At 41.5% G+C, this 72,089-nt stretch overlaps 1 protein-coding gene across 1 annotated transcript; it reads right to left on the bottom strand.

Annotated features, from left to right (window-relative positions):
- Positions 1–22,663: 22,663 nt before the first annotated feature.
- Positions 22,664–56,218, bottom strand: NPC1L1 (NPC1 like intracellular cholesterol transporter 1). The gene is made up of 20 exons (XM_075276145.1): positions 56,155–56,218; positions 53,626–54,960; positions 50,294–50,508; positions 49,811–49,911; positions 49,007–49,179; positions 48,518–48,646; positions 48,079–48,261; positions 47,237–47,351; positions 47,020–47,147; positions 46,778–46,915; positions 46,362–46,451; positions 45,435–45,625; positions 44,415–44,533; positions 43,446–43,572; positions 31,850–31,905; positions 31,604–31,754; positions 30,018–30,249; positions 28,931–29,044; positions 28,325–28,487; positions 22,664–23,200 (listed from the first exon to the last, which is right to left on the bottom strand). Exons 1-20 carry the CDS (start codon positions 56,206–56,208, stop codon positions 22,980–22,982), a joined length of 4,035 nt encoding a protein of 1,344 aa, XP_075132246.1. The 5' UTR covers positions 56,209–56,218; the 3' UTR covers positions 22,664–22,979.
- Between the last annotated feature and the right edge of the window lie 15,871 nt (positions 56,219–72,089).

Genomic DNA, 72,089 nt, shown 5'->3' with positions numbered 1-72,089 from the left:
TCAGCTCCTCGCTTCCCCGCTGCCGCCGGTCTCGCTGACACATATGCGGCTGAAGCGAGGAGCTGACACAGGTCAGCTCCTCGCTTCGCCGATGCCGCCGGTCTCGCTGACACATATGCGGCTGAAGCCCTCGTGTCAGTGAGACCGGCGGCAGCGGTGAAGCGAGGAGCTGACCTGTGTCAGCTCCTCGCTTCAGCCGCATATGTGTCAGCGAGAGAGGCACACAGAGAGCAGCGAGGGAGCGGAGGAGAAGGTAAGTGTAATGTGGAGGTGGAACGTGAAACTGGGGGCAGATGAAGGAGAGGACGGCATGACACTGGGGGCAGAGATGGAGAGGACGGCATGACACTGGGGGCAGAGATGGAGAGGACGGCATGACACTGGGGGCAGATGAAGGAGGGACGGCATGACACTGGGGACAGAGATGGAGAGGACGACATGACACTGGGGGCAGAGATGGAGAGGACGGCATGACACTGGGGGCAGAGATGGAGAGGACGGCATGACACTGGGGGCAGAGATGGAGAGGACGGCATGACACTGGGGGCAGAGATGGAGAGGACGGCATGACACTGGGGGCAGAGATGGAGAGGACGGCATGACACTGGGGGCAGAGATGGAGAGGACGGCATGACACTGGGGGCAGAGATGGAGAGGACGGCATGACACTGGGGACATGAATCTGGGGGCAGATAAAGGGTGTATATGAAACTGGGGGAGAGATAGAGGGGGGGGCATATAATTTACGGGTGACTGTAGGAGGTTTATACTGTGTGCGGGCACATGAAAAATTAATGAGTGGGCGGAGTCAACACAAAAGTGGGCGGGGCTAAATTTTCCACGCCGCACATTTTGTCCCTCTTTCAGTTCTTCAAAAGTTGGGAGGTATGCACCTGTGTGCACATCACATGGCCATGGACTGATTTCTTTATCCACTGGCAGTAAGCAGAATGACTGAGCAAGTAGAGATCTAGAAAACTGTGAGGAATTGATACAGAAAGTTAGAGATGAGCGAGTACTATTTGAAACTATTCGCACGCACCCATAGGAATGAATGGAAGCAGCCATTACGCCGACCGGCCGCTTAACCCCCTGCATGCTGGCTGCGTCCATTCATTCCTAAGGGTGCGTGCTATTTGAAACTGGAGTTTCGAATAGTACTCGCTCATCTCTGCAGAAAGTATATTGGAAAATTGTAAAACTTTTCATTGTACAAACAATAACATTTATTTGCTAAAAGTGGACAACCCTTTTAACCCCTTCCTGACATCTGGCATAATTGTATGATGAATGTCAGGTATTTAAAGAGGACCTTTCATCAGATTGGGCACATGCAGTTCTATATACTGCTGGAAAGCTGACAGTGCACTGAATTCAGCGCACTGTCGGCTTTTCCGATCATGCCCAGTGTAAAGCGCTATTGGTCCCGGTACCGTAGGGACCGAAGGGCGTTTCTGACACTTAGCCAGGGACGCCCTTCTGCCCAGCCCAGGTCCTCTTTAAATATGGTGGCCGCTCAGGAGCCATAGCCGTCTGGTGCTACTGCTCCGATCAGCAATAGAAGAGCCAATATCTTGCAAAGCACAGAATTGCAATCAGTGATCAGACCCCCTGGGGTTCAATACCCCTAACGAGTTTAATAAATGCAAATACATATATATACACACACACACACACACACATATATATATATATATATATACTGTATATACAGTATATATAGTGTAAGAGAGTTCAAATCGCCCCCCTTTCCCTTGACCACATATAAAAATACTTAAATACTGTGGAACACACAAAAGTATATAAATTTGGTATTCCCAGAATCGTACCAAAACATAGAATACAGGTGACAGGTGATTTTGGCTGCAGAGTGAACGCCATAAAAACAAAGCCCGTAAGAATGTCGCACAAATGCACTTTTTCCTCCAATTCCAACCAATTCAGATTTTTTTCCGGCTTCCCAGTATATTGTACTGAATAATAAATGGATCCATTATGAAGAACAATTTGTCCAATAAACATTAAACCCTCATATGGCTCTGAGAGCGAAAAGATAAAAAAAGTTATGGGGTTTGGGAGGTGGGGAGTCAAAAACAAAAATTGAAAAATATCACTGGTGGGAAGGGGTTAAGCAGCCTATTCAGGTGCACGATATAGCGATGGAATATCCTCCAGTGCCGCAGTGAAGCCACAGATGAGCTCAGAAGAAATGATGTAGAAAGCCACAAACTGGTTCAGCCCACTTTCCTAACAGCGACTTCACAGATTGTGACCCAGAATAGCTGATGAGTAACCCAAATGACTTCCAGCTCCCACTAATTGTATGCAGCCGGTGAACACCCCATAGGCTCTGTGTGCACAGGATATCCTGCTGGCTCATACCCTTGAACATATGGTTCATCCCCAGCTGAGGCAAAATGGTGCAGGCCTGAGGACAGTGTGACATCACACGACTTGTATGACATCACCAGATTTTACCGGTATCATCAAGATTGCAAAGGACCCTTGTGTAAACCATACATTGCGTAAAAAACTATCAATCCTTTCCAATAAGGGACGTCTATAAATGCAGATGTCTATTTATTCAGATGTAGCAGAGCTGTATTTGTCATTTAACTCTTACTACCCTGGGATGTGTAAAGGTAATGCGTAACGTAGTCAGTTTATTTGCAGTCCCATGTAAATGTACTGTAACAATGACTGGTGTCAAGATGACGCTTTCAGCTCTGCTACATCGTCTCTGTATATGTAAATAGGTTACTCCCTTGGGGAGTAACAAGATGGGTTTATGGGTGTTACCGTCACTGCCTGAGGGTGTGTGGGAGATCCCAGGGGAGGGAAACCTTATAAAGGGAGGATGAGCGAAACAAAGTGACACAGAAAGAAACTTTACACAGAGCATTTAGCTGAGAGGTCAGAGCCAGGGGCCAAACAGGGGCACTCTGCCCAAATCAGACTAACAGGCAAGAATGCCCCAGGGACGACGGGCAGACTGAAAGGGGCTTCTGCCATGTCTGGGGGTCACAGGTGGAGCTATCCCTCAGGATTCCAGGTGAGGAGATTTGGGGGAGGGTGGGGAGAAACCTAGAGCCCCCATCCCCCTCTATTCTCCCACAGTCCAGACTGATCCATCAGCTGCTGACTGAGCATCCCATAGTGCAGACTCAGCTGAGCAGGGCGAGATCATCTGCAGGCGCTTACAAATTGTGGGTTAAAGGTCTATGCGACATTGGGGCATGGTTAATATGTGGCAGCTTGTTTTCATGTAGACCTTGAGGAAGTTTAGGAATATTCAGCGCAGATGAGTAATACATTGCCCCTTGTCCTAATATGTAACAGAAGAACGTAACATACAATGGTGTGGGGAAAAAATGCCCTGTGATATATACTGACATATACTTTGTTTCAACTTCTTGCTGACAGTCAGTGCTGACACCTTGGGTTTTATTCAAACATCAGTCATGTTGTGTGTGGTTTTTTTTTAATGTAGATTGTGATCCCCTTATAGGGATCACAATATACATTTTTTTTTTCCCCTATTAGTATGTCTTTGTAGAATGGGAAGAAATCCACACAAACATGGGGAAAACATACAAACTCCATGCAGATGTTGTTCCTGGCGGGATTCGAACTCAAGGCTACAGCGCTGCAAGGTTGTAGTGCTAACCACTGAGCCACCGTGTTGCCCCCACACATTGGGACCCTGTTTATAGCACCTATTACATGTATAGAAGTTGCGCTGCACGTGCCACCAATCCAATAGCAGCTTCCGACACCCAAAGACTATTCGACCCCCAACACATCACATAATGAGGACCTATCCTGTGGACAGGTCATTAATATGAAATTTTGATTTTGGCCCGGAAAACCCCTTTAAGAGGTTCCGGACTCCTAATAATTCTGGCACATCTTGGGAGGTTTTATGTGCCAGTATTAACAACTATGCCAACTAGGGGCATAGATTTGAGCTATGACCCTGGGGTAAGCATTGTAAATCTGACATCATTGCTTCACCCACTGACTCGAAACGGGACAAAGTGTCAAATCTTTTGCAAAAATCAAGGCTCTGCGCCAAAGATATGCCAATTATTTGGCGTACTTGCTTTAGTAAATTTTCCCTCAATGTGTTTGTGAGCCATGATATTTCTTATATAAAAAGCTAAAAGACACTACCCTATATGATATGGCGGATCACAAAGTGACGCTTACGGGTATAGTTAAAACCGCATTGAAACTGCAACAATACAAAATGCATGCACCCCAAGTCTGAATTCAGACTGACACTTAACGTGCCCACGTCACATAGAAAATGACAGAGAGATTTGCCCATTCTTCCGAGTCTCCAGTAGGTCTCCTGGAGTTCAGGAGTCTCCAGGATGTTCTGCAGAGTTAACAAGTTTAAGTTACAGGGGTTGTCCATGTTTATTGATGACCTATATTAATAGGAGATCAGTGGTGGCCTGCACCCGGGACCCCTGTAATTACATCACATGGCCACTATAAAAACAAATGGCGCGTGATATGAAACGGTCATGGCACATGCATGAATACCATGGTCCCTTCAAACAGCTGATCAATGGGGATCTTGGCCGTTGGATCTCCTCTAATCTTATTGGTGGTTTAGAAAGGAACAACCAACAGCACCTTGGGATCCTTGGACAACCAGACAGTGAACCTGACCTGGCCTGATGCACAAACACTGCGCTCCCCAAAACGTAGTCAAACTTGGAACTTTATGGGTACCAAAAAACATGACACTGATAAAGGTGTTTTGGAGTCAACACTTTATTGGTGTCTTATCCCTGAGGATGGGTAATCAATAAGATTCAACTGCGCAACCCCTTTAAGGTGACCACACACATTAGACTAGTCAGCATTGCTTTGAATGACTCCAGCCAAATATCTCCTCTCTATTAGATGGTCAGCCAACATCCAGTACATGTTGGGGGATGGAAGGGTTCTCTACAAAGGGTTCTTTGTTTTCTAGCATGAGTATGTATGAGCAGGTCGGGATCAATAGCTGTAGGTCAAAGGCGTATATAGCCAGCCAATCTATCCTATGCCCCAGGCCCCTTTACTTGTCCCCCGTGTTTCTGCTGGCCTTAAGTGATACTTGTGTCCGACTAACAGAATCTGTTTTACAGGTTTTTCAGTTTTTCAGACCTCTTATACTATATCGATGCCTCTGGTGTATACAGATGTTCAGTCAACTGGTAAAAAAATTTCACATGGTTATAGTCTATATGGGCGATGGTTAAGAGTCAGATGTCTGCTGGCAAAGCAGCATGATAATAATCCATGCTTCCATGTTGTAGGTTGAAGTCCTTCATTTTGATGGTGTATATGGATCTCAGAATTCTGCATTTCCAGTAAAAATTGGGACTTTTTTTTAACACCAAAGTGATACATTGTTTTATGACAATGGAGGAGCCCTTCCATTCTTCCACCAAGCGATACTCCAATATTTATCTTGGCTGCAGTCAGGCTGAATTCACAATAGGGGGAAAAGACTTGGGATCATTGGGGGTATCAACAATGAGGTATTTTACCTCTGTCCTATGGCTAGAAGATAATATTTCTCTTGGTATGACCCCTTTAAGGGTATCGATCCTATTAATATTTAGCTGCACCTTGTTCCTGTCTGGGAGATGATTAAGGCTGAAGCCCCACATTGCGGAAATGCAGCTTTTTTTGTTGCAGATTTTGTTGCGGTTTTTGATCCAAAGCCAAGAATGGCTGCAAAAGGAATGGGAAGTATATAGGAAGTTCTTATACGTCTACCTTCTGCTCCATCTACTCCTGGTTTTGGCTCAAAAAAACGCAACAAAATCTGCAACAAAAAAGCTGAATTTCTGCAATGTGGGGCTTCAGCCTAAAATTGGAACATAGAATGCCAGTCATAATAAATCCCCCCCCCATATCTGAATATACACCTGAGGATCAATGTATAGATTAGCACTAAGCCACCCATATGGTACTTCTAACTGCCCACATTGTGCCCTGTGCGTACAGATCATGGACAGGACATGGCGTAGGTAGTAGGTCATGCGAATAGTTCCTTATACAGAATTCATGAGCCAAAAATGAGCTTATTTTCCGCTGTATGCCATATTCAGATATCTTCTAGAGGAGAATACAGTGCCGTATGGAGATGACATATGGAATACAGCGAATGCCTTAGGGTCCATAATACAGAAACATAGGGCCCCGCGTGCCACCATACAGACTCTGCACACCTGGCTTTCCTGTGTACATGACGTTAAAGAAAACCAAACCTTTCCACCTCTGTAGGATTTCATGGCTGATTCACAACAAGTCATCTACATCCATGGAAATCCCTTAGGAATGACTAGGAATAAGTTTCCTTTAAGTGTCTCTGACCTGGTACAGACTTCACGATGCCAACCACTATAGGCCAAGGCCCCACAGGACAGAAACACTGCGATTTTCCCGCGGCAGAAACGCTGCAGGAATAATCGTGGCGTTTTACAGTAAGGGCAAAGTGAATGGGATTCTAGGGAATCCCATGCCCACTTTGTGGTAGAAACTGCGATGCGGACCTGCCGCATTTTCCAAAACCGGTGCGGTTATGCAAACTGCAGCATGTCCATTATGCCTACGGGAACAACAGCGGTATCTCCATAGGTATAATTGTAACAGAAAGTCTGAGGAGGAAAACTCGCAAACTTTCTTTCTAAAGCGCTGCGGGAAGAACCCCAATGTGTTGCTGCCATAGTTTTTTCCACAACACTTTTTTGCTACGGGATGTCCTGCTGGACCTTAGCCTCAAGCAGTTAGCTATAGGGGGTGCAGAGGTACAGATTTTGCATTGGGGTCACGTTTCGCCTCTGTCTTAAAGGGATCTTCCGATCAATAGAAACATATAAGGGGCCACACGGTGGCTCAGTGGTTAGCACTGCAGCCTTGCAGCACTGGAGTCCTGGTGTTCAAATCCCGCCAAGGGCAAAAAAAATCTGCAAGGAGTTTGTATGTTCTCCCCGTGTTTGCATGGATTTCCATCCCATATTCCAAAGACATACTGATAGGAAAAAAATATGCATTGTGGGCTCTATGTGGGGCTCACAATCTACATTTAAAAAAAAAATAAAAAAATAGAACCATATCTAAATTTATAGACCATAATGTTAAACAAATTTGCAAATATATATATAAGTAAAAAAAGTTTTAAAGATTTTCTTCATGGGAAAATCCCTTTAACCTTCTATGTGGAAAAGATGGAAATGACAAGTTCTCTAAATACCATATATGGCACAGAACAGCATTTCGCCCCCCACCTCCTGGCACCTTGGCACTAGTTGGCATCTCCAGCGCCTTTGCATTGTGAGTTACATGCCACACTGACGCTACCCCGCAGTCTTCTAGTATTGGAATAACCCCTGCAAAAAAGAAATTCTGTAATTTCTTGCCCTTTTGAATGTAAGTGGTGAACCTGCGGTGTCCTACCTTCCAAATGGAGGATTTTCAGTGTGTTTTGCTATGTCCTGAGATAGGATGAGCCAGTTAAGACAAGTAGGAGAATCTGCTATCCCACCTCCACCGAAATTCCTGGGCTCCTCAAACAAATCTACAAAGCTGGGAAACTAGAAGGGCAGCATAGTTTGGAAGAAAGCTACAGGCGGACAGTACTGAAGGAAAGACATGATTGCCATATTGATAGATACCTGAAGACTGTAATACTGTCTTTGTTTGTCCTTAAGGCAAAAGCTGGTTAGTCATGCTTACATGCACACTTATATATTTACACGCAGCAGATTTGTTGCAAAAACCAGGGGGGCTGTCATAGTGGCAAGCACACGGAAACCCCATTTAATTGCAGGACGGTTGCGGAAATTCCGGAAATTAATCTGCTGCATGTCAATATATTCTCTAATGGGTAAAATATCCTCCTGATAATATCAAGCCTATTAATATTGCACTAGGAAAATAAGCATGTATGGCGATAAGGTGACGTAGGCTGCACACATCAGAGCAAAGGTCAGGGTATGACTATATAGGATGGTAATATCCAACATGCAAGCCATGATACGTTACTAAGATATGATCAGTGGGAGTCTTCACTGCCCCATATTCCTCCATCCTATGCAGTTGTAACTTGAAACTCTAGGGGCCCAATGCAAAATTCGTAGCCATGTAACATATAGAATACCGGTCTGTTCTTATGTTACTTTGGGCCCTTCTGAGGCTGCAGGGCCCGGCAGTGAATGCTACCTCTCCTTCCCCTATAGCTACTGCCCTGTGATCAACAGTAGTGGCATATCCTACTGATATGTTATCATATTATGAGATGACAATACCCCTTTAACAGGGTAATAAAGTGTATATTTGTGTACATTGTACTGTATAGAGGTCATGGACAATTCCAAAGTTTATGGGAGACTTTTACATCTGTGATCCTCATAGAAATACTGTATTGTGTAATTGTGTTTTATCCCTCTTTGTCCATGTGGTCAAAGCTGTAAGCCCTGTTTAATCCATATCGAGCTCAACTTGTCCATCGCCTCAGGCGGGACCACATTGATATTTCTAGAAAAGGGGAGGTAGCCTTCAGCTTTCCTATACAAAAAAACCCATAGCAGGTTCCATGTTATGGCTCTGTACAACATGTAAGTTGCACATGGCCCTCTGTGTGCAGGAGGCTTCACTAGTATGTGGCCAAAACTATGTATATTGTATTATACTTTTTTGGGTATCTCCGCATTGGGTGCAGTCTGCTGGTTGCACTAGTGCGACAGATGAAGATGTATGGGAAGAATATGCAAATCTGTCTTCCATGATGTAATTAGGAAGTCAGGTGCCTCAGTGTTGCAAACCAATAGAGGGCGCTCACTGGAATGTGCAAGCCTGTCTTCCCTGATGTAATTAGGAAGACAGAATCTCAGTGATATAGCCCAATAAAGGCTGCTCCCTTTAACATCATGCTCAACCTTCCAAGAGGCCTTTGTTTTGCAATGATGCTGGGATTATTACCAGGTATAGTCTCTCAACCGAGGACGGCCGTTTCGATGTTATTGCATTTCGTCAGCCCAGTGTGGAGAAGACTAACCTGGTAGAGGTGAGAGGCTTAGACAGGGTTAGGGCAGTGGCGTAACTAGGAATGGCGGGGCCCCGTGGCGAACTTTTGACATGGGGGCCCCCCCGACACCGAAGATCTCGACCGAGTCCCTCCTACGCATTCCTGCGCGCTCTATTATGTTCCATAGTGGCCCCTGCACACAGTATTATACCCAATAGTGGCCCCTGCACACAGTATTATGTCCCATAGTGGCCCCTGCACACAGTATTATACCCAATAGTGGCCCCTGCACACAGTATTATACCCAATAGTGGCCACTGCACACAGTACTATGTCCCTTAGTGGCCCCTACAGGACTAAATACTGTCACGTCACCTGCTGACCGCTATACCAGGACAAATTGTGGATAAAAAATCTGGCCCTGTGCATTACAATTTAGTAACTCCATGTGCCTCATATTAATAGCAGTTAACCCCATCATCTCCCTCACATTAACCCCTGTAAGCCTCACCATAAGAGTTACTGATATGTGAGAGACATGGAGGTAATAATAAAGTATCTTCATTATTATTACCCCCATATGTCTCACATATCAGTAACTCTTATGGTGAGGCAAACAGGGGTTAATGTGAGGGAGATGATGGGGTTAACTGCTATTAATATGAGGCACATGGAGTTACTAAAACACAAGTAATCCCCCCAAATGCCTGATATTAATAAGTAACCCCAGTACGTACCTGTGTAGCTTTAGTTTCACTTTCCTTCTTCCTTTCTTCCTCCAGTGCAGACGGCAGGAGCTCGGCAGGGATAAGCCCCGCCTCCTCCTCTCATTGGTGGGCAGAGGACAGCAGAGAAAGGGAGGGGGGAGAGAGGGGGAGCGTCCTGCAGCGCTGACAGGAGCCAGAGCTGCAGCTCCTGTGTCTCAGCCGTTGCTGCAGCTTCGGGGCCCCCTGTTGGTGGAAAGTATTCCACCAACAGGGGGCCCCGATCATTATACTCGGGGGTCCGAAAAGACCTCCGAGAATAATGATAGCAGCGGTAGCGGCTGTCACCGGGCCCCTAATGTCCCGGGCCCTGTGGCAGCTGCTACCGCTGCTATGGTGGTAGTTACGCCACTGGGTTAGGGGGATATCGTCACTCCTTGGGGAGAGACCATATAGGTGTGTGGAGACTTATTAAGCTATTAGCACTCCACTTTGCAAGGGAGATAGACTTCTATTTCTATGTTGCCTCTCACACACATTTGTTCCAGGGTGCAGTACTGATAAATAAGGTGTCCCTGTATGGAAACTATGCGAGTGACTAGTACTACGTGAGATTACAGTCGAGAATTGATTTACATTTCAGAAACTTGATATTTTTTATATAACCTGATAAGAGTGTGAAAACCTTATATACAAAGAGAGTGAGATTAATGGCCTGTTCACACTTCGTAGTAGTTCACACAAACTGTGTGCCAATACTGAAACTTATATGTCTTTATTCTGCCAAGCCCAGAATTGGTAAATATGTTAGTATTAGGCCCGGTTCACATCTGCGTTCGGTATTGCTTTCAGGGAGTCCGCTTGAATAGAAGACCAAAAGCATTAAAAAGCGGTGAGCTTATGAAAGCACATGGACCCCATATAATGTAATAGGGTCCGCATGTTTTCTGTGTGGTGTCGGCACAAGTCGTACGAAGAGAAAAGGGCTGCTTGAAGTACTTTTCTCTCCGCATGATTTGTGCAAACATTACGCAGAAAACGCATGGACCCCCATTATAGTCTATGAGGTCCGTGTTGTTTCATTGCTCACCACTTTTTAATGCGATGGTATTCCATTCAGGAGGGTCTCCAAGCGGACTCCCTGAATGGAATATTGAATGCAGATGTGAACCAGGCCTTGTACTACTATCCCATGACTCTAAAATTTGTGTTGGTCATGCTCTGCTCACTAGTGTAAGTGTAGTTGTGTCAGGAAGGACAACCACCAGATCTTCATTCTCCAGAACCAAAACTTTACTGAGCTTGTGTGTAGTAGAATAGTATTAGATACACCTGACAGGTGTATTTGCCAAGTCGTTCGTTGTTAATAAAGACCAAGAGACAGTGTCGGATTGAATCGGCCACAGCAGCCATTTTTATTAAATAACATAAATATTCCAATTTAACCTAACCAAATCTTTATCTATTACCCGTAATCCTGTAATAATCCTTGACAAGCCCATTAAAAACCATATTATTTTGCACCAGGAGTATTATCCCCAGCTCGGGGGCACCAATTTCTTAAATTCCCTGGTCCTCGCTATTCCCTCTATATATAAGATAAGATAAGATAATCCTTTAATAGTCCCACAGTGGGGAAATTTCAGTATGTTACAGCAGCATAGTAATACAGATACAGGATAATACACAGTAATATATTACGGAAGTAGAAACACATAAGCTGAGAAGAGAAGATATACTAGGAGTCCATAGCAGCTAAGGAACATTCTCGACTATATTGTGTCTCACAGGAAGGTGTCCTAAATGCCACTGGTCAAGAGCATGGACCTCCTTGGTTGCTTGAAATGTCAACAAATTGGACCTGGAAATCTCCTCCTCATTTCACCAATTCTAGCACAATTCTTCCAGGACACACAAGTGGACTTATTCCTGGTAAGGAAAACATAGACAAAATCCAGACCTATAAGTATCAAATATTCCCATTGGGGGAAAATAACCCTACACCTTAGATGGCTTTTGGCTGTATAACTTGTTCGGCCAACTTGGCATTGAGCATGCGTACTCGCTGTGGACAGGGAAATAAGCCATTACCAGACAACTTCTGTCAGTGGCTTATCCCCCGTGAGAAAAAACGGATCAGACATGCCAAAATCCAACAGCCTTATCCTATGTTCACCAATTATCTGCCTTTGGGGAAGATTTGGGGAACCGTTATGGATATAAGTTGGTCCACCAATCTCCACCATTATGGCTATAAGTTGGTCCACCAGTCTCCACCATTATGGCTATAAGTTAGTCCACCAGTCTCAACCATTATGGATATAAGTTGGTCCACCAGTCTCCATCATTATGGCTATAAGTTGGTCAACCAGTCTCCATCATTATGGCTATAAGTTGGTCCACCAGTCTCCATCATTATGGATATAAGTTGGTCCACCAGTCTCCATCATTACGGATATAAGTTGGTCCACCAGTCTCCATCATTATGGATATAAGTTGGTCCACCAGTCTCCATCATTATGGATATAAGTTGGTCCACCAGTCTCCATCATTACGGATATAAGTTGGTCCACCAGTCTCCACCATTATGGATATAAGTTGGTCCACCAGTCTCCACCATTATGGATATAAGTTGGACCACCCTTAACTTGTCATCTCCATTCTTTTGAATAGTCCTTCAATATTAATGTTCTCTCTATATTCAGGTCTCATTGCTGCTGGTATCTTCATTATGTTCCTGCTCTGCCTCTATGCCATCCTCTGGAAATGTATGATCTCGCCCCCACGAAAGTAAGTGACACAATATCCTTCTACTGTAGTTCACACTATGCAGAACATGGATCCAAACTTTATCTAAAAACTCATCCCTCAAGTTTATCAATACAATAATCTTTATTTAAATATTGGCAGCATGAAAGTAGCAAACAAGTAATATAACAAGTCATCAAAATGAAGGAGACACTAATAGACAATGTGGGTGTAGTGAACAATGGGCACACGGTGTTAATTTTGTTCAGGGCACCAGCCTGTTGTGTTGGCATAGGGCATATAAATAAAGCTGCTTAAACACGTTGCCAGGTTGGATCTGAGCCAACATGGAAATAAAGTTGAAGTAGAAGTTAGATGAGGACAGGGTGGAGTGGAGATATCTGTGACCAGATCAGGTTGTCTATAAGCTGTAGACTATGGTTATATGACAAAAGTCTCCTGGAAGAAATTAGATTTCAGCGAAACTGTAAAATGCTAGTAACCAGTGTGATGATCCAGGGCAGTGCATTCTACAGAATAGGTGCAGCACGGGAGAAGTCCTGCACACAAGACTGAGAGGATGCAATGCTGAGGAATGAGAATCTTAAATATTTGGCTGAACAGCAGTATTTGCATGGAGTACATAGGTTCACCAAGTGCATACAAGCTTATACCCACGCTCCAATTATATACTTCCTATTGCATAGATCTGTACATTTTGTCACGTAACTTGGCTTATGGTTATCCTGTTCTACAGAACTTACAAGCCATAACCAGTCTGATGAAGTAAGCAGCGACATTTGCATTTGCATTAAGTATATATAATTTATAATCTGGGTGTGCTTGGTTGGCATTATTCTAATATGTTCTGAGGTGAAAGCTGAAGTTCCTGGGCTCAAACCAAAATCTACTCAGAAAGTCTTCGATATCATGGGGCTCGAACATGCTGACCCATCTAGAAAAACCTGCTGTTAGGTAATGTACATCAGTTTCAGGGTTGGGAATAATGGAACTCTATTATATAGGTGAAACACCTATATCATTGGTTACAAATCCAACATACCTACCATGAGGGCCATTGCAACACATTGGTGGGCCCAGTGCAAAGGTTTCTTAAGTGGGGACCGTTCATCTCCATCACTTAGGAAAACCTGGTCTGCAGAAAGTATAATGCCCCCCACTGGCACTCACATAATATAATGCCTCCCTAGTGGACCCATACAATATAATGCCCATAAGTGCACGCATCACACACTAACCTGTCCCACCTAGAGGCTCCTCTATATTATAACTTATAATACCCCTCTCGGATTGACCCACAGTTACATGTCCACCCCCAGGTTGCCCCCACAGTTTAAGATCTTCAGTTTCCCCTACTGTATATATTAAACAAAAAAAACCCCTTAATACGCAGCTTTTCCTATTATTTTCTACTGTCTCTGGTCGCAAAGGCTTCAGGGAGCAACAGCTGTGATGTAAGTGATGTCGCTACATCATGACCACTGCTCCAAGACACCAGGAGCAGAGAAAGGGGCTGAATGTTGCCCACCAGGGCTTCTGTTACCATAGGACCCAGTGTGCAAGTGCTGCTCCACTGATTCCAGTGGAGTTGGAATTATTTCTCTAGCCCTCGCGGTTCCTGAGCAATCACTTCTGTTATTTTCATCACCCAATATGCTAATTAGTCTCTTTAGCCAGATGAACAGTTCAAGATGATCTGTTCCCGCTTAGGGCCGCCCACTGGAGATTCAATTGCATAAATAACATTAGGATTTCTCAGTAAGGGTGGGGTCTAGAGAAAAAAAATCCAACAGCATCAGAATCAGTGGAGGGAGCCTAATAAAGAATGGAAAGTGTTGGTGTTGGTGGAGATAGTGAAAGGCCCCTCATGTGCCTATTCTAACACTGATGTCTTCCCATGTGACAGAGGTGCCCTCTTAAGCAAGGGTTTAGGTTTGACTGCTACTAGGGTTGAGCGATCAGGATCAGAAAAGATCGGATCCCGATCGGCTATCGAGTAAATTTCTTGATCGCAATTGGGTTCCGATCCCACTTAAAAAAGATCGGTAACGGATCCTGATCGCTCAACCGACTTACCTACACAGAACCGCTGCCGCTCCCCGGAGCTCCGGGCCGTTGTTCTCTCCTCTCTCTCTTCGCACGCCGGCAGAGCGCTGTGCGCGCCCCTGCCTCACTAGGCTAGTGTTACTGCTGTGAGTAGGTGAGGCTTGTGGCTTAGGAGAGGGTGTGTGGGTACAGGGAGGGGAGACGTGAGTGATGCGTTCTGCCAGTGTGCAAAGAGAGAGGAGAGGAGAGAACAACGGCCCGGAGCTCCGGGGAGCGGCATACACATCGGGAGAGGAGGCAGCAGCAGTTCTGTGCAGGTAAGTGGGGGTGGGGGGACTAAGTAGCCGGCAGATTTTTTAATCGCTACAATTTTTGGACTCCACGCTGTGTAGTGAACAGGATCGTTTTCAAAATCCGATCTTTGATCATTAAAAAAAATCCTATTGACTTAAATTAGGATCGGAATTGGGATCGGGTTCAAATGGAAAATGATCGGAAATCAGATTTTAAAATCGATCCTGAAATCTCAAGATCGGCTCAGCCCTAGCTGCTACCTGTGCCCCCACAATGTTTGGGTTAGTTTTTTTTCTAATCCCTTGTCATTTTTTCATCTCACAGAAAGCGGAAAAAACGCAGTCCTGCCAGCTCCCACTCCCAGAAGCCGCTTGTGGTATAATCTGAATATACCAACACTGGACTATTGTGAATGCGTGTCTGCTGGACTTTTTGGATTTTTTTTTTTTCTATTGGTTTGTTGTACCTTGCAGGTTTCTGAAGATTATTATCCACTAGATCTTCCCTGTCTTGCAGGAATCTGCAGAACATCACTTCTCTAACGTTCTTGTGTACAGAGTTCTGTAGACTGTGCTCTTCCCACTACCTGCAGAGCAGGTCTGAATATGTGTATATTTTTGCCCTTGTATTTATTCTCTGCACGACTGTATGCCAAGTCCTGCAGCAGAATCCCTTCCTTCCAGTGATGGAAATAAAGACGTCAGCTGCTCATACGCAAGGAACTGAAGATTCCTTTTGAGGAAATACGGCATGAACAGTGACTTATCCCCAGCAGAGGAGGAAGAATGCACCCATAGCAGCAGAATACAATAAGGAATGGATAATAGAGACTTTCTTAAAGGGACGCTTACATCACCAGCCGTGGATGCAAAGTTAGAAAACTAATTTATTTTTTTATGTGAAAAAACTTCTGATTTGAGACACTTCTTGTCTGTAAGATGTCCGTGTATATAACTTACAAGTGAGGTTAATAAAATATATTAACAACTCTTCTTGTATAGGGAGCCCATTAACAATAGGTAAGTACTGTGCAAAGATTTTAGGCATGTATTGTGGGGAGGGGGTTGCTGTAAAGTAAGAACACTAGGAAGATATAGAAGGGTTAATAGTTTATATTTGTCCATTAACAAGATTAAGTGAATAAAGAGAAGTAAAAATGTAAATCTCATCACTATTTGGTGTGACCTTTGCCCTTTGGAGGAGGAGACCAGGAAGTGATGATACGGCCACCGCAGAGCCCTGATCTCAGCATAATCCAGTCTGTCTGGGATTACATGAAGAGACCAAAGGATTGGAGCAAGCCTACATCCATAGAAGATCTGGGCTTGGATCTCCAAGATGGCGGCAACAACCCCATTGCCGAGTTCCATCAAAAACGGACTGCAAGTTTACTCAGAAGAATTGATGGATGCAAAGGTCACACCACATGTTGATGAGTTTTAAATTTCTCTTTTCTTCATTAAAAAATAAACTATTAACACTTCTATTTCAGAACCATTCTTACTTTGCGCCACTTTCCCCATACATTTGTGCTGCAATATAGCGGTAAGTTCACATGTGGTAGACTACTGTAATTGCCGGTATGTGTTGTAGGATTTATACACATTCTAATGGTTAAACTGCACACACATGGCAAATTGTATTTTCCAGTTATGCCCATGTATGTAATGTTATATTAGAGGGGTCCAAGCCCCTGGGACCTTCCCTACCACAGTGATAAAAATAATGGTTGGTGAATGGAGCAGTGCCTAGGCATGCTGTTTCATACAATGCCTACGTGGCTATTTCCAAATCTTACATCAAGGAGGTAACTTGAGGGCAGGTCCATAACTTGAGGGGGTGCTAAGGGTGCAATCGCATCAGGGCCCAGGAGCCTATGGAGGCCCATAAGCACTGGCATCAGTATTGTTATTGCAACTTCCATCTGGCCCATAAACTAAGGAGACCCACAGATTACCCGAACCACACTAAAGTGGGTTAAAGGGATTCTGCCATTAAAATACGTTTTTCTCTAGTTAACACGTTGGAATAGCCTTAAGAAAGGCTATTCGTCTCCTACCTTTATCAGTCGCCTCCGACCCGTCGTTCGGTAGAAATAACATTTTTTTACGCAAATGAGTTCTCTCGCAGCACTGGGGGCGGGCCCTACCACTCAAACAGCACTGGGGGCGTCTCCAATGCTGCTAGAGAACTCTCACCAGTGACGCCTCCATCTTCTTCTGCAACCACCTCTTTTGCCGTCTTCTTCCTGCGCAGTCGGCTCTGCCATTGGGATGCAGGCAAGTGTCGAGTGCACAGGCCGCCCGGCGGCCATTTTTTGAGGGCCGCTTAAGCGCGCATGCGCAGTACGCTCCTGTTCTCCATAGCATCTACTGCGTATTTTAATGTTAGAATCCCTTTAAGCTCCTTAGCACCCTCACTATCAAGAATTCGCTATAGGGATGAGGTAGGGGGCTGAGATAAAAGATTGTACCGGGGCCCACAAGACTTTAGTTACTCCACTGCTTGAGATGGTGCAGTTGCGCTCAGGCCAAGTAGTCCTAGGGGACCTATTAGGTGTCTTTTCCTAATAGGTGACCCGTACTATAAATAATGCATTACAGTTTGGGCCCGCTACACAGTTTGCATCGGAGCCCAGAAGCTTCATGCCATGCCTTTGCGTTACATAAAGTTCTACAGAGTTATATACTGTATTGCTTATATACAGTACATGGTGTGTGACAATTCATTTTTGGAAGTTGCTAGCATTTGATGATGATTCCAGTAGTCAGACTTCCACCAGTCTAACCCCAAGTACAATGTGTTGCCAATGTTATTCTGCATGTATTCAAAATATACATATATAACTTGTATATAGAAGCGGGCCCGAAGAACGGAAACCTGTACGCAAAAACTAGCATCAGCTACATGTTGTACTCCCCAAGTCATACTCCCAGGGTCATGGATGCAGAGATTTTGTTCACTTTATCCGGGGTCCAGATCTGCTATTTTGGCAAACTGTATCACACCTTACCTTTTCTGCAGGCGCAGACTCCATTAGCAAACAATACCCTGCAACCAACATCCTATATCTTTGCTTCGTGCATATGTTCATAATAAAGCTTGCAAAGCATTTTCTGAATGTATGTCTGCAGAATGTGCAGGATCAGCAGAATAGGGCAATATTGCAGACGTCCTATCAGTAGGAGGGTATTGTGCTGTCAGTGGAAAATCTGGGTCACATGCTAGTGATCGCTGAACTGTGCACTAGGAGGACACTGACGTGAACTTTGATAGTAATTATGGGATGTGGAAATGTAGCTGAGGGCTGCACGTGTCTGTGCCTGGATTTTAGGAAGTTAGAGGAAAATAGACGTGGAGATGTACATGGTGTACAAATGTGTTTATAGGGGAGAGTTCACAAGGAGCAATCTTGGCGTCTCCAACTACTTGTACCTTCTAGATGAGGAGCCTGAAAGTCACTTTTAAAATACTATGTAATAATTTAGGATTATTGATTCCTGTACATGGACTTGACTACAAAGGGTTTGTTTGTAGTCTGTAACCATGGAGACCCATAGCTCTGAGTATGAGTTGTATACAGTAGGCTATTGTACTGTATATAGATCTGAATATTTGTAACCACAATTATAGTTACAACCTCACCTAGTCTATACACATGGTTTTTGTTTTGTCTAAAATAAAACAGGAATGCAATACTGGCTCTTTGTTTTTCTGGCGTATAGGGGAGGGTTTTTTTGTATTCCCTTGACAGTTTTTTTTTTTTTGTTCAGCATTTTTACTGAGTTTCTTTAGGTGTTTGCGTTTTTTCCTATAAAGAGATTCATAGAAAAATACCTTTTTTTGCTGCATCTTAAGCAAAATCAACAAGTCAAATGGGAAAAGGCTATGTAAAGTTAAAAAAAAATGAGGCAAATGCAATATATGTAGGGATTTTATTATAGGCTGCTGTAGACTTGTGTGTAACATCAGGAAGCTGCATTTTTGCAAAAAAAAAATAAAAATCCCATAAATCAGTGTTGCTTGTGTGACACCGGGTTTATTCCACACTGTGGCCAAGTTGTAGTCCAAGTTGGGAATGGAGCTGTGCACACAGAATACCAGCCAAGGCCAGCGCTGACCATCAGTTGGAAGAGGGGGTCTTAGTGTTTAGACCACGACTGAGTAAGTTACTGCTTAGTAATAAGATATTAGTTAGTAATAACTTGGAGCACCTGAACCCAATGCAAAATCTGTAACTTGTCTACGACCTACCCTTTGCAATCTACATTAGTGCTGTATTATGTAACAGAGGGGCCTTTGGATACCACCAGGGGCGTAACTTGATGGGGTGCAGTCGCATTGGGGCCCTGGAGCCTTAGGGGCCCATAAGCACTGGCATCAGTATTGAGATTGCAGCTTCCATCTGGCCCATAAACCAAGGAGACCCACAGATTATCTGTAACCACACTAAGGTGGATTAAACTCCTTAGCACCCGTAACCATCACTATCAAGAATTCACTGTAAGAATGAGGTAGGGGGCCCCGGACATAAGATTGCAACGGGGCCCACAAGACTTTAGTTACGCCACTGGATACCACTCCCTATAGCTATGCCCCTGATGGGAACCCTGTTTAGTCATGTCCTAATAGACTCTGAGTAACTGGAAATGTGTCTTACCTGATGCCAAGCTCTGTCTGTCTGGAAACATATAGGATGAATAATTCTACATAGGTCTGGTTAAGTGAAATCATATGGAAATCCTCAGTGTCTTTTTGCATTAGACTGTGTATTGCTATGTGATCCCCAGCCCTGACCTCCAGCTTACTCAGCGGCGCCTGCCATAGACACAGCTAACAATGACAAGTCCTGGAGCGTCACACCTTCATGACTAATGGCTGATACATGCAGTACCTATATTTATGGCATTATTTGCAGCATGGGCTGTTTACACTCAGAGAATGAATGCTATATGTTCACTTATTTATAGCTCTCTATATGAAACATAGTTGGGAGTAATCTCTGAAGGTTTACTTTTGTATCAGGGAATTTCACAGAACTTTATCGACTTGTAATGCCATTTCCAATGTCTATCATGTAGATATATAAATCTGGCATCTGGTAGTCTTATATTTGTTCCCAGAAAGGCTCTAATATAAAATGTACATCTACTTCTGCTGGTCCAGAGGACGGGGATAATGGTGGCGCCTCCTATGTCTGGATGGTGGACAAGGAAAGAATAGAAGCTCCTTGTGCTTGTGGGTGGATCAAATGAACTTCTCTATTGGTGATTTGTCTGAGCCGTCCAGAGCCTGTGTGTGCATGTCCTCATATAACCATTGGTCCCAATACTTCCTATCCACTAGGTCAGAGCAGCCTAGATGGCGGGCAATTCATTGAAACAACCTGCTTCTCTCAGTCCCATGTTGTGCCCCCTCTCAGTCTGTGAGCTGGATAAAATGTCTTTAAGTGTGTCGTAGAAGCATATCTAGAAGTCAACGATCTCTCACTAAGATGTACACTACCCAAAAGTAGCCTCTGAGAATCTTTATATAGGGCAGCAGGGGAAGAATTTTTATGCCCTCTAGTGGTAAGATTCACACTTAGGGTGCATTCACACGATGTAACGTGCAGCGTGATCTGGCACGTACACGGCGTGTCAGAGTTTGCGCGTCGTAAAGCTCCCATTGATTTCAATGGGAGTTAGGATCGTATACGCCGCGTTATATTGCGGCCGTGATTTTGCGCACTACATTTGTAGTTTTTTGTTGGTTGCTAGTCAGTATTTAAAAATTGGGATTTTTCTTCCACACTTGGCACTTAGATTGGGCAGGGGCATTCTAGGCCTCCAAAAGGAATTGATTTGGGGGGTTTACTATTAATTGGGACAGAATATATGCATGTCTACTTTTAACTGCGTCCTATATTACGGTATATTTTTAACAGTGTGCACACAGGTCATACCATCTTCAAATAGGGTTGTCTTCTGCTAGACCTTTGGATCCTAGTACTTGGCCCATTGGAGTATCCACTTGTACTTTTGCAGGTCTGTGTGACCAGGGGTGGATTTTAATATGTGTGAAATGCGTGGTTGCCCTGGGTCCAGCAAGAACTGCGTATTTGCCCTGTTATTATCCAGCCTTTTAATCAACTGCATCGGCTCCCATCAATACATTTGATTATTGTGTCAGGGCACAGGAGTTTACAGAAGGGCAGTATGTGATAAGATTAGATTAGTTTTGCAAATATTCCTAATGTCCGCCCGACAGTTTTGTTTCTGACAGGAACTGCCATTATTATACTAATATCTAATAAGTGAAGGCCCAGGAAAGGTAAGCAAATATAACAAAGTGTTACTCACCTCTCCTGGACTCTGGTACGTCCTATTTGGGCTTCTTTAGGCCTCCAGCATAATGACGTTTGTGTCTTTACGTCACTACGCCAGCATGACCTACATGACTGCTGAGTCCCAATCACAGACTTCGGTGGTCCCTTAAGTAATTCAGGAGGCCTTAAGAACCATGATGAGGAAGCGCCCAAGCCCAGCGGACGTATGTAACACTGTTTGTTATGTTTGCTTACCTCCCCTGTGCCACGCTTATTATACTCTGGGGTCTGAAGTGTCCCCAAAGTATAATATGAGTTTGTGGGTGACAAATCCCAAAATTTTGTCACAGAGATCTTTGACATGAATGGGGGGGTGAGCTATCTGAACAGCCACGGTACCATTAATCCTGAGTGTGTGACCCTGAGTGGGATCTCACCCTGGAAAGTGAGTAGTAACTGTGGAACACGGGTGATCCTCAATATTTAGGGTCAATGAGCATCAGAATTATAATCTTGAACAAAAATTGTCCAAGGCTCTAACCTATCCTTATTTGAGGTGCCATGTAAGGTGAAATATCAAAGAATGGAGATGGTCCGCGTCTTCTTACTTCATTCTATTCAATAAACATCACCCAGAATAGTTCTCCTGGAGACAGTCTTCAAGAAGTTTAGATATTTCCCATTTCACGATAACATTTGCTCCGTAGCCGAGTGTAAACTACTGTTCCACATTATCTGTCATTATGAGCTGGGTTGCGGCCAGTATCTAATCTTCCGAGGTTGCTTGTGCAGTAAAGTAGATCTTTACCTTAATATTTTCCATGATCTTACGTGACATCTGTATTAGATAGGTGATTCTTGGTACTGAGATCTGATACGTGCCCATTAGGAGTAAGAGTGACTACCTGGAATCATCTCCAGCTAAACAAGAGAAGGGAGAGATTAAAATTCCAGCCTTGGGTAACTCTTTGCCGCTACTTTTAGGGAATTGACAAAAATGACATCATACAATTTTACGTGAAATGGTTTCTAGGCAATTGGTCATACTTGGTGGTCTAAACTGGATTAGTGGTTAATAATCTATATCCCTGGTGGCCTAGGGTGAACACGAGATTGCTATACGTCCGTGTGGGTTAATATCTGATATCCCCACAAGTCTGGAGATCATGGTGTGGGAGAACGGTGCACATTGCGAACATTTTCTAATTTCACCAAACCCCCCCTATGGATGTGGGTAGCCCATCTGGACTTCGGCATCCCCCTCCCTTTTGGGTATTGTCATGCTCCCTTTCTTGTGGCATGGGCACACAATGTGCTTACCAAGTAGTGATATACAATACATGTCATGTAAACTTTCAAGATCTGCGACAAAGTCTTTGGTCGCCACTTGGTAAAACGGACCAGATGTAAAAAAAACATTATTTTATTGCGCAATATTTGTCAATATAATATTAACGGAAACAAAAAAAAATCAGTTTACACATTGAGTCCTGTCTGAGGATAGTCCTGATGTGAGAAGCAAAACGTGCAGAAGTCGCTGTCAGACATGGGCCTGGGAACTTAAGGAGGCCCAAAAGGTTGCTCTGCCCCACACGAAGAGACGAGTACCATAAATTAGATATAATAGATACAGATTTGGCATCAGGACCCAGAAGATTATCGATACATCAGATTCCTGCGTATCTGTGTGAACAAGGTTATATTTAGTGTGAGGCCTGGCGTGAGATCACCGCAGCTCCTGGGTTGTCACTTATGAGAGTGGCCAAGTCTTGAAATAGTTCATGAGGTAACACAAAGCACCAGAAGAGATGCAGACAAAGCATCCTCAGAACTTCTTGTGCTTTTCTGAATCTGCCTTCTCCTTTGTGTCTTTCTCTCCTTCCTGGAATGTCATATTATTATACGCGTGGAAGCCGTTCTCCTCCTTTTTGCTTTTTCCATCTTCTATGTCAGAATATCCATTATTGGTAATCTGCCCCTTGTTGTCTGTGACTTGTACTTCTTTCTCCTGATACTGCAGTAACACGGCTCGGTTCACATCAGGTCCTGCATGGAAATAATAGAGAGCGTCAAAACATACGGAAAAAACAGTAATAATTTCCTTTGGTTTTAATATATACAGTCCTATGAAAAAGTTTGGGCACCCCTATTAATCTTAATCATTTTTAGTTCTAAATATTTTGGTGTTTATAACAGCCATTTCAGTTTGATATATCTAATAACTGATGGACACAGTAATATTTCAGGATTGAAATGAGGTTTATTGTACTAACAGAAAATGTGCAATATGCATTAAACCAAAATTTGACCGCTGCAAAAGTATGGGCACCTCAACAGAAAAGTGACATTAATATTTAGTAGATCCTCCTTTTACAAAGATAACAGCCTCTAGTCGCTTCCTGTAGCTTTTAATCAGTTCCTGGATCCTGGATAAAGGTATTTTGGACAAACAATTCAAGTTCAGTTAAGTTAGATGGTCGCCGAGCATGGACAGCCCGCTTCAAATCATCCCACAGATGTTCAATGATATTCAGGTCTGGGGACTGGGATGGCCATTCCAGAACATTGTAATTGTTCCTCTGCATGAATGCCTGAGGATTTGGAGCGGTGTTTTGGATCATTGTCTTGCTGAAATATCCATCCCCGGCGTAACTTCAACTTCGTCACTGATTCTTGAACATTATTCTCAAGAATCTGCTGATACTGAGTGGAATCCATGCGACTCTCAACTTTAACAAGATTCCCGATGCCGGCATTGGCCACACAGCCCCAAAGCGTGATGGAACCTCCACCAAATTTTACAGTGGGTAGCATGTGTTTTTCTTGGAATACTGTTTCTTTTTGGACGCCATGCATAACGCCTTTTTTTATAACCAAACAACTCAATTTTTGTTTCCAAAATGAAGCTGCCTTGTCCAAATGTGCTTTTTCATACCTCAGGCAACTCTATTTGTGGCGTACGTGCAGAAACGGCTTCTTTCTCATCACTCTCCCATACAGCTTCTATTTGTGCAAAGTGCGCTGTATAGTTGACCGATGCACAGTGACACCATCTGCAGCAAGATGATGCTGCAGCTCTTTGGAGGTGGTCTGTGGATTGTCCTTGACTGTTCTCACCATTCTTCTTCTCTGCCTTTCTGATATTTTTCTTGGCCTGCCACTTCTGGGCTTAACAAGAACTGTCCCTGTGGTCTTCCATTTCCTTACTATGTTCCTCACAGTGGAAACTGACAGGTTAAATCTCTGAGACAACTTTTTGTATCCTTCCCCTGAACAACTATGTTGAACAATCTTTGTTTTCAGATCATTTGAGAGTTGTTTTGAGTAGCCCATGATGCCACTCTTCAGAGGAGATTCAAATAGGAGATCAACTTGCAATTGGCCACCTTAAATACCTTTTCTTATGATTGGATACATCTGGCTATGAAGTTCAAAGCTCACTGAGGTTACAAAACCAATTTTGTGCTTCAGTAAGTCAGTAAAAAGTAGTTAGGGGAATTCAAATCAATAAAATAAGGGTGCCCATACTTTTGCACCAGTCAAATTTTGGTTTAATGCATATTGCACATTTTCTGTTAGTACAATAAACCTCATTTCAATCCTGAAATATTACTGTGTCCATCAGTTATTAGATATATCAAACTGAAATGGCTGTTGCAAACACCAAAATATTTAGAACTAAAAATGATTAAGATTAATAGGGGTGCCCAAACTTTTTCATAGGACTGTAGCTTTAAACTCTAAGGGCCATAAACGCAGCGCTAAAGCGCTGCAGGAAGAACCGCAGCGTGAACACATTGCGGTTCTTTCCGCAGCGCTTTGAAGAGAAAGTTCACAGAGTTTTCCTTCGCGGACTTTCTCTTACCATTATATCCGCCGGCATTTCTGTAGATATAATTGACATCCTGCGATTTTCAAAACCGCAACGGTTTTGGAAATCGCAGCGTGTCCGCGCTGCGATATTTTATGCAAAGTGGGGATGAGATTCGCAAGAATCCCATCCACTTTGCAAGTACTGTATAATGCCATGATTTTTCCCCATGGCGTTTCCGGGCTGTGGGGCCCCGGCCTAAAAGAACATCTCATGCCTAAGACAGGGATCCTGAATATTAAAGGTGATTCCATTTTTCGGAAAATAAAGGTTAAAGAGGATCTCTCCTAACATATCTATTTTAGCGAATAACAATTCTAAATAGAATTGTGCTGTTCCTCTGTAACTCCTCCTAAAAATTAATAAATTGACAACTGGGTGTTACCACTTCTCTTGTAAGAGGGGTGTGCCCCTAAACACCTTGACTATGTTGGCACTGGACAGTGTCAGAGTGTTTAGGGACATCCCCACTCCAAATGGGAAATTTCTACATACATTTCTAGGAGGAATAACTGAGGAATGGCAGTAATAGGAAAAAATACTTCAGAATTGTAAGAAATATAGGTACTGTATATACTCGAGTATAAGCCGAATTTTTCAGCACAGTTTTTGTGCTGAAAAAGCCCCCCTCGGCTTATACTCGAGTCAGCAAAAAAAAAAAAAATTATTTTATTTTTTGTTACATTTTTTTTAGAAGGTCGGGGTCTATGATCAGCCGCAATATCAATGTATAGAATCTCCCATAAAATAGTGGGGAAAAAAAAAAGCTTTACATAAAATTTTTTAAAAAGTTCTAAATCCCTCCTTTCCCTAGAATACATATAAAAGTAGAAAATGACTGTGAAACACAAACACATTAGGTATCCCTGTGTCTGACAGTGCCCGGTCTACTGAATATAGGGGATCTGCAGTGCTCCTGTTCCGTCAGGAAAGGGTTAATAGGAGCACTGCAGATCCCCTATGTTCAGCCAGACTGAATTCCAAGTGGGGGGAAAAAACACAGTCCTCAAGCTCAGGGAAGGGGCAGACAGACAGACAACCAAAACACCCCCTCCCCTTCCCCAGCACCCAGCATCTACTGTACCCAAAATCCCCGACCATATTAATTTTTGAAATTTTCCAGTAGCTGCTGCATCCCCGCCCCCCCCCCCCCCCCCTCGGCTTATACTCGAGTCAATAAGTTTTCCCAGTTTTTTGTGGTAAAATTAGGGGCCTCGGCTTATATTCGGGTCGATTTATACTCGAGTATATACGGTATTTACTAAAACAAAAGAGGTGAGAGGTCCCCCTTAATGGTTACATAATAAGTTATACCAATGTTTAATGTACTTTGTGCTATTACTGGCCAACATCTATTTTAGTAACTCATATTAAGGCACCGTATAGTGGTGGTCATCAGGTACTGTATAGTATGTGTATTTGTGCATTGTATGATTGCATTATGCTCTACATAGTACAACATAAAAGGGAGACAAAAGAGGGTATTGCACAAGACACTATGTAATCTAGGGGACTGTTCACACCAGCTGGAAACCGCTCTGAATTCAATGTCAAATTCAATGATAAACTGCATCCCATATGCAATGAAGGGGATTTCCACAAAGCTGTTCACATGCCATGGAAAATTTCTGCACAGATATTTTTCCACACTTGAAAAAATCCACCATGAAAAATTTAAGTTACTTATTTACACAGTTTCATAGCAGTAAAGCTGAGGATTAGCCCCAATGAAGGACAACATGGCTAGTGCTTGTGCGGCTCTGCACACACCTACAGCATAGAATTCCAAAAGAGTCAGTCTCCGCTTTCTGCTGCAGAAATACATATCAGACTTAGGGCTCATTCACATCTGCGCCCGGTCTCCGTTCATGCAGATTTCCATTTCCTGCACAAAACAGAGCAGGAGACGGAAACCTGCAGGACTCTTTCATACCCATTCATTTGAATGGGTTTGAAAGATGTCTGGCCGTGAGCGCCGGTGAGCGTTTTATGCTCTCTGCCGCAAAACCGTTTTTTTAAAATCAGACACAGAGTCGGACATGCAGTACTCTGTGTTCGGTTTTTTAAAACGCTCACCGGCGCTCACGGCCGGACCCGGTCTGACAGCTTTCCGTCTTCTGCATGCAGAAGACGGAAAGCTCAGAATGGACTCCGGGCGCTAGTGTGAACCTAGCGTTTAAGACATAAATATCTGATCAGGAGGGGCTGACCGTCAGTTCATGCGCAGATCAGCTTTCAGAGTCCCTTCCAACACCTGCACTATACACCTCATGGAGCTGGAAGCAGTTGACTCTAGAGACGGGCGAACCTCTCAAAATTCATTTTGGGTTTCGCATCTCAAATCCCTGGTTTATTTCATGAACAACAAGTTCGGTACAAACCACATTGTACATTGGCTCAAAACATTGTGTAGAGGACTCTCAGAACTCATAGGAACATGTCTATCCAATATCTAGCTTCTTAGACAAACACAGCCATTAGGTCAATATAACAGTGACATAGAAGGTCATCGCTGAGGCCCACTCACAGGCCACAGTGCTATGCCTGGGCTGATGATATCACAGTAGAGCGCTGCACGCCGCAAGGAGGCCCAAAAGAGAGAACGAAAGGTGAATATGTATATTTCTTATTTTATACGCCTTCCTTGGGCCTCCACTTATTATACTTTGGGGTCTGAGTATAATGCAAAGGCCAGTTTAGTTAATTTATTTGGTTTCGTAAACTACTGAGCAATTTGGAATATTCAGGTTGAACACAAATCTATATGAACTGATTTGCCCATCTCTATTTGACTCCATGCCACGTATAGTGGCCGGTGCCAGTACTTTAGCACCATTCCCATTGCAGTAAAGAGCAGCTAAGCAGTACCAGCTCCCAGCCATTATACATGGACCAGTTATATGCATCCGCTACTGTGCAGTGTATAGTGCAGGCGTCACAAGTAGTCTTGAACAGCTAATCTGTCCGGGGGCAACCTACTGGCCCCTCCCCATGACCAGATATTTATAGCCTATTTCAAAGATAGGAAATAAAAAAATTTCTTTTTTAATGCCAATGTGTGAATATAGCCTAAAACTGGCTTTGGTCATAGGGCAACCTTCTATCTATCTCTGTGCTCCAGTCTTTGGATGTTTAGTACAATTTTTTATTTATTTATTTTTTTATGTAGATTGTGAGCCTTTAATGTTGCAGATGTTGTTCCTGGCAGGACTTGAGCTCAGGATTCCAGCACTGCAAGGCTGCAGTGCTAACCACTGAGCCACCATGTTGCCCCTGTTTAGTAGAATTTTTGTACTTACCAAAGTAACTGAGTGCGACCGGGAGGAAGACGAGGCCATGCACCAGCCCCAGCAGAGTGATGGTCAAATTAAGGCGGAAGAAGAAGATCTGAATAAGCTGCGCTTTGGCAAACGCTAAAACAATGATTCCTGGAAGGTTTGTCATTGCAACTCCTGCAAATACCTGTATTTAACACAAAGAGATTGAATCAGAAACTGCAGATAGCAATAGGCGGCTACCTGTCAAAAGCTAGTAATGTCAGACATTTCTATTACTATTATCTATGAATTCTGTAATAGGGCATATAAAATGGATTTTTTCATAATAGACATCCCCTTTAAGACATTTAAAGCGGTTTTTCCACGGAAATTAAAATTGCTGATCGGCAGGGGCGCAACCATTGATTGTCCAATCCTGAGAAAGGTGGGTATTTTACTCTGCTTCAGAAATAGTACAGTATTTGGATATCTCTGGAACTCCCATTCAAATGAATGTAATGGGAGTAAAACAGGTCCCTTCTCAGGATCAAAGGGGGTCTCAGAAGGTCAGACCCACCCCTTGAAATATCCATACTCTTAACTAAATATCTTTGCCCCATCTCTTATCTTCCCATCTCTTATACTCACAGCGCTGCCCATATAGATGGTGGCATCTCTTGCCCGAGCTACTTTGGTAAGTTTATTACTCATGGCGAAGGATCGTGTGAGATGGGAGACAAATTCCACTGAGATCCCAATGGCCTGGAGGGAAAATGAAAGAAACTGAGTCGGAAACAAATTACATGTGCTGAATATTACAATTATGATAGAGAAAATATCACTATATCCTGATATCTCCATCCCACCCTTAGAGGGAACCATACAGCAGTATATAACAAATACTTTCTGCCTGTAATCACCACTAGGGGGAGCTCCTTACATATACATTTACCAATTGAACAATGCCAAGTGAGGTTATATAGGAGGATGAGAAAACCCGTCTGCACAAATATGTTCCATAAACTAAGTGTAATAGTGAGTGATACAGCTAATATTGAGTTCAATGCAAGCTGTATAACTATGTAGGCAGTGGGCTCCCCCTGGTGGCTGCAGACAGACAGTCATTTATCATGTACTTCTAGGACTATTTGAGAAAGAACATGGGATTTGGATCTCTGTATTGGAAAGAATATAGCTCCACTTGAGGACCCCCAAACGGAAACCTAATCTTCATTAAAAAATGGTTACCTTAAGAAACCCCCGGACACCACAGACTATAATGGGGTCTGTGTGGTTTCCACACAAAAGATGTGGAGAGAAAAGTGCTTTTTTAGGACTTTTCTCTCCACATTTTTCATGCGGAGAGAGGAACAGATTCCCCAAACGCAGATGTGAACCAGGCCTAATAGCTAGCCATCAAGTTCATTAGCTTTGGAATTTACCTGCAATCCAATAGACAGTAGAAAGCTGCAGTTAAAGTGATAGGGTTCCCTGACTTACTGGGCCCCGCACGGCTGCACAGGTTGCACCTATTTTATGTCCTCCCCCACTAGTAACTTTAAGCCCCAAAGTCTTTATTCCTTGCATATTCCCTTTAAGATATTATCCATACTTTTTTGTAACCATAGATTACCTGATTTCTGCTAACAAATTTACAAAAAACCAAACCAAAAAACCAACCCTCTCTAAAAACCAATATAGCAACATAGCAATATGATAAGGAGTTGTCACTCACCGTTACCAGGTTGATCAGAGAGACGGCGTTATAATCAATGCCCCACAGAGACATGACGCCCACTGTGTCTATGATGATCATAAAGATGGTAAGCAGGTTAATTAGGCCCGAGCGCAGGTCCATGCCCAGGAGGATGCAACACACTGCAAAGGTTGGTACCAGGCAGATGGCTAACGTGAAGAGCCCCTCTTGTACAATGGTCAGATACTGTTCATAGTAGACATATGTAATCCTGCGCAATGAAGAGTTAAATATAGTGAGAATGGTGCAGATCCTGCATAACCTCATGTCAAATATCACTAGGAGACTGTATATCAATAATGTACTAACAAGACTAAGAAATTGCTTAATCTTAATTGCTTATTCCCTTGAGGCTGCCATTTATTTTACTTAGCGCATAATATACTCGACTTTTAATGGGATATTCTGATCACAAGGGTTTAATAATAGGGTTTGAAGAAGTAGCATTAGCATCATGAGAAAGTCCAAAGAACCCTCTACCTCCTCTGACGGGACCAGTGTTACATGATACTGTGGGGGGGGGCCTGTTAGGTATAGGGGCCCAGGTTTACGTTACACCCCTGGTTATGGCATGCCCTTGTATAGTGGCACTCTACCAACTGTACAAGAAAGTACAGCACAGCTAGGCTTAAGTAAAACAGGGCTGTGCTGCAGGAGTCACAGTGCAGTGTGCAACCCCTTTATTCTGAGGATCGGTGAGTGTCCCAGTATTAGGTCCCCCATCTATCACAAACTATAGTAATACTGGGTCACATAAGTGGTCACAGAAAAATCTACATGCTATACAGCATACTCAGTGGTGTAACTACAGTGTTGTGGGCCCCTGTACAATCTTTTGTCCGGGCCCCCTACCTATCACTATAGTGAATTCTTGATAGTGATGGTTATGGGTGCTAAGGAGTTTAATCCTCCTTAGTGTGGTTAGGATAATCTGTGGGTCTCCTTGGCATATGGGCCAGATGGAAGCTGCAAGATTCTCCTAAGGCACCTGGGCCTCCGCACCCCCTGAAGTTACAGCCCTGAGTACATTACAGTATCTCTCCACAACACTGGACTGATGAAGCATAAGAAAGCTACATAAGATATCAATCGCCACCTCCAACAACTCCAGCTCTTCACGTTCTTCAGTAGGCACTGCTCCACTGATACTGGTGTAGTTAGAATTTTTTCTCTAGTCCCCACCATTCCTGAACAATCACTCCTGCTAGTTCAGCACAATTATGCTCTCTACTGTCAGGTGGGCGGTCATAGACTGGAGCAAAGAGACAGGGACCGCCCACCTGACAGTAGAGAGCATAATTGTGCTGAAATTAACAACAAAGATTGCTCAGGAATGGTGGGGTCTAGAGAAAAAATTCCAATTGTGGATCCATTTCAGTCCACTTTTTAGACAGATACAAAAGTATAGCGTACTATGTTTTTGTGTCTTTCACTGACTACCCATATGTGTCCGTTTTTTTGCATTTGTTATATAGATGTGCTAAACAGTTGAAGAAAACATGGTATAAGTGGAGCATTATCTTGTTATATGTGAACATGGTACAAGTAACTGGTAGAAGACTCACGTGTAAGGGAAGACATTGAAATCCGGGTGTGTGCCTGGCACCTGCTTCATTGTCTTTGTTATATTAGCGGCTAGTTCTCGGGCATATTTTAGTGCACCTGTATACTCCTCTGAGTTCTTTAAGGGTGTGTGATATGCCATAAAGCGAGTTGCTGCACAAGATACCAAACTAAGGTTAGTTTATGAATAACAAAATTGTATCTAAGATATAACAGGTCATATATACAGCACACATAATGTCCTTTACCTATAATCTCTCCTGCATCATTGAACTTAACAGCGTTATCATAAGCACCCAGACCCCTGCAAAAAAAAAAAAAAAAAAAAGCAATATATTTGAATCATGCCAAGAATGTGTTGTATCAACCATATGTGCAAAGACTAGAACAATTGTTATTGCTGCAGGACAGCGGCATGGCGGCTCAGTGGGTAGCACTGGTGTCCTGGGTCAGACTCTGACTTACAGTCCTATGAAAAAGTTTGGGCACCCCTATTAATCTTAATCATTTTTAGTTCTAAATATTTTGGTGTTTGCAACAGCCATTTCAGTTTGATATATCTAATAACTGATGGACACAGTAATATTTCAGGATTGAAATGAGGTTTATTGTACTAACAGAAAATGTGCAATATGCATTAAACCAAAATTTGACTGGTGCAAAAGTATGGGCACCCTTATCATTTTATTGATTTGAATACTCCTAACTACTTTTTACTGACTTACTGAAGCACAAAATTGGTTTTGTAACCTCACTTAGCTTTGAATTTCATAGCCAGATGTATCCAATCATAAGAAAAGGTATTTAAGGTGGCCAATTGCAAGTTGTTCTCCTATTTGAATCTCCTCTGAAGAGTGGCATCATGGGCTACTCAAAACAACTCTCAAATGATCTGAAAACAAAGATTGTCCAACATAGTTGTTCAGGGGAAGGATACAAAAAGTTGTCTCAGAGATTTAACTTGTCAGTTTCCACTGTGAGGAACATAGTAAGGAAATGGAAGACCACAGGGACAGTTCTTGTTAAACCCAAAAGTGGCAGGCCAAGAAAAATATCAGAAAGGCAGAGAAGAAGAATGGTGAGAACAGTCAAGGACAGTCCACAGACCACCTCCAAAGAGCTGCAGCATCATCTTGCTGCAGATGGTGTCACTGCATCAGTCAACAATACAGTGCGCTTTGCACAAGGAGAAGCTGTATGGGAGAGTGATGAGAAAGAAGCCGTTTCTGCAAGCACACCACAAACAGAGTCGCCTGAGGTATGCAGAAGCACATTTGGACAAGCCAGCTTCATTTTGGAAGAAGTTCCTGTGGACTGATGAAACAAAGATTGAGTTGTTTGGTCATACAAAAAGGCGTTATGCATGGCGTCCAAAAAAAACAGCATTACAAGAAAAACACTTGCTACCCACTGTAAAATTTGGTGGAGGTTCCATCATGCTTTGGGGCTGTGTGGCTAATGCCGGCACCGGGAATCTTGTTAAAGTTGAGGGTCGCAAGGATTCCACTCAGTATCAGCAGATTCTTCAGAATAATGTTCAAGAATCAGTGACGAAGTTGAAGTTACCCCGGGGATGGATATTTCAGCAAGACAATGATCCAAAACACCGCTCCAAATCGACTCAGGAATTCATGCAGAGGAACAATTACAATGTTCTGGAATGGCCATCCCAGTCCCCAGACCTGAATATCATTGAACATCTGTGGGATGATCTGAAGCGGGCTGTCCATGCTCGGCGACCATCAAACTTAACTGAACTTGAATTGTTTTGTAAAGAGGAATGGTCCAAAATACCTTCATCCAGGATCCAGGAACTGATTAAAAGCTACAGGAGGCGACTAGAGGCTGTTATCTTTGCAAAAGGAGGATCTACTAAATATTAATGTCACTTTTCTGTTGAGGTGCCCATACTTTTGCACCAGTCAAATTTTGGTTTAATGCATATTGCACATTTTCTGTTAGTACAATAAACCTCATTTCAATCCTGAAATATTACTGTGTCCATCAGTTATTAGATATATCAAACTGAAATGGCTGTTGCAAACACCAAAATATTTAGAACTAAAAATGATTAAGATTAATAGGGGTGCCCAAACTTTTTCATAGGACTGTAGGTCAACATCACCATGATGTTCCTCTGTTCTTCCTGCTTTTGTGCAGTTTAGCGGTTTCCTTCTACACTCCAAAACACATACTGATAGTGCAGCAGTGCTGAGAGTGCTGCAAAATGTGCATTGTTGGTTGGAGCTGTATATCCTGTGTTCTCATAGTAATATTTACTGCAGGGGATGGACAGTTCTGAAAGGAAGCTTCCATGTCTAGAAGCTGTTATACTGCATTCTACCTCGAGTAATCACACCAACAGAGGTAATAATACTGACGTGTATAGAAAAACTGAAAATTACCCAAAAAATACTACTACACACTAAATTAATACTAAAATATTAAATTTTATTAAATACTTATTAAAAGCATAAACAAAATAACAATACAATAATCACAATGAGATATTGGGGGATACAATACTCCATTAGTACTGGAGACCAGTTATAGTGTGAGGTGGTAGGGTAACACAATGTGCAGGCATAAGATGAGATCAGTACATGGGGTTAATATAATTAAACAATTCAGAGCCACACCTAATGGAGACATACATTCTCCCAGGAAGTAAGCATTACATATCCAGAGTAAGAAACACCCATCATACTAAAAGTAAATAAAGAATGCCATAGACTGCCACCCACACCTACCTAATCACACAAAACGCCTGACGCGCGTTTCGCCCGCCTAACCGCAGGCTTCGTCAGGGGACAAATGCTGATACAAAACCTAGGTCTTAAATACTGTTGCAGTAATTGTTTAACTCACCGCAGGTTGAAAAAAATGATGACGCACACTGATATACAACGCCAATACAGATAATCAAAAGATGGCCGACTTTATCTCAATTGCGCATGCGCGAGATGACAAAATATCGCGCATTTACGCATACATGTTATTTACTGTGCGCGTGCGCAAAATGAAACAGAGAGCAGCAGGACTACGAACTGAATCGCAGAGCCGACTCCATCTAAAACGCGCATGCGCGAAATGTCAAAATCTCGCACATCTATATATATCATTAACTATGCGCATGCGCAATATGGATTCGAAAGCGTGATACCATGAATATAGATGCAAAACGAAAGGCTACTAAACCTATATATATGTATACAAAAGCTCATGGCACTATATCACCAACTAAACAAACAAGCACATGCACATCATTCTTAAAGGGCCAGTTATACTATATCTATTAAGCCTTATACAATGTGTGACATGGTAAGTAATTGTAAACCTGCAAATATATTAAAAACACAACACATACATATCTGTACACTTTAGATGTTCTACATTTCAAAGGGAAGTTTGTAAAGCTCACTAAGACGAACCAAATAAGTGATATATCCTAATGATAATATAATATCATATTAATTATATATATATAAAATTACATATATATAAAAAAAAAAATAAAAAAAAATAAAAATAAAAATAATAATAAAAAAAAAAAAAAAAAAAAAAAAGTGAATAGTGACCGAGTGCGCAGTGCTCAAATTAAACAAAAAATTTTTTTATTAATATATAAAACGAAAATAAGTCAATATTCATACACAATTAAAAAAAATTTTATATATAGAAAATGTGCAATAATAAATGCATGCAATTAAGGGTTCGTTCTTAAAAGATTCTAGTTGAATAAAGTTGATTGAGGGTCTTCCCATATCATTTGTAAATATGATGGAAAAATAAAAAGGGTAAAAGTCAGATGGAAAAAGTAGATACATCTAAAATTAAGAAAAAAAGAAAAAAGAAAAGATTAACACCATATATATCAACAAAAAATAACACATAAATACACCATATAGGAGACAAAGGACAAATAAAATAAAATAACTATATAAAAAAATTAATAATTAAAATCCATTTCCTATCAAATTAAAAATTAAACATAGTATATTATAAACCATATCTAATACAGGGTCCAATCGTGAGAAAGCATTGTAAATAATAATATATAAAGAAAATCGCATAAAGACGAGTAAAACAACTACAGAAACGGAGCAAAACTAATGGTCTCATTCAGACCATTTGGTTGTACTGTATTTAGTCTGTATATCCATCTACTCTCCATTTGGCCAAGACGTCTCTTCCAATCACCCATTCTAGGTCCTGTACTAACCTGGTCAATGGCACGAACTCTAAAAGATGAAGGATCAGAGCCGTGATGAAGGAAAAAATGTTTAGGGATTGTTTTGAGTGTTGAAGCATCCGTTGTATCTTTTGCATTCTTAATTCCAAGGACATGCTCTCGCACACGTCTACGAAATTCTCGAGTGGTAAGGCCTACATAGATAAGATTGCATGAGCATGTTGCGAAATATATAACACCGGTTGATTGACAGGATAAATGTTGACGGATCTCGTACGTACGTAGTTTTTTAGAATCCCAAAAAATGGAAGTAGTGTCAATATTGGTACAAGCCACACAGTGTCCACAGGGTTTGCAGCCTGGTTTTGGACCTTGACCCACTATAAATTTCTGTGTTCTACTTTCAGCAAAATGACTCTGAACCAAGGTGTCTTTTAAATTCCTTGCTCTTCTATAACAAATAGAAGGAACAGGGTCTAAAGATTTAGCCAGAACAGGGTCACATAACAAGATACCCCAAAATTTTTTGAGTATCGCCCTCTGTTGAGACCACTGTGTGTTATATGTAGTAATATAACGTACCTTATTCGTATCCTTGGACGATCTTTGAACATTCATTTTCCTTTTTCTAATAAGGTCGCTACGATTGGATAAGCGAGCTCGTTGATAGCCTTGTTGAATGGACCTCTGGTTGTAACCACGTTGTTTGAATCTCAGTTCTAAGTCCCTTGCTGATTGCTCAAAACTATTTTCCGTTGAACATATCCTTCTTGCTCTTAAAAACTGGCCAGTTGGAATATTGTTAACCACATATCTCGGGTGGGCTGACTTATAATGCAACAATGCATTAGAAGAAGTTGGTTTTCGATAAAGATCAGTTTGGATGTAACCGTTAATGTCAACTGACAGGGCAATATCCAGAAATTCAATTTTTGTTCTGCTATATGACCACGTTAATTTGATATTTCTGTCATTGTCATTTAAACACTCCATGAATAATTCTAGATCGGTGAGTGAACCCTGCCAAATGAATAGAACGTCATCAATATATCTCCACCAAAATTGAACATGGTCAGCCAAAAATATCGGATCCGTTAAAAAAATTTGTCTCTCCCACAGCCCCAGGAACAAGTTAGCATAGGACGGGGCGCATGACGCCCCCATAGCTGTTCCCTGGAGCTGCAGGAAGACGGACCCATCAAATAAGAAGAAATTATGAGTCAATGCAAAATTTAGAAGAGACAAAAGAAACTTACCTAAAGAATCCTCCATATTGGCCATTTCACAAAATGCTTGTACTGCTTCTAGGCCGTCTTTGTGTCTTATTGATGTGTATAAAGACTCCACGTCACAGGCTACTAAATACATATCTTGTTCTAAGTGGAGGCCATCCACCTTGCTCAAAATATCTGAGGAATCTTTAATAAAGGAAGGTAAAAGTTCGACCAAAGGTTTTAGATGATGATCAATTAATCTACAGATTGGTTCACAAAGGCTACCAACTCCAGAAACAATGGGCCTACCTGGTGGACAGCTGCTGTTTTTATGCAATTTTGGCAACATATAAAATGTTGAACATGAAGGATACTCTGGTAGTAAATACCCCATCTGTTTAGGAGTGATAATACCTTGATCGACGCCTATCTGTAATAAGGAGGAAAGATCGGATTTAAATTGTGACAATGGATTAAAGGTAAGTTTTTTATAACAAGAGGTGTTTCTGAGCTGTCTTAATGCTTCTTTTCTATACATTGTTTTGGGCCATAAGACCACATTTCCCCCCTTATCCGATTGTTTAATAATAACATCAGTCATATCTTTTAGCTCCTTAATAGCCTTCCGCTGCTGAAACGAAACGTTATTAAATTGTGGTTTTGATGACAATTTTTCAAACTCTCTACTGACTACTTGTACAAAGGTATCTACCTGACTTACCAGGGTCAGAGGAGGGAATCTTTTGGAACCAGGAATAATGGATGTAGGGAGTAATTCAGATGATACACATGGATCATTTTGCTCATTCAATAAATCTTGTAGGGTTTGTATCGCATTGGTTTCTTCGATGGTAGGGAACTCATTGGACAAAGAATTTTGACATAGAAGTTTTTTAAAAATGAGCTTGCGAGCAAACAGGTGAAGGTCCTTAACCGCCAGGAATGTATCAAACCTAGGTGATGGGATAAAGTTAAGACCTAGTTCTAATACCTCATGCTGTGCCTTTGTTGAGGCTCGTACTGCCACTTGGCAAACACAGTTGGACGCATTGTTTGGGGGTACTGGAATTCCAGTTGAGACATCGGACCAGCGGTCCATTCGTGAGTTAAAGCATTCATACAAGCAGATGTCGCACAGACGAGTTAAACAATGGTGGAACAAGGCTTTTTTGACTAGTTATTTATCTAAACAGCTTATTCCAAGAGGTCTGAGGATTCAAATCTTTCCATCTTTTGGAAATGATAATACAGAATTCGTTAAAAAGTGGGAGGATATTTGCAATAGATGTAGTGGAGAACTTATGCAACTTATTATCGACTTCAATGCTAAGATATTGGAGGAATTGGCAATTGAAATACGCAAGGTTGAACTAGATCTGCAAAAGAAACTTTCTTCTAATGATTTTGATATCTTGAGAAAAGAATTGGATGAAGCAATTATAATATGGGAGAAACAGGTACAGAATATTAAAAATAAGAAATACCAACGAGATTTAACAGATGCACAGAACAATCGCATCTATAAGTGGAAACAACCCCGCGACACTAATAGGTCTCGTTCTTCCTCAGTGTCATCTACAGGGTCGACTAACAGTGACTCATTTTTTAGGCGTGAAAGACATTTTACCAGGCAACATAAACGGAAACAGGACGAATCTGGTATTAGTCAACAATATAAGAAAAAAGTCCTGCATTCTGGTCCTGAAATACCAGGAACTAACGATACGCTTAAGGTAATTAATTTATCTGATAGAGTTCTAACAAAGGCACAGCATGAGGTATTAGAACTAGGTCTTAACTTTATCCCATCACCTAGGTTTGATACATTCCTGGCGGTTAAGGACCTTCACCTGTTTGCTCGCAAGCTCATTTTTAAAAAACTTCTATGTCAAAATTCTTTGTCCAATGAGTTCCCTACCATCGAAGAAACCAATGCGATACAAACCCTACAAGATTTATTGAATGAGCAAAATGATCCATGTGTATCATCTGAATTACTCCCTACATCCATTATTCCTGGTTCCAAAAGATTCCCTCCTCTGACCCTGGTAAGTCAGGTAGATACCTTTGTACAAGTAGTCAGTAGAGAGTTTGAAAAATTGTCATCAAAACCACAATTTAATAACGTTTCGTTTCAGCAGCGGAAGGCTATTAAGGAGCTAAAAGATATGACTGATGTTATTATTAAACAATCGGATAAGGGGGGAAATGTGGTCTTATGGCCCAAAACAATGTATAGAAAAGAAGCATTAAGACAGCTCAGAAACACCTCTTGTTATAAAAAACTTACCTTTAATCCATTGTCACAATTTAAATCCGATCTTTCCTCCTTATTACAGATAGGCGTCGATCAAGGTATTATCACTCCTAAACAGATGGGGTATTTACTACCAGAGTATCCTTCATGTTCAACATTTTATATGTTGCCAAAATTGCATAAAAACAGCAGCTGTCCACCAGGTAGGCCCATTGTTTCTGGAGTTGGTAGCCTTTGTGAACCAATCTGTAGATTAATTGATCATCATCTAAAACCTTTGGTCGAACTTTTACCTTCCTTTATTAAAGATTCCTCAGATATTTTGAGCAAGGTGGATGGCCTCCACTTAGAACAAGATATGTATTTAGTAGCCTGTGACGTGGAGTCTTTATACACATCAATAAGACACAAAGACGGCCTAGAAGCAGTACAAGCATTTTGTGAAATGGCCAATATGGAGGATTCTTTAGGTAAGTTTCTTTTGTCTCTTCTAAATTTTGCATTGACTCATAATTTCTTCTTATTTGATGGGTCCGTCTTCCTGCAGCTCCAGGGAACAGCTATGGGGGCGTCATGCGCCCCGTCCTATGCTAACTTGTTCCTGGGGCTGTGGGAGAGACAAATTTTTTTAACGGATCCGATATTTTTGGCTGACCATGTTCAATTTTGGTGGAGATATATTGATGACGTTCTATTCATTTGGCAGGGTTCACTCACCGATCTAGAATTATTCATGGAGTGTTTAAATGACAATGACAGAAATATCAAATTAACGTGGTCATATAGCAGAACAAAAATTGAATTTCTGGATATTGCCCTGTCAGTTGACATTAACGGTTACATCCAAACTGATCTTTATCGAAAACCAACTTCTTCTAATGCATTGTTGCATTATAAGTCAGCCCACCCGAGATATGTGGTTAACAATATTCCAACTGGCCAGTTTTTAAGAGCAAGAAGGATATGTTCAACGGAAAATAGTTTTGAGCAATCAGCAAGGGACTTAGAACTGAGATTCAAACAACGTGGTTACAACCAGAGGTCCATTCAACAAGGCTATCAACGAGCTCGCTTATCCAATCGTAGCGACCTTATTAGAAAAAGGAAAATGAATGTTCAAAGATCGTCCAAGGATACGAATAAGGTACGTTATATTACTACATATAACACACAGTGGTCTCAACAGAGGGCGATACTCAAAAAATTTTGGGGTATCTTGTTATGTGACCCTGTTCTGGCTAAATCTTTAGACCCTGTTCCTTCTATTTGTTATAGAAGAGCAAGGAATTTAAAAGACACCTTGGTTCAGAGTCATTTTGCTGAAAGTAGAACACAGAAATTTATAGTGGGTCAAGGTCCAAAACCAGGCTGCAAACCCTGTGGACACTGTGTGGCTTGTACCAATATTGACACTACTTCCATTTTTTGGGATTCTAAAAAACTACGTACGTACGAGATCCGTCAACATTTATCCTGTCAATCAACCGGTGTTATATATTTCGCAACATGCTCATGCAATCTTATCTATGTAGGCCTTACCACTCGAGAATTTCGTAGACGTGTGCGAGAGCATGTCCTTGGAATTAAGAATGCAAAAGATACAACGGATGCTTCAACACTCAAAACAATCCCTAAACATTTTTTCCTTCATCACGGCTCTGATCCTTCATCTTTTAGAGTTCGTGCCATTGACCAGGTTAGTACAGGACCTAGAATGGGTGATTGGAAGAGACGTCTTGGCCAAATGGAGAGTAGATGGATATACAGACTAAATACAGTACAACCAAATGGTCTGAATGAGACCATTAGTTTTGCTCCGTTTCTGTAGTTGTTTTACTCGTCTTTATGCGATTTTCTTTATATATTATTATTTACAATGCTTTCTCACGATTGGACCCTGTATTAGATATGGTTTATAATATACTATGTTTAATTTTTAATTTGATAGGAAATGGATTTTAATTATTAATTTTTTTTATATAGTTATTTTATTTTATTTGTCCTTTGTCTCCTATATGGTGTATTTATGTGTTATTTTTTGTTGATATATATGGTGTTAATCTTTTCTTTTTTCTTTTTTTCTTAATTTTAGATGTATCTACTTTTTCCATCTGACTTTTACCCTTTTTATTTTTCCATCATATTTACAAATGATATGGGAAGACCCTCAATCAACTTTATTCAACTAGAATCTTTTAAGAACGAACCCTTAATTGCATGCATTTATTATTGCACATTTTCTATATATAAAATTTTTTTTTAATTGTGTATGAATATTGACTTATTTTCGTTTTATATATTAATAAAAAAAAATTTTTTGTTTAATTTGAGCACTGCGCACTCGGTCACTATTCACTTTTTTTTTTTTTTTTTTTTTTTTTTTTTATTTTTATTTTTATTTTATTTTTTTTTTATATATATGTAATTTTATATATATATATAATTAATATGATATTATATTATCATTAGGATATATCACTTATTTGGTTCGTCTTAGTGAGCTTTACAAACTTCCCTTTGAAATGTAGAACATCTAAAGTGTACAGATATGTATGTGTTGTGTTTTTAATATATTTGCAGGTTTACAATTACTTACCATGTCACACATTGTATAAGGCTTAATAGATATAGTATAACTGGCCCTTTAAGAATGATGTGCATGTGCTTGTTTGTTTAGTTGGTGATATAGTGCCATGAGCTTTTGTATACATATATATAGGTTTAGTAGCCTTTCGTTTTGCATCTATATTCATGGTATCACGCTTTCGAATCCATATTGCGCATGCGCATAGTTAATGATATATATAGATGTGCGAGATTTTGACATTTCGCGCATGCGCGTTTTAGATGGAGTCGGCTCTGCGATTCAGTTCGTAGTCCTGCTGCTCTCTGTTTCATTTTGCGCACGCGCACAGTAAATAACATGTATGCGTAAATGCGCGATATTTTGTCATCTCGCGCATGCGCAATTGAGATAAAGTCGGCCATCTTTTGATTATCTGTATTGGCGTTGTATATCAGTGTGCGTCATCATTTTTTTCAACCTGCGGTGAGTTAAACAATTACTGCAACAGTATTTAAGACCTAGGTTTTGTATCAGCATTTGTCCCCTGACGAAGCCTGCGGTTAGGCGGGCGAAACGCGCGTCGGGCGTTTTGTGTGATTAGGTAGGTGTGGGTGGCAGTCTATGGCATTCTTTATTTACTTTTAGTATGATGGGTGTTTCTTACTCTGGATATGTAATGCTTACTTCCTGGGAGAATGTATGTCTCCATTAGGTGTGGCTCTGAATTGTTTAATTATATTAACCCCATGTACTGATCTCATCTTATGCCTGCACATTGTGTTACCCTACCACCTCACACTATAACTGGTCTCCAGTACTAATGGAGTATTGTATCCCCCAATATCTCATTGTGATTATTGTATTGTTATTTTGTTTATGCTTTTAATAAGTATTTAATAAAATTTAATATTTTAGTATTAATTTAGTGTGTAGTAGTATTTTTTGGGTAACTACCTCGAGTAATGTTACAAGTTACCCTGTTTTGCTGCATACCCCAAGTCTCCTGAGTCTTATTCCTGCATGACTATCATGATGCAACAACTCCCATCAGGCTCAGGCATGGTGCCAACTTGGACATGCCCCTGGAAGAATGACTACCACCTCCATCAGGTTCACTGCAGGCCCCCTCAGCACTGTACCAACCTTGGAGGATAGTTGGAGAATATTGGTAGAGTTTCATACCCACAGTGGCAAGTCTAAGTTCAAGTATTACTACCATGTCCAGTCTCTGGGCTTCCTCCAACGGGTTGCAGCAACCTGTTGACTGTCTTACTATGAAACTGCCACCAGTGTAGGGAAATATGGCCATTAGGGACAGAATCTAACACATATGTACCATGTACGTTGGCAATATAGAGATGCTTAAGAACTGCCCCCAAGCCAGTGCACCCAACTACTATGGGCTGGAGTTTTGTAAGCCAAGCCCCAATTTCAGACAAGGAAACTTCTGCAAAATTTGGGCTAGTCATAGCAAGTGGTCTGTAACCTGGACTGCGGAGTATGTATAAGCAACGTGAAATAAATGAATGTCTTGCAGTGTGTAATCCTTACTGACCAGTGCCGCAATGGTAAAAGCACTGGAATGCTGACCAGATGTGTGCCCAACCTAACTCACCCTTTTGGACACTTCAGATTTGGATAATCTCCCAGGAAATCAGGCAAGAAACGGTTAAATTCTTCCACTGTCGGTCTCAGAGGTCCATTTGACGTTTTCATACATTTCCTTAAACATCCAGGTGCGGCTGTTATTAAAAATATCACCATCAGTTTATACAGTCCAAACCCACAAAGTCAGCGGGGGGCAGACAATGCTACATCGCACCATCCACCATGGGCCATTTGTGATACTAGTTTCTTCTTATGTGGTAGCTGGAATGTTGAAAAAAGGGCCATGATGTGACTGATACCTATGGCTCTGTTCACATATCTTTTTGTCCTTGTGTCAAAGTATTGCAATTGATTCCAACTGTACCCATACGTACATTACAGTGGAGCAGGCCACACATACCGGCCCAGCATATGCCAAAAGGACACTCTTTTTGTACATACTGGGTGCCTGGTGCCCTATGAAGACATCCACAATAGGATTTTTTTCTGTAGCCCTCATGACTCCCAAGTGGTCACTGTTATTTTTAGCATAATCGTACTCTATACTGTCAGCTGGGTGGTCCCTGTCATTGTGCTCCAGCCTAGGACCGCCCACTTGACAGTAGAAAGTATAATAGAAATGATTGTTGAGTAAGGGTGAGGACTAGAGAAACAATTCCAACCGTACCAGAATCAGTGGAAGGATGCAAAGAGTTGGAGTTGCTGTAGGAGGTGAAAGGTCCTCTTTAAGGCTGTGTCCACATGGTTTACTGCTGAATAGCAGGGGCGTAACTAAAGGCTCATGGCCCCCGGAGCATAAGCGCAGCTTGGGCCCACCTGTACACTTTCTCATGACAACTGTCATCCATGTCCCATCTATACAGTTTAGCAGTATTTGCATTATTCTTCTCATCCCATAGTACTGATCTGTTAGTTTTGGCTATCATTGTGTTTGGGGCAGACTAGTCGCCCCTGCTCGCCCCCAGGTAATACTTACTGCTGGTGGAGGAGCAGAATGTGTCATTTAGTAGAAATAGTTTGCAGCAATCTGATGAGGGGTTAAGCCAGTCCACAAAATCATCGACCCAGGATGACGCTGGGACCGCCAAGTAAGATCTGGAAAAAAACAGCAGACAAAAAAAAATGAGAGGAGAACCAGGTACCAGAACAGCAACCGCCTTTCTGTAAAAGAGCTTATATAGCTCCAACATACTCTGTAGTACAGTACACAACACATCTGTGGTTATCCTCAACAAATAGTTTTCCTATATCTCAAGCATAGTAGAAATGGTTTTCATTGGAAAGTCATTCTAGATGTATTCTGACTGCGGACATTCATGGTGTACCCATAGGATGAGTGTCTGAATGGAGAGAGGGCCACAGTGAAGGGGCCATTATATTGTGGGGGCCACATTAAGGGGACAGTGTGCAGTGGGGTACATAATGAGGAGATATTATACTGTGTGTGGACCACTATGAGGGGGACATTGTATTGTGGGCGCATGATAAGGGAGTCATTATAATGTAGTTGTTACAATAAAGGGGTATTATACTGTGTGTGGGCCATCTCTGTATGATACCATGTTGGTGCCATTAAAGGAGTATTATACTATGTGATATCTAATGTGCAAATCTAATCTATGTGCAAATACCAGAGCAAGGTCTGTGTGGACACTGAACCAGAAGGGTATACTATGCTTTGACATCTTTGACCACTTTGAACCCTAAAGATTTGTGACAATTGGGGTATAATACAGGCTGTATCTCAGCTTCACTACAAAATAAGTAAAGCTGGGCCTTTACAAAGTTACGTAATGGTCCTAGGCCCAAGTGCAGAATCCTAACAGAGGCCCACAGCTTTCTCTCTCTGTTTATAGCACTGGGTAGCAGAATACTAGACGCCCCCTCAGGTCCAGGGGCTGCACCCCCTATATAGCTACCCCAGGGAACAATGCTATATATACATATTGTACAACAGTAAAGGCCTTAAGGTCACACTTCTCCGCATAGCATTTACCTATTAGGATAATCTGTGGCGTACTGTATCTTCTGTGTCAATGAGTTATTATCACACCCAGCGCTAGAACAGATACCATTTATTCCAGCTAATGAGGAAAAGTTATATCCAGCCGTGGTTACAAAGTACGTCGGGACTCCGACCTCAAAGTACTTGTTCAGATAGTTGAAATACTTAATAACATAGGAATCCTGTGGAGAGATAAACCATTGAGAAATTAGATGTATTAAGGCAAATATGGCGATTTACAAGCAGAAATATTTCAATAATATATTGTAATCTATTTATTTAAAGGGAGTGTCCAGAATTAGAAAACATGCCTGCTTTCTCCTTCTCAGGAAGTGGCATCATGTCCAGTGGTCACTTGGCCATGCTCACAATCGTTTAACCCCTATAAACCTCGATAATTCTGGTCATAAGAGTCCAATGGGCGGTCCTACTCAGTGATTGACAGCTCATGGCCATAGAACTTGTCACCTCCCCCATCACTGATATTCTATAGGTCAGTCTTTATATCCGTAATCCTTGTATAATGGACTACACTTTGTACTTTCTACTTACACTACAGAGGGAATGCTGAAATGTAGACTGGACTTTGACCAATGTAATAAAGCCTTTGTAAGTCATAAATGCATCCCTGATAATGTGAACAGTAGTTTAGTAGACTATCCACCATTGAATAAAAATCTATTAAAAAAAAAACAAGCAAAAAAAAAAACACCACTGATAGTGAGGGTTAAATTCCTATCCTCTGACTAGTCGCTATGACATTGAATTGGTGGCTCCGCTATATCAAAAAGAACCCTGAATTTTCCCTTATAGGGTATATAAATTGGTGTTTTTTGTTGGTTTGTTTGTTTGTTTTTGTATAGGAAAGCCCATTTGAATTAGAATTTGTGCCACCCCATTACCCAATAGCCCACTTACCAGAGGTACAGACAGCTCCTGATTTAGGCCCACTCTAGAATACATCATGAAGTATATCCCGCAGCAGAAGAGGAATATGAACAAAACCATCTGTGAAGAGAGAAGGACAGTAGAGGTATCACAGGTACCGATGGTGTTATTGCAAGTGGAAGAAAAGCTAGGATCCCAAAAATTTCTAAATTTTACAGTTGAGTTTTATCAAAAAATGTGCAAGGGGCAGTGGGAAAGTTGTCCACAGGAAGTGCAACCAGATTCTAGCTCCCATAGAGGCCACTGGAAAGAAGTAATGTGACTGGCAGATCCACTCAATGTGTACAAGAGATCGCAACGTACGACATATAGAAGATGTACATAAGGTTGTGATATGGAACGTTAGTTTTGTGTGGTGTACAGTACACAGGACCAGTGTTACTCACCACTACCACTCGGCTAAATGGATTCAGAAGAATGGGACAATAGACTTTCTTCATGAAGGAGACCAGCAGCCCCTTAGATTTCTTCTTAGGTTTCTCACTCTTACTCTTAACACAGCAACAAAAATCAAATCTATTTTCCTAGTGAAAAAGTATATTAGATATAATGATCAGTACAATATAATGCGACATACAAAAGCCCTACCCTCATATGATATATTCTTCTATTGGGTTCCTTATATTACCTCCTGACGCTTAGCATCCAGAGACACAAGGGCCACAAACATGGAGATCTGCAGGATAAAGTCAAACAGGATGGAGAGGGCAGCATTCAGGGCGAAAGTCCGAACAGCGGGCATTTGTGTAAGGGCACCTGTTCCAAGTAAGATCATTTAAGTTATGACCATTTTTATACAGGGAAGCATGGAGAAAGCATCAACACGTGTAAAGGTTCTGCATTACCTAGGAAAAAGCAAAGAGACTCTGACAGGCTGCAAAGTAGCATGCTGGGAGCCACACCGCCAAGGACTCTTCCAATATGCTGTTCCCTGGTTTCACCCTCCCGCCGTTCATCTCTCTGAAACAAGAGCAAAATTTTGTATGTTGAAGATAAAACTTTAATATGGTACCCAGAATTGGCAAAATATGTCATGGTGACACTATACAGTATATACACTAAACTAAAGTTCTGGCAAAATATATTTACACACAGGCCTTTTCCATAGTGTCCTGGTGTAATATATTATGGTACAGGTTCTTTCTATAGGGAAAATATTTAAGTCAACCTATTTGCAGGTTCTTTCCCAAGAAGTCTCAGCAGATAATGTGTGATCTGTAAAACACTGAATACTAAAAGGTGGCCTGGAAAGGCAGTCTCCTTAAAGATAACCTTGCAATAAGTCCAGCTGGTGGAATCAGTGAGAAGCTAATCGTTGGTTGGATTTTTTTTCTCTAGCCCCCACCATTCCTGAGCAATCAATGCTGTTAATTGTGTTGCCTGATAGTCTATTTAGTGTCTCTGTACTGTCAGGAGGGCGGTGTAAGGCAGGGGTGTGATTCTGAACTCTGATACTGGCTGCCTCTGACTGGAGCTCCGAACCCCTCTGTCTGACTCCACCCATATGACATTATAGGGCCCAAAAAAGAAAATCAGATAACAAAACTACCTGCACTTGTTGCTGAGCTAGAGAGAAAATTCCAACTGTGCTGGAATCAGTGGAGCAGTGAGTATTAACAGATACCAAGAACATATTTTACGCCAAGAGTGTGCAATAATGATAAGGTTTTCAAAAAAATTATTCTACCTGAAGTTCCAGGACAAAGATGAAGATGTTATCTGCTCCCACTGCTAGAACCAAGAAAGGTACAACTTCCACAATGATGAGCGAGGATGGTAACCCAATGTAACAGAAGAAACCCATAGATGCCAAAACAGCCCCTAGGACGACCAGAATACCACCCAGACCAAGCGTCACTTTAGAGTCCACCTAAAGAAAAATAACAGTCATTATAATAGAGTAAGCAAGTGTCATAGTTACATAGTAGATGAGGTTGGATAAAGACATCAGTCCATCAAGTCCATCCTATAACCCTACAATCCCTACAGGGGAAGGCATAGTCCACAAGAGAATCTACCAAATGCACCAAAACATGAACCTGTCAATGGATTTTATTCAATTTAAAAACACCTAACAGCAAATATCTAAAGTTTATGAGCGGCATAAAGAACATGGCGTGTCTCACCAGCACTCTCCGACAGCTGCTGTATTCTCCTAGGGCAAGGGCAATGTACACAAAGATCACCAGGTAACTGATGGCAAAGATGGGAATGTCTTCTGTAGTGGTTCGACTGATTTCGTCTTCCAGAGATCTCTGTTGACAGAAACATTATCATGATATCAAATGCTAATAGGGAAATATCTATTATAGAACAAAAGATAACAGTCTAATAAATATAAAATAAGGGTAAGTTCACATCTGCGCTGGATTTCCAATTTTCTGCTACATTGTAGAAAAGGAAAAATAGAAATCTTGAAATTGATGGATCCACCAATGGATAACTATAATGGTGCCCATAGGATATACCTTATAATATCCATCACTTTAGAAACTGCGCTGGACTTTTCCATTCACAGTTTCTAATGGACTCCTACAGAATCTCCAACTCAGAAGAGAACATACCCTTGGGTTGAAAATATAAAGGAGAATACCCTCGTGAACCAAGATACTTACTTCTGCCATATATCCAAAGGTTAAGTTACTTTCTGGATTTTTCTCATATTCTTTAATAATTTCCAGGAATTTCTTCTCCCAAAGTAAAACGTAGTCAAACCTGGGGTCATTACGAGGGAAATTGTTGAGAGAGATGGTCAAAATCAAAGCTTCTGATTCCGAGAACTGGTTGTCTGAGAACAAAGGATAAGAAATTGTTATAAAGGAATTAAGGGTACTGAAAAGTGAGGATATCCAAGGGTTGTCACCTGGTGTTCCCAGACCCCTGGAAGACAAAGTATCCATTTTCTTGTAGCTCCAAATATTTAGGTTTCTCATTGAGTTGGCCTAAGGAACCCATATGAATAGTCATATTGGTTGTCTTTCCATTGTTGTGCCATTTCGATAATCCCTTTTCCAAGTGAAGTCAGCCCAACAAAAAGCAGATCCCCAAAACCTTAAACCATCAAGTGTTTCCTAGATTGGAAAACTTTGCTGCTGGCCATGAATTGATTGGCTGACCATGAAACACAAGGATGTATTGGGCTAGAGTTTTCCCATTCTGGCTCATAGATGAGTTTCCTGAGCTGGTTCTCCTTCTCTGATGTCGAAAAGGTTTAATAGCTCATGGAGAGAGGAGTTGTCGAGATACAGCAACCCAGTTACATTGTTTTCAATAGAATAATTCCAGCTTTAATATTCCTAACACAGGGATGATAATGGAATAAGTAATCTGGTGCGAAATTGTAATTGACTATATTTTTGCCTAAACCAATGAACATACATAAATCCAAAATTACAATATACACAATGAGAGTCTATTACCATCATAACCTCCCACTGCAAGGAAGGGGAAGACTGGAGCACCATATTCTGCCATGCAGCTCAGTTCCAGGTCTGTAATGTCCTTAAACGACAATGGCGAACTGCAACAAAAAGAATATTTTTGTTTCATTAACATAGTAGATTTTAGTCTTACCACTAGGACCCAAAAGGTCCCTTCAGGTCCGTGTTCTCCTGAGAGAATTGGCTGCACATTCGTGAAAGGGACAGGGGAATAAAAACATGTATTATTAATAAGAATGGTGGGGAAGAGCGGGAAAGGGAAAAATGAAATCGACAACTGTCCACCCAATCCAATGGCTTGATGTGAAGATGGTAGATTACATTCTGTAATTTCGTGCCTTGGAACATGGTAATCCATCATAATTCCGCACTTGAATGGATCCAAGCTTGCCAAATTTACTATCAGTTATGATATGAACCTTATTCTGATATCTACGCTTGGGATTGCCGCCCCAGACTTACTTAACACAATACAAGAAGTGATCCCTCCATCCCACGCGGCCTGTTTGTCCGGTCACCGTCTGCGTCACCTCCATATTGAACCTGGTTTTGTTGTTCTGGAAGTATTGCATCAAGCTGTTCACAGCACAGTCTTTTGCTGAGGGATTTTTGGGGTTGAGGGGTGCATAGCAAACATCCTTAATGGTAATATTTTTCTGATATTTCTCTGACCACACCTGGAAGGAAAAGAAAGGAGTAAGTAGACATGGATCCCATGTTCTTTGTGCATGCAAGCAAAAAATATCAGTGCACAACACAAGTCTTAGTTATCGGCTACATCATGGTTGTTAGACGACGAACAGTTGATAACGTCAAGGGAAGCTATACCTGGCAACACATTTCATATGAATGGGCAACCATCCAATATCCATCAATAGCTATGACTGTTAGGAGTCCACTAGAGTGTAAGCTACTGAGCTCTAATAAGTGTGTGTGTGTGTGTGGGGGGGGCTACAAGCAAAGGATCTCCTTAACAAAAGCTATATATGCTTCATCCTAAATGGGAAAAAAACTTTCGCAACATCTATAAGATTTCATCACCCTTAACATCTTAGCATGTTAACATCATAGCACTACAGATCATACAATACGTTACATATACTATGGCACCTCCAGTCTACTTGTATTCAAGGATCCATTGTTTTAATGCTTTTATTGGGTATCAAAAATTTTGACCATAAAAGTAGTTTTCCCACCATATACACACTTGGTTAAATGGACAACACATACACACTTGGTTAAATGGGCCATACATATGTACTGACAGGTTAGAAGGAATAGGTGTCAAACGTTAATGAAGATGTAGAACCGACTTAAGTATTTGTGGTTGGGTCTCCTTTCAATAGGTTCTTTCACATGTTTCTATTTCCATTTATCTTATTTGGCTTCACTTCTGATATTGTGCCTGAGCCTGGATACCATTTCTTTAAGAATTCCGCAAACCCTAATCCCACTCTTCATGAGACTAAGGGCTCGTTCACATCTGCGTCGTCGGTCCTTATTGCAGGTTTCCGTTTCCTGCATAAAACAGATGCAGGAGACGGAAGCCTGCAGGAGACTTTCTCACCCATTCATTTGAATGGGTGAGAAAGCTGTCCGGCCGTGCGCGGTAGTGAGCGTTTTGCGCTCTCCGCCGCGAAACCGGGTTTTATAATCCGGACACAGAGTCGGACATGCAGTACTCTGTGTCCGGATAAAAAAATCCGGTTTCGCGGCGGAGAGCCTAAAACGCTCACCGCCGCGCACGGCCGGACCCGATCTATGGTTTCCGTCTTCTGCCATGCAGAAGACGGAAACCATAGTACGGAGACCCCAGACACAGGTGTGAACCCAGCATAAGCCTGTTTCTTTTGTCCTGGTACTAAGATACACTCTAGCCTGTGTTCACGTCATAGTGATAGTGATACTATTCTTGGAAAGCAACTTGGGTATATCATCTAGGAAAGTCCATGTCGCCAAGAGGTAAGTGTGGTTAGGGGTGACTGTCCCTCAATTTCTACTCCTTGGTCTAGTCTATGATGCATCTGTTAGCTAGTCCATGTCTCTTGGCTTCTGTGACAAAAATTTGCACAACAATGTACTGACCGCTTCTATACTTTTATAAATCAGTGAATGACACTATGACTAGACAACCCGAGGAAAACACATAGACTACCAGTCTTATTCACTAACATTGAATGATTTGGAAATTGTATGAATCACTTTACTTACTAATGCTTAGACCTAACTCATGGTGTATTGTTTGTTCACCACTGAAACCCTGGTGCTTTCCAAGGGCGTACCATCAAGGTAGCTACTATGTCGCCCATGAATCAAGGGGTCCAAAATAAACTCCTTTAGTATGGGTAATGGAAACGTACACAAGTCTCCAAAGTGGCCTACACATTAGGAAATAAAATGATACAATTGTCTATACAATATAAGCCACTTTTGTTCTGCAAGAAATGAGTAAAAGAATCAACAGGCACGCTGTCCTATTACCCGGATGGCACAATGACATGAACCACCACCAGGAGGTGCCAACTCCTAGATTATTTATTGATAGTCCGTCCCAACTATTCCTGCTGGATGGCTCAATTCTTACTAGATCATTAGATCCTACAATAGAATCAGGATGAGTATGACCACCAATAAAGACTATCTACTAAGGTTAGGTAAGTACCGTATATACTCGAGTATAAGCCGACCCGAATATAAGCCGACCCCCCTAATTTTACCTCAAAAAACTGGGATAACTTATTGACTCGAGTATAAGCCTAGGGGGCAAATGCAGCAGCTACTGGAAAATTTCAAAAATTAAAATGGTTGGAGTTTTTGGGTGCAGTAGTTGCTGGGGAAGGGGAGGGGGTGTTTTGGTTGTCTGTCTGCCCCTTCCCTGAGCTTGAGGACTGGTTTTTTTTTTTCCCACTTGGAATTCAGCCTGGCTGAATATAGGGGATCTGCAGTGCTCCTGTTCCGTCGGGAAGGGGTTAATAGGAGCACTGCAGATCCCCTATATTCAGTAGACCGTGCACTCTCAGACACAGGGATACCTAATGTGTATGTGTTTCACAGTCATTTTCTACTTTTATATGTATTCTAGGGAAAGGAATGATTTAGAACTTTTATTTTTTGTAAATCTTTTTTTTTCTTTTGCACTCTTTTATGGGAGATTCTATACATTAATATTGTGGCTGGTCATAGACCCCCTCTCCTATTAAAAAAAAAAAAAAAAAAATAAAAATTTTTTTTTTTTTTGCTGACTCGAGTATAAGCCAAGGGGAGCTTTTTCAGCATATTACCGTATACTCGAGTATATACGGTAATAACGTGTTATCATTGCATTAGGGATGAAAATAGGTGACTATTTTAGGGTAAGTAACTATACAGTTCCCATACAGCTGTGACCAACAACTATTCCTTCCCATTCTTTCATATACATGGACACTTGACTATATGTTCAAGTTTTATGAATGGGAAAGGAGTAAGCCATCGCTAGATACTCATGATGGCAGCTTATTTCCCGTAAGAACAAAATGATCGGGCATGGTGGGACATCCACATATCCATTCGATAATAGACCATCCCACCAAAATCTGAAATTTTGGCCAATATTAACTTATTGTTTACGAACATCCTTATTCAGAAAGTTCTAGCTGTCCAGAAGAAACAACTCCTATACCTGATGTTTCATCTAAGATCATACAACATTCACAAGTGCACAAATAAAGTAACTACATCTTAGACTATATTCGAATTCAAGAGATGGGAAGATATTTATTGCGAAGGGGTACTGACTGTAGTAGTAGACTTACTTCAATGCTTGCCAGCTTAGTCTGAAGGTCCAAAACTTCCAGTAGGATATCCGGGGAGAGAATTCCACTAAAATTCAGCGTTCCGAAGAAGACGGAATCGTAAATATATGAAGGACGATTCTCAACTGTGATGATGAGCTGGTTAGTTCTGAAGAATGGGCCAAAATTGGCATCGTGAAAGTCCTTTTCCTGCCTAGCTCTACTGCTTGGTGCTGACCACAGTTCCACGGGATCTGTAGTCAATTTAATTAACGCCATGCCCGCAGAGAGAATAATAACTACACCTAGGGAGATGCAAATGACCGTTTTAGGGTACGTAGCTACACGAGTACCCCACCATTGAAATGCTTTCTCCAATGAACGATTAGTTATATAGCTCACGTTTTCTGAGCAGCTCAATTCGGAACGTTGGACGCGTGGTGGCTCTTTGTTTTTCTTCTTGCCTTTCTTACATTTATCTGTTGCACATCTTATACCCAAAAATACTATGAAGAAAAACAATAAAATAACAAAAACTACAATGCTTATTATAAAGTACCCATCTACATGCCCTATCTTAAAAGGGTCTGGCAATTTATCTGGTGGAGGGATTTTTGGGCATGCTTCTTTACAGTCCTGGCAACTGCAGGCAGTCTCTGGATCGCCACCTGGTCCAACACTACAACTCCACACTGTGCTGTCATGTGGCACAACATTTCCACCAACTTCAGTGCCATTGTCGATAAGCCTAAAATCAATGACAAGTGGTGCCAACCCATTGCTGATGTCTCCTTGGAAGTCAAGCCAGCGTTGACTAGTGCAAAGTTCTGCTCCATATTTTCCACACATTGTAGAAATAGCAAACCCACCGGTGGAGGGCAAGCGAACATTTCTGCAGGAGTCAAAGGATGTGTCAGCAAAGTGGCGTCGATAAAAGCACTGATACTCCAGTACCCCTGTTTTTAATACCCCATTGTCATCATAAGGCTTTGTGCGGACAACATTAATGAAAGTGCTCTGATCTGGGCTGCAGGTGTTCTGGCAATGAATGTTGGCAAAGTTTTCAGCACATGATGGACATCGACTCAAAATGGCCTTAGATAGCGAAAAGCTTTTCTGAAGACTTTGTAGCTGAGAGAAAGAACAGCAGCCGTATGTATTATTGTCTCCTTTGTATAACATCGGGCAAAGTTCCTTTAGAAGATTCAGTTGTGCCCCGATCATCCTCCTGGCTCTTGTGTTGGATTCACAAGGAATGTTAGTTCTAATAAGGGGTTTGAGCACCTCAGGATTAGAACCGCACTCATCGTAAAAAGAACAATATCCCTCTTGCTTTATGGTGGTCAATCCTATAACCTGCCGATAAAAAGAGGACAGAGTGGGCATGAAATATGGCAAATTGGCAATACTCATTACGATACAGCAACAAAGCTCAACCAGCACACAGCAGACCGAAGCTCAAAAAAGTGAACTTTGTATATAGCTAGAGATCAAAACAGGACAAAAACACTGAAAAAAACTGTTTGCCAAAGATAAAAGTGAATACACGAAATATAAATAGAAGGAACCTAAATGATGAAGTCATGTATTGAAAATGGGAGCCACAGCCGGCCAAACGTATAACATGTACATCGCAAAATGGTGTTATTGTCACTTATTTTAGAGCACCTTTATATCCATAGCACCGACCACTAGAGTATAGGATCAGGACATTGCGCACAATATAGGCATATAGTCTACAAGATAATAGGATGGAAGGAGACAACAAGTGAGGTTAGAGGATGGACATTGCCAACAAAGGCAGATTACCTACAAGATTATAAGATGGCAAGTCAGGTTAGAGGATGGTAGTGTGGTGGTTTTAGATGGTATTGTGATATTAGTCTTAAGTACTGGGAAAATGTTCATCTTTACTCAAGACGTCTCAGAAGTTAGATATTGATTCCTTCAGTTAATGTTTCAAGCTATTATAACATACAATGGTGCAACATTGTCTCCACTAAAGCTAAGTCTAGCGGGTTTCTTAGATATGCAAGGGAAAATTTGACCAAATTGCCTCATGACAGGTCCTTCAAGAATGTGAAAAGGTCCGTCAGATCCTTCAGAAATATGAAAAGCCCTGTCTAAAATACAGCAATACTAACAAATACTAAATACCCATAACTACTGTATAATACATCTTGAAGGATCATTGGATATATACAAAATTTCCAAAAATACGATCTTGAAGGTTCCATAGATTTATAAGAGTTACAATTACCCAGTATGTAAATTATGAACAACAATAAACTATGGAGAACTGTAGCCTTCGATATCGGCTCTACTGACACCAAGGAGGGATAGATGGACTCTGAGTAGTTACTTTCCAAATCCCATCGTACAATATTAATCCATTGGTATTCTAAAGCACGACTGGCAGAAAGCAAGTGCACCAAGTTGTCATACCATGGCCACTGTATACTGCAGATATACCGCTGAATCTTCCCTTATTTAAGAACATTCTGAAGTCCTGTCCACAAAAACTGCTTTTCCTTTGAAATGGATACCAACCTGAAAAGGGAACAAGGCCCCCAGTATTACTACCGTGAGAATCCTGGGCAGCATCTTTCTCCCCTTTAAAGTAGCCCAGGGGGTAGGAGTCTGGAAAACCGAATGCTACCCGTGCCAGGAGCTGGGATGTTCAAGTGTACAAGAGACGCTTACAATATGATATTGATCTGACTTTTTCTAGCTCAGGATTCTACACAGGAGCCAATTGGGAGCGACAGATGTGATAAATCCTGCTTCTTATTAACTAGGAGGGGAGGGGGTGGGGGAACGTCTCTGTGTACAACATTGACTCATACAGTGAGGGAATGCCACTAAATAAATGGAGACTATCACTAGGAACACTTCTTCCACTTATTATAATGCAGAAATGAGTATTTAATAGGTCCTCACTTCATGAAAGTATATTTTCTTTTACAGTCCATACTATAGTCCATACTATAGTCCATTATAGTCCATATAGTTTAATATTGTGTTATTGCATCGAGCTTCATTGTATTCCACGAGAGGAAATAGATTCTATATATGATAACATATAGCATAGGTTTGGTATTGAGCCCAGTTTTGGTTGAAAAGCAACTGTCCTAAAAATATAGGGGCAGATAAACCAATACTGCGGCCCGCCAAGCACTTCTGTCTGGCCCTGCCGACAACGCCAGCAGGCGTGCATTTATAATGAAGCTCCTGGGGAGCTCGGTCCAGGCCATGGAGCCCACTTCACTTTACCTATTGGAGGGCACTGCTCCTGATGTCTGTGCGACCTGCTCTGCCTCCGGCCCACTGTTTGAAAAGTTTGAGGACCCCTGGGCTAGACAGTCTTAAACTGAGCCAGATTGTCTAACATTGTACCACTTATTAGTCATCTTCAAGGGGATGTCCAGAATAAACTGAGAATTAACCTCTAAACTAAGCTCCTTCTCCCACCTAACTTCTAATTTACTTAAATTTAAATCAATAAATCAGGTGACCACCCCAGGGACACTTTCTGATAATCCGATGACGTTCCATTTTACCACTTCCGAAACGGAATGTCACCATCACTCTTCTCCCTCCCCTATCCCAATTAATACTTACCAGCCTTCCTGTTTCCGGGAACGGCTCCTCCCCTATTCCTGTCTTCTAGCAGTGGGTGGAATAGGTTAGCCGGGGAGGGTGGGAGGGGCTAGTAATGGGCGGGATCAATAGACTTCGTGAGATAGGGTGGGAGGGGTTAGAAATGCACGGGATTGCTAGTCAGTTAGAGTGGGAGGGGCTTGACTTAGTGAGACAGGGAGGGTGGGTGGGGCTAGGCTTAGTGAGACAGGGAGGGTGGGAAAGGATAGGGTAGTGATACAGGGAGGGTTTGTAATGGAGTGAGAGTGGAGGGGGGGCTGAGTGAGAGGGAACTAGTGTAGAAGCTACACAGAAAGCTGCACAGCAGGAGGCTAACACCATATAAGCAAAGGGAAAAAATGCCAGCAACTGCCAGAGACACCCAGAAATCACTCCAAACACTGCTAAAGGTAAATTGGTGGACTTATTAACCCATCACTAGCACTAACAGACCTTTCTAAAAAAGAAAAAAATATTTTCAGCCCAGAAAACACCTTTAAAGTACACCAAAAAATTTACCCAAATTTTGGCACAATGTTTGACATCATTTTGAATAATAAGCTCCACCCCTTTCAACAAGCCCACCCACCTGTCAGATGAGGTGCAGACACTGTTAGGCTGGGTGCACACTAGCGTCGGTGTCCGACAGCTAGTGTCCGCAGCTAATGTCCGCACAAGATTTTAGCATTGGATACTAGCTGTGTCCGTTTACAATTTCCATTATTTTAAATGGAATATTATGTTATGTCCTTAAGTGTCTGTTTACAAAGATGTCCGATTTCTTAAGCGGACAGCAAAATCCTAAATCGGACATCTTTGAAAACGGACACTTAAAGACACAACTTAATAATCCATTTAAAATAATGGAAATTGTAAACGGACACAGTTAGTGTCCGATGCTAAAATCTTGCGCAGACATTAGCTGTGGACACTAGCTGTCGAGCACCTACGCTAGTGTGAACCAAGATTTAGAAAGGGAGCAATGTGATACAGTGCTATATAGTGCACACAAGTCAATGTAAATATAAACTCACCATAAATTACTTTTTTTTCTATTTTTAGTAGGTTCTTCTGCTTGTTTCTACAATAAACATGTTTCCTGGTTGCTGGTTTGTTTTTTGCATTATTTCCTTATTTGACTGTATAATTTGGATACTATTGACTTTGATATGATGTGTGTTTTTGCAGAGATAACAATTGTTTCCCTGGCTAATAAAAATGGGCATGTACTAGTTCTGCACAGTCGTATCATTATCTTTATATGGCCAGTCAGATTAAGATGAATAACTTATTAAAACAATTGAGATTTTATGTGTTATAATCTAAAGCAGAGTTCTCAAACCAGTAGCAGGAGAACCACATGTGGCTCTTAGGCCCCCTCGTGTTTATTGCCCCACCTTGTAGATGTTGTAGATATTATTGGGCACTAGTCACACAAGGGAGTTCATTTCTAGAATTTGGTGCTAGAATCCAAACCATATAACTAGTGGTTAACCCCAAGGTATTTATTGATACGCTTAATACTCATATTTTAAATAGATACTATGGCTCGGGTGATTTCTGCTGTCCTGAGAGCAGTATATGATAGTGGAGAAAGCTGAGCTCTGTGATATATAGGGTTATATGATGGAGGAGAGAAGCTGAGCTGTGTGATATATAGGGTTATATGATAGAGGAGAGAAGCTGAGCTCTGTGATATATAGGGTTATATGATAGAGGAGTGAAGCTGAGCTCTGTGATATATAGGGTTATATGATAGAGGAGAGAAGCTGAGCTCTGTGATATATAGGGTTATATGATAGAGGAGAGAAGCTGAGCTCTGTGATATATAGGGTTATAGGATAGAGGAGAGAAGCTGAGCTCTGTGATATATAGGGTTATATGATAGGAGAGAGAAGCTGAGCTCTGTGATATATAGGGTTATATGATATAGGAGAGAAGCTGAGCTCTGTGATATATAGGGTTATATGATAGAGGAGAGAAGCTGAGCTCTGTGATATATAGGGATATATGATAGAGGAGAGAAGCTGAGCTCTGTGATATATAGGGTTATATTATAGAGGAGAGAAGCTGAGCTCTGTGATATAGGGATATATGATAGAGGAGAGAAGCTGAGCTCTGTGATATAGGGATATATGATAGAGGAGAGAAGCTGAGCTCTGTGATATATAGGGTTATATGATAGAAGAGAGAAGCTGAGCTCTGTGATATATAGGGTTATATGGTAGAGGGAGAGAAGCTGAGCTCTGTGATATATAGGGTTATTTGGTAGAGGGAGAGAAGCTGAGCTCTGTGATATATAGGGTTATATGATAGAGGAGAGAAGCTGAGCTCTGTGATATATAGGGTTATATGATAGAGGAGAGAAGCTGAGCTCTGTGATATATAGGGTTATATGATAGAGGAGAGAAGCTGAGCTCTGTGATATATAGGGTTATAGGATAGAGGAGAGAAGCTGAGCTCTGTGATATATAGGGTTATATGATAGGAGAGAGAAGCTGAGCTCTGTGATATATAGGGTTATATGATAGAGGAGAGAAGCTGAGCTCTGTGATATATAGGGTTATATGATAGAGGAGAGAAGCTGAGCTCTGTGATATATAGGGTTATATGATAGAGGAGAGAAGCTGAGCTCTGTGATATATAGGGTTATATGATAGAGGAGAGAAGCTGAGCTCTGTGATATATAAGGTTATATGATAGACGAGAGAAGCTGAGCTCTGTGATATATAGGGATATATGATAGAGGAGAGAAGCTGAGCTCTGTGATATATAGGGTTATATGATAGAGGAGAGAAGCTGAGTTCTGTGATATATAAGGTTATATAATAGACGAGAGAAGCTGAGCTCTGTGATATATAGGGTTATATGATAGGAGAGAGAAGCTGAGCTCTGTGATATATAGGGTTATATGCTAGAGGAGAGAAGCTGAGCTCTGTGATATATAAGGTTATATGATAGACGAGAGAAGCTGAGCTCTGTGATATATAGGTTATATGATAGAGGAGAGAAGCTGAGCTCTGTGATATATAGGGTTATATGATAGAGGAGAGAAGCTGAGCTCTGTGATATATAAGGTTATATGATAGAGGAGAGAAGCTGAGCTCTGTGATATATAGGGTTATATGATAGGAGAGAGAAGCTGAGCTCTGTGATATATAGGGTTATATGCTAGAGGAGAGAAGCTGAGCTCTGTGATATATAAGGTTATATGATAGACGAGAGAAGCTGAGCTCTGTGATATATAGGGTTATATGATAGGAGAGAGAAGCTGAGCTCTGTGATATATAGGGTTATATGCTAGAGGAGAGAAGCTGAGCTCTGTGATATATAGGGTTATATGCTAGAGGAGAGAAGCTGAGCTCTGTGATATATAGGGTTATATGATAGAGGAGAGAAGCTGAGCTCTGTGATATATAGGGATATATGATAGAGAAGAGAAGCTGAGCTGTGTGATATATAAGGTTATATGATAGACGAGAGAAGCTGAGCTCTGTGATATATAGGTTATATGATAGAGGAGAGAAGCTGAGCTCTGTGATATATAGAGTTATATGATAGAGGAGAGAAGCTGAGCTCTGTGATATATAAGGTTATATGATAGACGAGAGAAGCTGAGCTCTGTGATATATAGGGTTATATGATAGGAGAGAGAAGCTGAGCTCTGTGATATATAGGGTTATATGCTAGAGGAGAGAAGCTGAGCTCTGTGATATATAGGGTTATATGCTAGAGGAGAGAAGCTGAGCTCTGTGATATATAGGGTTATATGATAGAGGAGAGAAGCTGAGCTCTGTGATATATAGGGATATATGATAGAGAAGAGAAGCTGAGCTGTGTGATATATAAGGTTATATGATAGACGAGAGAAGCTGAGCTCTGTGATATATAGGGATATATGATAGAGGAGAGAAGCTGAGCTGTGTGATATATAGGGTTATATGGTAGAGGGAGAGAAGCTGAGTAAATCCTGTCAGGACTCCTAGGACAGACTGAGAGTCCTGCTTATCCCACCCACACAGGATAATTGACAGCTCTCCATGTATTAGTGTGTGCACAGCACACTATCAATCATTCTGTGTGAATGGGATAAATATAACCCTCACTGTCTATCCTAGAATCCTGTTCTGATTTACTCTGCATTTTTTTCAAAAATCTTTTAACTGAGGTTTATTTTTATACAAACCATACACAAGTCAAGTAGTAGAAGGTTTTTTTGCTGAAATGTGGGACTTGGGGTGCTGTATGATGGAATTTGTTTGGCACTATCCATATGCAGACCCTTTAAGCTAAAGACCCACATTGCGGAAACGCAGCTTTTTTTTTATTGCAGATTTTTTTGCAATTTTTTGAGCCAAAGCCAAGAATGGCTAAAAAGGAATGGGAATTATATAGGAAGCTCTTATATTTCTACCTTCTGCTCAATCCACTTCTGGCTTTGGCTCAAAAAACAGCAACAAAATCTGCAACAAAAAAAGTTGTGTTTCTGCAACATTGGGCTTTAGCCTTAGGAAGTTACACCCAAAAGTGGTAAAAATTAACCTGTGTGGTCGAGGTTTCTGTTTTCTTAATATTGTGTTATTTTATCCTGATGTGATATTGTCAGAATATGTCGCTGTGTTACAGACACAAATTATTAGAATGCCGCTGGTTACACATGAATGAATAAAATTTTACCTAAAAAGTTTAGAATCAGTGAAACTAATATTCAGTTCTACATTTATTGTAAGAAATAATGAATTTCTACAGTAAAATTTTACTCTATGAAATTGGTACAAACCAAATCATTATTGGAATGTATACAGGTTAGTTATATGTATCTTATCATGTAGGGCATCATGATATCGCAGGTTGCTCGGGACCTTTGTCCGCTGTTTGCGATTGCTGAGTTTCCAAACACAATCCACCATAAAATCATCATAGTAATATTTTATTGATGGGGGTCCATGAGCTGTGACCCCTCATGTAATGAATTAACAGGGGATTTTAGCTTTGGAAAATGCCTTGTTCCTAATGAAATATAAAGATTTTTTGCCTGTACAACCCCTTTATGATTTTTAGTGAAATATCAAGACATAAACTGAACGATACATAGAATGTAAGTGTCATTTCATGCTATTTTTTTTTTTATTATTTTTGTGTTGGGGGTGTTTGGTGAACATTTCTGAAATATACTTTATTAACCTATTTTACTTTCTTTTTCTGCTTTTTCCCTCCTTATATCTTCCCTTTCTACATTTATTCATGGCTATGCTAGAGACCCCTTGAGGGCTCCTTTGTTGTTTTGCTCAGGCTCCGTTCCCACGAGAAACGCGAAGCTCATTTAGACACGTATACACGTGTCAGAGCGCGGCGCTTCAAAACAAGTCCCATTGATTTCAATGGGTGCCGGCTTACGCGTGTAACACATTGAAATCAATGGGTTACAAAGCCTTCCATTGATTTCAATGTGTACATTGAAATCAATGGGATCTGTTTTGAAGCGCCGCGCTCTGACACGTGTATACGTGTCTAAATGAGCGGCGCGTTACTCCGTGAGAACGGAGCCTCGCACAAGTAACGCTGGGTTCACATCAGCGTTCAATCTCCGTTTTCAGGTTTCCATCATCTGCATGCAGAAGACAGAAACCTGTCATGCCGAGTCCGGCCGTGAGCACCGGTGAGCGCTTTATGCGCTCTGCGGCGAAACCGTTTTTCTTTTTTTTTTACACTGGACACAGAGCACTGCATGTCTGACTCTGTGTCTGGTTTAAAAAAAATGGTTTTGCCGCGGAGAGCATAAAACGCTCACCGGCGCTCACAGCCGGAGACTTTTCAAGCCCATTCAAATGAATAGGTTTGAAAGATGCCGGTAGGTTTCTGTCTCCTGCCCAGTTTTGTGCAGGAAACGGAAACCTGCAGAACGGAGTCCCGAGCGCAGATGTGAACGAGCCCTTATGGGGATTTTGTCCTGCAAGGATATGCTTTATATGCTTTTCAACCTATACGATATGTAATGATACCTTATCTTATTGCAAGCTCTCATGAGCAGGGCCTTCACTCCTATTGTGTGATTTGATCTTTTACTCTGTAATGTCTCATTTTGCATGTAAAATGCTGCAGAAAATGTTGGTGCTATATAAATTTAAAAAAATTTGATTATTATTATACATTTACATGCAGTGTTCACCTAGGATCAAGGATATATTTTGCATTAAAATGCCAGGGTAGGTCAAGGTAGTTTGGCCTTAAAATATCATATGGCTCCTTGTTTTAGCTGGGAACAGCCTTGGTATTTGACCCCAATAACTGATGCCATCAGATTATCTCAGGGTGCAGAGCTCGGGAGCTGATAACAGCAAATCCAAGGACTTCAGCAAGGAATGGAGCCAAGGTATTTCCTAGATCCTTCGCTACTAGTAAATGCTCACTTCTACATATTATTTGTTAACTTATATTAGAGTCCTCTCCCCATATACTGTGATATTTACAAGGTCAGACAAATGGACACAATATGGAGAGACAGAGAAGTAAAAGAGAGAAAAGCAGATTGGGAGACGATGAGAGCTCTTGTAAAAGAGATTGAGAGATAGAGAAAGCATGGAGAAGGAAGGGTGAGCTAGAAGAGAAGGAATAGAAGGAAGGGTATCAGAGAAGGACAAAGAGAAAAGGGAGATAAGAAGGAGTGGGGCAAAGAAAAGTGAGTAGTTCTCATGCACATTGCATATTATAGGTCTGTGATGTATGGTTCAGCAAGAAGGTACTCTTAAGGTCCCCATACACATTAAATTAATCTCAGCCCAACCCACCAATTTCATCAGGACTGGACAATCATCTGATCTGTATGGGAGATGCAATAGGAGGATCAGGCACTATGGGGCAGATTTATTATGTCACCCATGCCAAGTAGTGTGGGGGTCACGCTAGATTTATAAGCTGGCATTTATTCTAGTGCTCACACAAGGCCCAGAGGAGAGTATGGCTGATTTGTGAAGAGGTGCGCATGTCCTCATAAAGAAAGGGCACCCACCGCAGGGTATATGAAGACTGGCATTGAATACGCCGGTCTTCATACATCTCCACCAATGAATTTCCAAGCTCCATCCATTCAGCTGACAGTTATTGAAAGTGTATGGGCATCTATACTCAGCTAGGTACTCTGTATGCTGCATTACTGGGGGACACCATATACCCGCACCAAGTGCCCAAAGCTCCATAATACAGATGCATAGGGACTCCAAAACAAGGTCTGTACAGGCAACATTTTAAGACAAATTTGTCAAAATTGTCGATCAAAAAAAAGTCCATAGCCACTTTTCCAATTCCACTGCATTGTACTAGACTGACTAGACTATGGCTCACTTGGTGCTGAAAAGAACATCATTATATATTGTATCACTGACAAAGAAGGTCACATTTCCTGTTGTCGACTGTAGCTCAGGACAGTCCAGGACATAAATGTGGTCTTTGGCCTAAAGCTTGTTATAATAATAGTATCCATTTTTACAGTGGAGAACCTACAGTCCTATGAAAAAGTTTGGGCACCCCTATTAATCTTAATCATTTTTACTTCTAAATATTTTGGTGTTTGCAGCAGCCATTTCAGTTTGATATATCTAATAACTGATGGACACAGTAATATTTCAGGATTGAAATGAGGTTTATTGTACTAACAGAAAATGTGCAATATGCACTAAACCAAAATTTGACCGGTGCAAAAGTATGGGCACCTCAACAGAAAAGTGACATTAATATTTAGTACATCCTCCTTTTGCCTCTAGTCACTTCCTGTAGCTTTTAATCAGTTCCTGGATCCGGGATGAAGGGATTTTGGACATTCCTCTTTACAAAACAATTCAAGTTCAGTTAAGTTTGATGGTCGCCGAGCATGGACAGCCCGCTTCCAATCATCCCACAGATGTTCAATGATATTCAGATCTGGGGACTGGGATGGCCATTCCAGAACATTGTAATTGTTCCTCTGCATGAATGCCTGAGTCGATTTGGAGCGGTGTTTTGGATCATTGTCTTGCTGAAATATCCATCCCCGGCGTAACTTCAACTTCGTCACTGATTCATGAACATTATTCTCAAGAATCTGCTGATACTGAGTGGAATCCATGCGACTCTCAACTTTAACAAGATTCCCGGTGCCGGCATTGGCCACACAGCCCCAAAGCATGATGGAACCTCCACCAAATTTTACGGTGGGTAGCAAGTGTTTTTCTTGGAATGCTGGTTTTTTGGACGCCATGCATAACGCCTTTTTGTATGACCAAACAACTCAATCTTTGTTTCATCAGTCCACAGGACCTTCTTCCAAAATGAAGCTGGCTTGTCCAAATGTGCTTTTGCATACCTCAGGCGACTCTGTTTGTGGCGTGCTTGCAGAAACGGCTTCTTTCTCATCACTCTCCCATACAGCTTCTCCTTGTGCAAAGTGCGCTGTATTGTTGACCGATGCACAGTGACATCATCTGCAGCAAGATGATGCTGCAGCTCTTTGGAGGTGGTCTGTGGATTGTCCTTGACTGTTCTCACCATTCTTCTTCTCTGCCTTTCTGATATTTTCTTGGCCTGCCCCTTCTGGGCTTTACAAGAACTGTCCCTGTGGTCTTCCATTTCCTTACTATGTTCCTCACAGTGGAAACTGATAGGTTAAATCTCTCAGACAACTTTTTGTATCCTTCCCCTGAACAACTATGTTGAACAATCTTTGTTTTCAGATCATTTGAGAGCGGGCTGTCCATGCTCGGTGACCATCAAACTTAACTGAACTTTAATTGTTTTGTAAAGAGGAATGGTCCAAAATACCTTCATCCAGGATCCAGGAACTGATTAAAAGCTACAGGAAGCGACTAGAGGATGTTATCTTTGCAAAAGGAGGGTCTACTAAATATTAATGTCACTTTTCTGTTGAGGTGCCCATACTTTTGCACTGGTCAAATTTTGGTTTAATGCATATTGCACATTTTCTGTTAGTACAATAAACCTCATTTCAATTCTGAAATATTACTGTGTCCATCAGTTATTAGCTATATCAAACTGAAATGGCTGCTGCAAACACCAAAATATTTAGAAGTAAAAATGATTAACCCCTTAGCGACCTTTGACGTACTATTACGTCATGGACGCGAGGTACTTCGCGCACCATGAAGTAATTGTACGTCATGGTGATCCCGCCCGCTCACTAGCTGAGCGGGCGGAATCGGAACTGAGTAATAGCTGTTACTGACAGCTATCACCCTTTTCCATAACCTCCGGTCGGTACTTTTACCGATCGGAGGTTTTAACCCTTTGATTGCGATGGTCAAACATGACCACCGCAAACAAAGGGTGCCGCGATCTCTCCCCCCCCCGCCGGCACCCCCCGGACCGAGATCGGTGGGTGCCGGTATCTGTAATACGTAGTCTGGGGTCTGGTTAGTGACCCCAGACAGCCCTGAGCACTCACTTACCTGGTGATGCTCCCGGCGTCTTCTGGAAGTGAGTCTGTGCCGTCCGCACAGCTCACTTCCTGTGTCTAGAGTGAGACACGTGCAGGCTGTCACTGCAGCCTGTGTCTCAGTCTAGAGTAGAGAATCAGTGATGCACTCATCACTGATCCATGTGTCCCATAGGGACACAAGAACAAGTAAAAAAAAGTGTAAAAAAAAAATAAAGTATTTGAAAACAATTAATAAAGTTATAAAGTCCCAAAAATCCCTTTTTTCTATAAAAAATAAATTATGTAAAAAAAAACACAAAAAATTAATAAAAACAATACATATTTGGTATTGTCGCGTCCGTAACAACCTGTACAACAAAACTGAAACAATATTTAATGTACACAGTGAACGGCGGTAAAAAATAACGGAAAAAACCCGCCGGAAGTAGTGATTTTTCGCCATCTCACCTTACAAAATGTGCTATAAAAAGTGATCAAAAAGTCATATGCACCCCAAAATAGTACCAATAAAATGCACAGGTTGTCCCGCAAAAAATAAGCCCTCAACCAACACTGTCAAGCGAAAAGTAAAAATGTTACGCCTCTCAGAAGATGGCGATGCAAAAATCACTGATTTATGTCCCCAAATGTGTTTTTGTTCTGCAGACTTAGTATCGCATAAAAAAATAACATAAATGAGGTATCGCCGTAACCGTACCGACCCGCAGAATAAAGGTCACATGTTACTTATACTGTACGCTGCATGGCGCAAAATGTAAAAGGTAAAACTCAATACCAGAATTGATTTTTTCTCTTTTAAATCCAGCAAAAAAAGAGTTAATAAAATGTAATCAGTAAGTTGTAGGCACCCCAAGATGGTGTCATTACAAAATACATTGCATCCCGCAAACAACAAGTCCTTATATGGCCACGTCAGCAGAAAAATAAAGAAAATATAGCCTCTACCAATGTGAAGACAAAATCACGCAAAATCGCCAAATCATTAGAACACAACTGGGTGCGGCAGGCAGGGAATGTATAAGCTGTGCAAGCGAATATCAGGGGACACCCCATATTTACAGCTTATGAGGGAAAATATACCAGAAGTGACCCCCAAAGTGACCCCAGTGTGACTCCCCCAATCATAGGAGCTACTGGGGGTACAGTAGGGAATTTAGTGTCTGCAATGTCCTCCGCACCGCTTATACATTCCCTGTTCGCCATCCGCTGTGCAGTCACGTCTGGGATACTAATACTACACTACACCCCCTGATATATTCTTTTAGGGGTGCAGTTTTCAAACTGCGGTCACTCCTTTGGGGAATCCACTTTTCTGGTACCTTACAGGCTCTACAAACATGACATGGCGTCTAGATACCAAACATCTGAATCTGTACTCCAAAAGCCGCATCGCGCTCCTTCCCTTCTGCCCCCTGCTGTGTGCCCAAACTGCAGTTTACGCCACATGTATGACACATGTATGACACTGGTGTAACCGGGGTAATGTCATATGTGGGTATAAACTGATATTAGGGCACATATATGACACTGGTGTACCCCGGATAACGTACGTAATGTCATATGTGGGTATAAACTGATATTAGGGCACATATATGACACTGGTGTACCCCGGATAACGTACGTAATGTCATATGTGGGTATAAACTGATATTAGGGCACATATATGACACTGGTGTACCCCGGATAACGTACGTAATGTCATATGTGGGTATAAACTGATATTAGGGCCCAGCCAGACACAGAAGGGAAGAAGGTTATTTGGTTTTTGGAGCACAGACTTAGACGGTTTGGTTTTTGGATGCCATGGCACTTTTGCAGAGACTCTAAAATTTCCCCTACAAAATGGGGTCACTTCTTGGGGAATTCCAGTTTACTGGCACCTCCAGGGCTCTGCAAAAACAACATGGCACCCAGAAAGTCCCTCTAAATCTGTACCCCAAAAGCTAAAAAGCGCAGTGCTCCTTCCCTTCTGAGCCCTGCTGTGCGCCCAAGCAGCAGTTTACACCCACATATATAATTTTTTTTGCCCCTCGGGAAGGCCCACTTAATAGTTTTAGGAGTGCAGGTCTCTGACAACACAAAGTGGGTGCAATGCATTGGATACCAAAATGGCATATTTCTTTAAAAATTTCAATTTTTGGGAAGCATTTTTAGTCTCAAAATCATAATACCACTTGATACATTCCTTGACGGGTGTAGTTTCTAAAATGGGGTCACTTTTGAGGGGTTTCTATTGTATTGATACTTTAGGGGCTCAGCAAATCCGACATGGCACCTCAAAACTATTCCAGCAATATATGCCCTCCAAAATCCAAATAGCGCTCTTTCCATTCTGAGCCCCAACATAAACCCATACAGCAGATTATGATCCCATATGGGGTATTGCCGTGTTCAGGGGAAATTGTGTAACAAACTGTGGGGGGCTCTTAATTCTCTAACTACTTGCAAAAATTAAAAATATGGCGCTAAATGGATGATTTATTGGAAAAAAAAAGTAATTTTTCATTTTCACATCTCAATAGTAAAAAAATCTGTGAAACACCTGTAGGGTCCAAGTGCTCACTAAACCCCTTGATAAATTCCTTGAGGGGTCTAGTTTTCAAAATGGGGTCGTTTTTTTGGGGGGGGGGTTTCCACTGTTCTAGCACTTCAGGGGCTCTCCAAATGCAACATGGTGCCTGAAACAGATTTCAGCTAAATTTGCCCTCCAAAATCCCAATAGAGATCCTTCAGCTCTGGACCCTACAGTGTGCCCATACATCACTTTACATCCACATGTGGGGCATTTCTGTAGTTGGGGCAAAGTGCTTGACAATTTGTGGGGTGCATTTTCTTTTTTAACCCCTTGTGGAAATGCATAATTTGGGGTTAAAGCTACATTTTATAGCAAAAAATGTCAATTTTCCTTTTGTTGGGCCAATTCTGTTACACTCCTGTAGGGTCAAAGGGCTCACTAAACCCCTTGGTAAATTCCTTGAGGGGTATAGTTTCCAAAATGGGGTGACATTTTGGGGGTTTCCACTGTTTTGGCACATTGGGGGCTCTGCAAACGGGACATGGTGCCTGAAAAGTATTCTAGTAAAATCTGGCCTACAAAATCCAATTAGCGCTCTATCCGTTCTGAGAGCGACCGTGTGCCCGTACATTAGGGTACCAGCACATATGGGGTATTGTCGTGTTCAGGAGAAATTGTGTAACAAAATGTGGGGTGCAGTTTCTCCTTTAACCCTTTGTGAAGATGAAAAATTTGGGGCTACAGTGACATTTTATTATAAAAAAAGTAATTTTTCATTTTCACATCTCAATGGTAAAAAAATCTGTGAAACACCTGTAGGGTCCAAGTGCTCACTATACCCCTTGATAAATTCCTTGAGGGGTCTAGTTTCCAAAATGGGGTGACATTTTGGGGTTTTCCACTGTTTTGGCACCTTGGGGGCTTTGCAATCGGGACATGGCGCCTGAAAAATATTCTAGCAAAATCTGGCCTACAAAATCCAATTAGCGCTCCATCCGTTCTGAGAGCGATTGTGTGCCCGTACATTAGGGTACCAGCACATATGGGGTATTGTCGTGTTCGGGAGAAATTGTGTAACAAAACGTGGGGTGCAGTTTATCCTTTAACCCTTTAGTAAATGTGTAAATTCTAGGGCTAAATGAATATATTAGTGACAGAAATTGAAAAATGTAAATTTGACCTCCATTTTGTTTTAATTGTTGTGAAATGCTGAAAGGGTTAAGAAACTTTCTAACTGCTGTTTTGGATTCTTTCAGGAGTGCAGTTTTTAGAATGGGGTGACTTTTGCAGGGTTTTATTAGAGAGGCCTTTCAAGTTCCCTTCAGAACTGAACTGGTCCCTTGAAAAATGTGTTTTGGAAATTTTCTTGAAAATTTGGAAAATTACTGCTTGACTTGTAAGCCTTATAATATCTGAAAAAAATGAAAGGGTGTTTAAAATTTGATTGCTACATAAATCAGAGACATGGTTAATTATATTTATGAAAAAATTCGGGTAGTATGACTTTCTATTTGAAAGGCTTGCAATTTCAAAGTTTGAAAACTGCATTTTTTTCAAAATTTTCACCAAATTTCCTATTTTTTCATAATTAAAGACAAAACATATCGACGAAAATTTACTACTGACATGAAGTACAATGTGTTACGAAAAAACAATCTCAGAATCACTTGTGTAAGTTAAAGCGTCTCAAAGTTATCGCTATTTAAAGTGACACATGTCAGATTTGAAAAAAGAGGCCTGGTCCTTAAGTCACTTTTGGGCTGTGTCTCTAAGGGGTTAAGATTAATAGGGGTGCCCAAACTTTTTCATAGGACTGTATAAATGTGGCCCAAAGTGAGTAGAGGTGATTCAGCACCATGCCGCAGTGTGTATTGTTTCCCCTAGCAACCAATCACAAGCCAGCTTTCATTGTTTAAACAAGGTATGAGAAATGAAAGCTGCATTGTGATTGGTTCATGTGGGTAACAAATACAGTAGGGTAGATCCTTCCTACTAATATTATAAATGTGAAAGTTTGTGTGTTTGGATGTTTGGATGTTTAGATGTTTGGATGTTTGTGAGAAACAGCTGAACGGATTTACATGAAATTTGCCACATACATAGATAGGAACCCCGATTTAAACATAGGCTACTTTTTATCCCAGTAAATGACATCACTACATGACCGCAGTGAAGGAATTTAGATTCACACTACACTAAAGGACCTGTGATGACTTCATCACAGGTCCTTGAGCCATTCTCAGATAGGCTCATGCTAGGCATTGGGCAGAGCTACTTGCTATTTTGTGGGCAGAGCTATATAGGATGAAGCTGGACACTGTGAAAGCTGAAGAAAATGGAGTCTCATAGAAGATCAGGAGACTACAGAACATGCAAGCTGTCTGAGGGCAAGAGGATTATATCGGGTATAGAGTTTCAGTAAGTACTATTGATGGGAGGGGGGAGAACTTTGGCACACTTCAGCAACATCCGTTCAGCCCTTTGTAACACAGAAGCTGCACAGTCACATAACAATACCCCTGTAATCACAATTGCCTGATGTAGCAGAGTTTAGGCAGCGCTGTAGTACACCTCTATAAGCTCTCCATATGCAATCATGTACATACAGCTGGGTATCCTATGCATATGCAGCAATGTAGCAGAGCCGAGATGCAGGAGCAGGCTGATCGAACTGTGACAAATTTCTGCAACATCTGTTCAGCCGTTTCCAACACAGAAGCTGCTCAGACACTGACATAAGAACACCCCTCTAATCCAAATGGCCAGATGTAGCAGAGCTTAAGCAGTGCTGTAGTACAGCTGAGTACGCTCTCCATATGCAGAGATGTACATACAACTGAGTATGCTGCGCATATGCAGCGATATAGCAGAGCTGAGATGCGGGAGAAGGCGGATCATCCACAA

Source organism: Leptodactylus fuscus, chromosome 5 (genome assembly GCF_031893055.1).
Source record: "Leptodactylus fuscus isolate aLepFus1 chromosome 5, aLepFus1.hap2, whole genome shotgun sequence".
In the NCBI taxonomy this organism is placed as follows: domain Eukaryota; kingdom Metazoa; phylum Chordata; class Amphibia; order Anura; family Leptodactylidae; genus Leptodactylus; species Leptodactylus fuscus.
This window is presented reverse-complemented; position numbering and strand designations above follow the sequence as displayed.

Excerpts from the sequence above, each read along its gene's own strand:
- NPC1L1 (XM_075276145.1), bottom strand. The coding sequence starts at position 56,208 with ATGCTGCCCAGGATTCTCACGGTAGTAATACTGGGGGCCTTGTTCCCT. Across the intron at positions 31,755-31,849 it reads TGATGCAGGAGAGATTATAG|CAACTCGCTTTATGGCATAT; the intron begins GTAAAGGACATT and ends TATCTTGTGCAG. Across the intron at positions 29,045-30,017 it reads CTCTGATCAACCTGGTAACG|GCCATTGGGATCTCAGTGGA; the intron begins GTGAGTGACAAC and ends TTTTCCCTCCAG.